Source organism: Malus domestica, chromosome 10, assembly GCF_042453785.1.
Source record: "Malus domestica chromosome 10, GDT2T_hap1".
Taxonomy (NCBI): domain Eukaryota; kingdom Viridiplantae; phylum Streptophyta; class Magnoliopsida; order Rosales; family Rosaceae; genus Malus; species Malus domestica.
Window position 1 is genome coordinate 1951519 of NC_091670.1, and position 66830 is coordinate 2018348.

Sequence of the window (66830 nt, forward strand, 5' to 3'; positions counted from 1 at the left end):
GATACTCTTGCTTTTGACCCTTATGATATGAGATACTCTTACTCTGGTATGGCTGGTTTGCATAGGTATTATTGAGGGGGAGAAAGCTGAGTATTTCGAGAGGCTTCGTTGGGAGTGCCCTCTCAGATATGAGGAAGGGTTGAGCATTTTTGCAGGTCTGCCTGTCCGTGGAGGATGGAGGTCGACATATATAGGAGTCTCCCTAACAACAAGTAGTAATGCTATTCATTTACCCTTCTTGGTCGTAGCAATGTAGTGGGAGTTGCAAGATTCACGTGTTTTAACTTTGTCAGAGCACTTTGAAAAAATGGTATGTGGTATCTGGAAAGCTGATGTTGCGTGTGAAGATTGCAGACAAGCTTTATCCAAGGAAATCTGGCTTTCGAAGTTCGGAGAGCGATGCCTCTTCGGCTTTCGAACAAGCAATCCTGTCGGGGATCTGGCTCTCGAGATTTGGAGAACGGTGTCTCTTTAATTTTTGAGAAAGCAATCCTGTTGGGAGTCTGGCTCTTGAGATTCGGAGAGCGGTGCCTCTTCGATTGTTGAGAAAGTAATCCTGTTGGGAGTCTGACTCTCGAGATTCGGAGGGCGGTGCCTCTTCGATTTTTGAGCAAGTAATAATGCTATTCCTTTACCTTTCTTGGTCATAGCAATGTAGTGGGAGCTGCAAGCTTCACATGTTTTAACTTTGTCATAGCGCTTTGAAAAAGTGGTATGTTGTATCTGGAAAGCTGATGTTGTGTGTGAAGATTACAGACAAGCTTTATCCAAGGAAATTTGACTCTCGAAGTTCGGAGAACGGTGCCTCTTCGATTTTCGAACAAGCAATCCTATCGGGGATCTGGCTCTCGAGATTCAGAGAACGGTGCCTCTTCGATTTTTGAGAAAGCAATCATATTGGGAGTCTGACTCTTGAGATTCGGAGAGCAGTGTTGCTTCGATTTTTTAGAAAGTAATCCTGTTGGGAGTCTGGCTCTCGAGATTCGGAAAGTGGTTCCTCTTCGATTTTTGAGCAAGCAATCTTGTTGGGAGTGTTTTTTCGAATGTGAGTAAAGGTTGGGCATTTTTGCCAGTCTGCCTTGCCACGGAGCACGGAGGTTGACACACATTAGGACTTTTTAGTTATCAAGCAGCGATGCTGTTCCTTTACCCTTGTGGGTAATAGTAAGGTAGCTGGACCTTCAAAATTTATGTGTCTAAACTTTGTCAGAGATCTTTGGCAAAGTTATCTGTGGTACCTGAGGAGCTGACGTTGCGTGTGGAAAATGGTGCCTCTTCGAAATCCGGAGAGTGTTGCCTCTTCGAAATCCGGATAGTGGTGCCTCTTCGATTTTTGAATCAACGGCCCTGTTTCCCTTTCTTTAAGGGCACCAATTGTATGCAAGGAGTACATTTAGAGAGTTATTGATTGTAGAAATTTTCCCCTTACTTCAGAGATTTATTGCACCTCATTTCTCCTTCATCATTTCTGAGAATGTCTGGCCCATTCGACCGTCGTTTTAACTTGAACTTTGGTGAAGAGACAACCATGCCTTCTCAAGACAACATATGGTGCCCATCCTTCTTATCCCCTACTGGTCCTCTTACCGTTGAGGACTCTGTGATGAAGAATGATATGACCGCTGCGGTAGTGGTCAGGAACCTTCTCACTCCCAAAGATAACAGACTACTTTCCAAATGGTCTGATGAGTTGGCTGTTAAGGATTCTCTGGCTCTCAGTGTTCAGTGTGCAGGTTCTGTGTCTAATATGGCCCAACGCCTATTTGCTCAAACCCGCCAAGTTGAATCATTGGCGGCTGAAGTGATAAGTCTCATATAGGAGATCAGAGGGCTTAAGCATAAGAATAAACAGTTGCACAGGCTCGCACATGACTATGCTACAAACATGAAGAGGAAGCTCGACCAGCTGCAGGAATCTGATGGTCAGATTTTACTTGATCATCAGAGGTTTGTGGGTTTGTTCCAAAGACATTTATTGCCTTCATCTTTTGGGGCTGTTCCGCGTAATGAAGCTCCAAATGATCAACCTTCGGTGCCTCCTCCTTCTGGGGTTCTGCCTAGTACTGAGGCTCCGAATAATCACCCTTTGGTGCCTCCTCTTTCTGGGGCTCTGCCGACTGCTGAAACTTCTCCTGAGCAACCTTTGTGAAGGCTCCCTCTTATTTGTTTATTTTGATTCATGTATATGTATATATTTGTAACTTATCGGAGATATCAATAAACAAGCTTTGCTTCATTTCAACGTATTGTGTTAAATACACCAAGGCCTTCTTCACTAAGTTCTTTGAATTTTTCCTTTTGTTGAAGCTTGTATGTTGAAGCTTTGTGAGTGAAGCATGTAGGTTGAGGTAGTGCTCCCTTAATTTTCCGAGTGAGGAAAACTTCTCGTTTAGAGACTTGAAAAATCCAAGTCACTGAGTGGTCGTGAGATTTCCGAGTATCAAGGTGCAGTAGCATATGGTAGGAGTCCCCCAAGTCTCCGGTCGATGGAGTTGACGAGTGAGGCATTTCCTTTCTAAGTGGTAGCCCAAAACTCCTTCTTCATATATATTTGTTATGAAAGTTGTTAGTTCCAAAGAAGATGAGGCTTAGGCAAATTTTTTTTTTTTCGATTTTTTTTTTTTCGATTTTTTTTTTCGAATTTCCGAATTTTTTTAATTTTTGAAATTCCGAAAAAATAAATAAATATATATATAAATATATATTTTAAAGCTTTGTAGATGAAGCTTTGTAGGTGAAGTTTTGAGATTGAAGCTTTGTTGGGCACCATGAATTGATTTTGCTTCACACTATCTTGATCAAGATAGTGTGAAGCTTTTGTAGGTGAAGCTTTTGTGTTGAAGCTTTGTAGGTGAAGCTTTTGTGGGTAAAGCTTTTGTGGGTCAAGCTTTTGTAAGGGAAGCTTTTGTGGGTCAAGCTTTTATAGGTGAAGCTTTTGTGGGTGAAGCTTGTAGGTCAAGTTTTTGTGGGTGAAGCTTTTGTAGGTCAAGCTTTTGTGGGTGAAGCTTTTGTAGGTCAAGTTTTTGTGGGTCAAGCTTTTGTAGGTGAAGCTTTTGTGTTGAAGCTTTTGTGGGTGAAGCTTTTGTGTTGAAGGTTTTGTAGGTGAAGCTTTGGAGTTGAAGCTTTGTAGGTGAAGCTTTGGAGTTGAAGCTTTTTTTGGGTACCATGAATTGATTTTGTTTCACACTATCTTGATCAAGACAGTGTGAAGCTTTTGAGAATTTGTAGTTGTCATCCATTGATGAAGCTTTTGTTGGTGAAGCTTTGGAGTTGAAGTTTTGTAGGTGAAGCTTTGGAGTTGAAGCTTTTGTTGGTGAAGCTTTTGTTGGGTACGATGAATTGATTTTGCTTCATACTATCTTGATCAAGATAGTGTACAACTTTTGAGAATTTGTTGTTGTCCTCCATTGATGAAACTTTTGTTTTTGAAGCTTTGGAGTTGAAGCTTTGTAGGTGAAGCTTTGGAGTTGAAGCTTTTGTTGGGTACCATGAATTGATTTTGCTTCACATTATCTTGATCAAGATAGTGTGAAGCTTTTGAGAATTTGTTGTTGTCCTCCATTGATGAAACTTTTGTTGGTGAAGCTTTGTTGAATTTCCTTTTTTTTTTTTTTTTTTTTTTTGGGAAACTAGAAATTTGAAAATGTGGGAGAGACAACATATACAAATTTTGCTTCCACACTGTTGAGCAAGAGATTGTGATGCAAGCCACAGCTTGTAGTAGTCGAAGGTTTGGATGAACCATATAAATTGAATTTGCTTTGAAGGTCTGAGCATTGTAGTTGCCCTCCATTAATGAAGCTTTTGTTAGCACCATAAATTGGTTTTGCTTCACACTGTCTTGATCAAGAGTGTGTGAAGTTTTTGAGAATTGTGGTTGAACTCCTTTGATGAAGCTTTTGTTGGCACCATAAATTGGTTTTGCTTCACACTGTCTTGATCAAGAGTGTGTGAAGCTTTTGAGAATTGTGGTTGCCCTCCATTGATGAAGCTCTTGTTGGCACCATAAATTGGTTTTGCTTCACACTGTCTTGATCAAGAGTGTGTGAAGCTTTTGAGAATTGTGGTTGCCCTCTATTGACGAAGCTCTTGTTGGCACCATCAATTGGTTTTGCTTCACACTGTCTTGATCAAGAGTGTGTGAAGCTTTTGAGAATTGTGGTTGAACTCCTTTCAAAGCACAGTTGGCTTATGTATGAATGTGTTGGAATGTATGATTGAACGAATATACTATGAAGCTGTTCGTTTATTTCTATAGTCTTGTTGACATATACTTAGACTTTGTTTCATGTTGGAAGCATTCATGTTAAAGCTTTGAACCCGAGTGTTTCATTGCTAGGAATGTAAGAGGATTAGGATCAAGTTGTCTAAATCACCTCTTTATTGAATTCATGCCAAATAGTCTTTGTTACATAGGATATCGAACGGCTGAAGCTTAACACTTGTACAATGTGAGTTTACTTGTAATAGTACTTCAAGTGATCAACGTTCCATGGATGGCCAAGGGTCTTACCATCGGAGCTTTTAAGCTTGTAGGAACCAGGGCAACTGATGCTAACAACTTCAAACGGTCCATCCCAGTTTGGACTAAGTGTTCCTTCACTCGGGACTCTGTCGCAGAGAAATCTTTTCTTCAATACGCAGTCCCTCATTTTGAAAGAACGAGGTTTGACCCTTGAGTCATAGTAGTTGGAGATGCGCTGCTTGTAGGCGACATTCCTCAAGTGAGCCTAGTTTCTATGTTCCTCAACTAGATCTAAGTTAAGGGTAAGTTGTTTGTCATTTTCGCTTTGCACGTAGTTCTGGACTCAAAACATTGCTTGATCAAGCTCAACTGGGACAACTGCCTTTGTACCAAAGGCAAGTAAGAATGGGGTTTCTCCTGTTGATGTCTGATACGAAGTGCGGTATGACCAAAGAACTTGGGGTACAAATTCTGGCCAACAACCTTTAGCCTTGTCCAAGCTTGTTTTCAAAGTTCGCTTGATTATTTTGTTGATGGCTTCAACTTGTCCATTAGACTAGGGATGAGTTGGGGAGGCAAAACATAATTTGATGTTGAACTTAGAGCAGAACATCATGAACTTATTGTTGTCGAACTGTCGCCCGTTGTTAGTGACTATCGCATTGGGAATGCCGAATCTGCAAAGGATGTTCTTCCATACGAAGTCTTCTATTTTTGCCTCAGTAATGGTTGCCAAGGGTTCTACTTCGGCCCACTTTGTGAAGTAGTCAACTGCAACGATTGCATAGCGAACATTGCCCTTCCCTGCAGGCATTGGGCCGATCAAATCAAGTCCCTATTGGGCCAAGGGCCAAGGGCTGATCATAGGAGTGAGCGGCTCGGGATGGGAGTGAGGAATAGTTGCGTAGCGTTGACACTTATAACATGAGCGGGATATTCTGATGGCATCTTGGTGGAGTGTTGGCCAGTAATATCCTTGGCGAAAAGCCTTGTGTGCTAGGGATCGAGATCCAGCATTATCTCCGCAGACTCCTTCATGTATTTCCCGAAGGACAGTTTTCGCCTCTGTGGGCTTAAGGCATCTTAGGTATGGTAGGTTACAACCCCGCTTGTAGAGTTGGTCATTAATGATCAAGTAACGGGTAGCCTTGTATCGAATCTGCTTAGCTTGGACTTTGTCATTTGGAAGGGTGCCATGAGCAAGGAATCTATAAATCGGGGTAATCCAACTATTTCCTTGTTGTAAGTTGCACACTTCCGCAGCCATGGTGCTTGATGCTGCCAACAATTTGACCTAAATTTTTCTCTCAATCTTGTCTTCCACCGCTGAGGTGAGGCGAGCCAAAGCATCTGCATGACTGTTTGCCGCTCGAGGAATTTGGGTGATCTAGTAGTGGAAGTGCTTGAGCAACAATTGTGTTTGTGCCAAATATGCTGCCATGGAGCTATCCTTAGCGTCAAAGTTGTTGGTGACCTGGTTAACCACCAATTGGAAGTCACTGAATATATCAATTCGTTTAACCCCAAGGTGTTTGGCTAAACGTAAGCCTGCTAGGAGGGCTTCATATTCGGTCTCATTGTTCGATGCCTTGAATTTGAAACGAAGAGCATACTCCATCGCCACTTTGTCAAGGGTCGTAAGGACTAGTCCTGCTCCACAACCCTGTTGGTTGGACGAGTGCCTCTAATTCACTTTCGCACATGGCCCTCGAAATCTAAGGACCGTCTTGATCTCATTTATTCTTGATTGTATGTATGTATCATTTGATTATATAAAATAGTACCCTAATAATGTATAAGAGTAGGAAGACCAATTTTTTTAAACCAAATAGTGTGGTTGTAGACGATTGGATTATTAATTAAATGTATTAACGTGCTTGTTTTTTTATTGGTGACACATCATTTTGTTTGCATATTTGGTTTAAAAATTTGACCTCCCTTTTATTATCCTTGTATAAATAAGTGGTCTCTCTAACATTACTTATTTTGTAATCATGTTAATAATATATTTGGAGTTTGCTGAGTTTTGAATATGTTGAGCAATATAGTGAGTTATATGTTTTTTGTCATATTTTTTTTTTTACTACATTTGTATCAACTTTCAGATATAAGTAGGACCCACTAATATAAGTTAGTTCTACCGGTATCAGGGATATGATATAAACTACAGATGTAATATGAAAAATGTGGAAGAGTAACACTGTTATGGTAGTAAGTGACATCTTCATGATATAAATAACTCAACAGTCTTCAATTCAAATAATATCAGCACCGAGTTTCCACTTACGGGAATGCAAATCTGGATTTGACATCTCTCGTGCTCGTGTTTGTCTAGGTGAAAAGAGTAGATGGTCCTAACAGAATAGACCTAAGGAAAAGACCAAGCTTCTAGCTACCAACCTATTTATATCAAGAAAGTCAGCAGACAAACCTTAACAACGATTTCATTCAAAACTATTTTCTTATCTGGATAATATAAACTCTGTCTCTCTTTCCATTATTGAAACTGTCTCAGGAGTGAGCTTTGTTCACATCGAAATATAAAAATTAATTAAACTATATCCGTTCATCACTAAGGCTAACAACCAAACTACCAGCAAACATACAACAGGGGCACTGCATAAAGACGACGCTACAAGTAGCAGAGATCGTCGTCACCCCACAAAACCTTAGCTTCCTTTATTTCAGTGGAGGGCAGGCAGTGCGTTCTTGTTGAGAACGTGAACAAGCGAAGATGGGGTTTTGTCCAGCCAAATTAATAACATTAAACAACGCATTTGACATATGTAAATAATCTTTACCGATCCATCTTATAAAAGAACAGTTACATATAGATACATATATCAGTTTTTATTGATGAATTTTTATTAGTTACATTAGTTAAATCACGACTTCATCAAATGTTCATACAAGATTATTACTGCTGACCAATATTTGAACTCGTTGAAGGCTAATCAATTTTCACTGCCTCTGCATTGCCATGCAAACCTTTACCAACCTTCTCGTTCTTCCTTAATATTTCATCGATATGAACATCGTCTTCGACTGTTAGCACCACAGCTTTCGATCCATGCGGACCTTCTATGTCTTCCTTCACGTTCCGATGTTCGCCGACGTTAACGATTTCGGTATCCGACTGGACATCTGAACTCTTTACTTTTTCATGCAACCCCTTGTTATTAACAATAGTGTATATATCGTAAAGAAGAATAAATGAAGCACTCAGAGAAAAGAAGGAAGTTTAGAGAGAGAAGTAAAAGGGTTTCTTGTATATTCAATCATATGTCACCAATGGTCTGTATACCATGGTTATATACCTATCATCCATATTACAACAATGACTATAATACCCTCTGGTAGTTGTACTTCTAACTAATTCTGTTTCCAACTAACTCCCAATTGTAACTAACTCAACTTCTTACAATATAACAACTCTCACTCTCTTGTTATATCTAATACTCCCCCCTCAAACAGTGCTGGGATCCGCACAGCAGGGTGTGACTGATGTAAACTGTGGAGATGATGAACTTGGAATCCCTATACGAAGACTCCTACAATGCTTGAGATACACAGGACTATGTAAACCTTTAGTAAGCACATCTGCAACCTAATCTTCTGTTGGTATATACTGAACCAGCAAATCTCCTTTCTGGACCCTTTCTCGAACAAAATGATAGTCGGTATCTAAATGCTTAATCCGAGAATGGAAAACCGGATTAGAACATAAGGCTAAGGCATACAGATTATCACAATGTAATAGAGGAGGAGTGGATATAAACTGATGAACATCCTTAAGGAGTGAACGAATCCAGAAAATATCAGCAGCACAGTGAGCAAGGGCTTTGTACTCTGCTTCCGTAGAACTTCGAGAGACTGTGGATTGCTTCTTAGATTGCCATGATATAGGATTGGATCCCAGATATACAACATATCCAGTAATAGATCTTCGTGTATTAATATCAGCTGCCCAATCAGAATCTGAAAAGGCTGAGATATGAAACTCATCAGACTTTGTATACCGCAACCCACACTCCAATGTACCATGCAAATAACGGAGGATTCGTTTCACAAGATGCATATGTAAATCAATCGGACTTGTCATGTATTGACATACAACGTTCACTGCATGTGAGATGTCTGGTCTTGTAAAAGTAAGATACTGTAAAGCACCTACTAAGCTGCGATAGTGAGAGGGGTTTGATAACAATGTTCCTTCAGTTGTAAGTAACTGAGAATGAGGCTTCGAAGGAGTTGATGTGGATTTACAATTTTCCATTCCAGCTTTCTTCAATAATTCCTTGGCATATTTCGACTGATTGACAAATAATGAGCCATCGGAACTATACTGAATTTGTAGCCCGAGAAAATATGTTAACATTCCCATGTCTTTAAGATCAAAAACTTCTGCAAGCTGTGTAACAACTGATTGAATCTTGGTAACAGATGACCCCGTGAGAATAATGTCATCCACATACAGTAAGAGAAGTATCACATCGCCTTTGTCAACCTTCACAAATAGACTGGAATCAGATAAGGACGTTTTGAACCCCAATGCTGGTAAAAAACTTGTAAATTTAGAATTCCACGCTCTAGGCGCTTGTTTTAAGCCATAAAGTGACTTAATTAACTTGCACACATGGTTTGGATGTGTAGAATTCACAAAACCCTGAGGTTGCTTCATATAAACCTCCTCCTCAAGGTCGCCATGCAAGAACGCATTTTTAACATTAAGTTGTCTTAACTGCCAGTTGAATTGAGTTGCCAAAGACAAAATAAGTCTCACAGTTGTATGTCGAACAACCGGGCTGAATGTTTCAGAATAATCTAATCCTTGTTCTTGACTGAATCCTTGTGCAACTAACCGTGCCTTGTACCTCGACACTGTCCCATCAGGATTTCTCTTCACTTTATAGACCCACTTACTTCCAATTATACCCCGATCTAAAGGAGGAGGAACCAGTTTCCAAGTGCCCTGTGATTGTAAAGCATCAAACTCTTCCTGCATTGCATTCTGCCACTGTATAACACTAGAAGCAGCTTTGAAATTCTTAGGTTAATCAATATCCTGTGTATCAGCAAGAAGTGAGAAGCCACATATGTTTGTCCCAAATATATCCTCATCAGTGTAATCATGTAATTGGAGGGAAGATAATTCAGGTATAGTGGTCAAGAAGGCTGAATAATCTTTTCTAGGTATATCACCTGTCTTCAGTCTTGTTTGAATAACATTGCTTGAGGAAGGTACACTAGAGTGCATATCAGAGGTAGAAATAGGAAGAATTACCTGAAGTTGCGCAGGACTGAGGACAGGAAGCAAAGAAGGTGTATCAGTTGATGAGGAAAGAGTAGGACTTGAGCTTGACAATGACTGTGATCCAATCTGTTGAGAATCGACAACTTGCTCATCTGAAGGCAGAGAAGAATTGTCTATATGTTGGTGTATCCCTGAAGACTCTGAATGAACATGGTGACCACTGGAAGATAATGAACTGCTCACTGGAATAGGAATTGGTACTACTGTATATGTAACTGAACTAGAAGATGTACCAGATTGTTTATTTTGGATTGTACTCTGAGATCTTGAAAAAGGAAAATCACTTTCATCAAAAATGATATGGCGAGATATGATACACTTTCTTGTGACTGGATTATAGCAAATGACCCCTTTATAACCTCTACAATATCCGAGAAATACACAGACTTCAGAACGAGGCTGCAATTTATGATCATTATATGGGCGAAGCCAAGGGTAAACTGCAGATCCGAACACTTTTAAAGATTTCAGCTCAGGTGGCTTCTTATACAATCTGATATAGGGAGAATCCAATAATAATGACTTACACGGCATCCTGTTGATGAGAAATACTGCATGAGCACATGCATAATACCAGAAAGAACTTGGTAATCCTGCTGTTGTAAGTAATGTTATTGCTGTTTCTACAATGTGTCTGTGTTTGCATTCTACTAAGCCATTCTGCTGTGGAGTATACGGACATGAAAGTAACTGTTATATTCCTTTAGCTGCAAGAAATGCTTTGAATGAATGACTGGTGTATTCCCCACCCCCATCAGATTGTACAGTCTTAATAGTCACACCAAACTGATTGAGAACATATGCACAGAAGTTCACAAAAATACTAAAGACATCGGATTTATTGCTCATAGGAAATATCCAAACATATCGTGTATATTCATCAACAATGGTTACATAATATCTGTGACCTTCGAGAGATTTTACAGGAGATGGTCCCCATATATTAGTGTGGACCTTTTCAAAAGGAAAAGAACTCCTATCAGTCCTAACAGGAAATGAAAGTCTAGACATCTTGCCTTTGATACATGAAGTACACATACTATGTTGACTGTCTATATCTACTGGTATACTAGAGTTTCTCAACATCACAGACATTATTTCATTAGTTGGATGACCTAATCGATGATGCCATATGCTAGATTTGACCAATTGTCCAAGATAAGCAGCTGAACCTTGAACCACAGATTGCATTCCCTTCGACCTTTTGAGTACTGGAATCTGAAACAGGGATCTGGGCCTACTCTTTCCTTGATACAGAACCTCCTTTGTCTTCTTGTCCTGCACAAAAAATTGTTTATCATCACAAACAAACCAACTATGATTATCTGCACATAACTGTTGAACAGATAATAAATTGCGGGCTATTGTTGGAACATGCAGCACATTTTTAAGCATAAGAGCATGTGAATTGGTGTGAATAGTTGTAGAACTAGTATTGGCAATGTGTAAACATGTGCCATTTCCAATTGTAATTCTGTCAGAACCTTCAAAAGGTGTAACATTGTTCAGAGCATCCACATCAGCTGTGATATGATGTGATGCACCCGTGTCAACAACCCAAGAATCTTGAGGAACATAGTGAGACATTTGCTGTGCAGCCATAGCATTAAGAGATGGTGGTGGAGGTTGACCTTGAAAGGCATAATTTCCCCTGTGATAACATTCCAGTGCAGAATGTCCTCTCTTGCCACAAATTTGACACTCAAGCAAATAACCAGTAGATGGAGTATTAGAATTCCTATGAAAACAATTCACAGCTGTGTGTCCTCTCTTATTGCAAATTTGGCACTCTATGACTACATTAGATCTATTCTCTGCATTACCAGACCATGTTCCAGTACCATTCTGCCTTGAATTTCCAAAAGAAGAACCACCAGGAAACCCTTCATTGAAGTTCTTGCCTTTGAACCCTCCATTAGTTCTGTAATTATTTCCACCATTAGACCTGTAATTATGACCACCATTAGACCTGAAGGTACTGCCTCCATTAGAATTATGACTCCCATTCTGACCAAATTGTTGTCTTGGATCTGTATGAGACATATTCCCTAGAAACCCGAAACCAAGAGATTGTTGTGGATACACAAGAGATGATGGAGTAGGAAACTGTTGTGACATCTGAGAATTATATGGCTCATGTGGAAATTGTAATTGAGATGGATTGAGATATGGAGATGGAGTAAGAACACCTCCTGTAGTAGACGGCAAATGACAGTGTCCTGCAGGATTTGAACTAGAAGCAGAATACGAGCCCTGTGAAATACTAGATCCCTGAACATACAATGCAGACAGATTCTGAGATAAGACATTAGTATCCCCTTCTATTTCTTTTTCCGCCCCCAACAATTGAGCTCGAAATTCTTTTAGAGTCATAGATGATTCTCTAGCCAAAATGACAGTGCGAATGATAGCATATTCCTTTGGTAAGCCTGCAAGCCCTGCAATAATCACATCATTTTCAGACACAGATTCTCCAGCTGCAATCAATTGATCTTTGATACTCTTCAACCTCAACAAGTATTTATCAACCGAATCACTCCCTTTTTGTATGGTATGCAGCTCAGTCTTTAGATGATTAACTCGGGATTTAGACACCAATGCATATCTATCAACAAGATTAGACCAGGCTTCAAACGCAGTTCTGCAACCAAGAACATACTCAATAGCTTCATCAGAAAGTGTAGCAATCAACAAACTCAGTAAGGCCATATCCATAGACTCCCATTCAATATATGCATCAGTAAGCCTATAAGTTACTCCTTTTTCCGTATCAATGACAAATTTGGGTGGACAAACAGTATCCCCATCAAAATGACCAAACATCTTATACCCTCTCAAGACTGATTGAAATTGGAACGCCCATTTAGCAAAATTATCATCCCTCAATTTTATAGTCAACATTCCCAAAAGATTCTCAACTTTGATATTCATATTCGCCATGATCAACAAAAATTAAGAACGACTGAAACGTTCAGATAGCAATGCAATTCAAGTTCACGAAAGACTGACACTTTCGTATTCAAGAAAGACTAAAACTTTCTGTAAATCAAATTGACGAAAGACTGACACTTTCGAAAAACAAGAAAGAATGAAACTTTCTTCCAATCAAACTTTAACCAAGACACGAAAGACTGACACTTTCGAATCCACCAAGAAAGATTGACACTTTCTTATAGCCAAGAGAGATTGACACTCTCAATCTAATACTTTGAAGTAGAAATCATCCAATTATCACACAATAACAAAATCCCCAAATGAACATAGCACAGAAACGAACACCTTGAATCTGTAAATCAATCAGCAACACAGAAAGCGAAACATCGGAACAAAATCACCTGAAAGATTTCTGCACTTAGAACACCAAACTTCTGCCCAGTTTCAACTTCCATTCTTCTCTGAATTTCTGATGAAGTGCTAACGAACCCACGATCACAACTGCAGTACAGCGGAAGAAACCTAGAATCGGAATCGGCAACGAACCTCTCCCGGCGATGATACCATATTAACAATAGTGTATATATCGTAAAGAAGAATAAAGGAAGCACTCAGAGAAAAGAAGGAAGTTTAGAGAGAGAAGTAAAAGGGTTTCTTGTATATTAACAATAGTGTATATATCGTAAAGAAGAATAAAGGAAGCACTCAGAGAAAATAAGGAAGTTTAGAGAGAGAAGTAAAAGGGTTTCTTGTATATTCAATCATATGTCACCAATGGTCTGTATACCATGGTTATATACCTATCATCCATATTACAACAATGACTATAATACCCTCTGATAGTTGTACTTCTAACTAATTCTGTTTCCAACTAACTCCCAATTGTAACTAACTCAACTTCTTACAATGTAACAACTCTCACTCTCTTGTTATATCTAATACTTGTGAGCAATTGTCTCATTCTTCCTAATCTCCTCGTCGACGTGGACATCATCCTCGACCGATAACACCACGGCTTGCGGACCGTTGGGACCTTCTACAATTGCTTCCTTCATCTTCCGGTGTTTGTCAATGTGAATGAAGTTGGTTTCTTGGATTTGACATCTCTCGTGCTCGTGTTTGTCTAGTGAAAAGAGTAGATGGTCCTAACAGAATAGACCTAAGGAAAAGACCAAGCTTCTAGCTACCAACCTATTTATATCAAGAAAGTCAGCAGACAAACCTTAACAACGATTTCATTCAAAACTATTTTCTTATCTGGATAATATAAACTCCGTCTCTCTTCCATTATTGAAAATGTCTCAGGAGTGAGCTTTGTTCACATCGCAATATAAAAATTAATTAAACTATATCTGTTCATCACTAAGGCTAACAACCAATCTACCAGCAAACATACAACAGGGGCACTGCATAAAGACGACGCTACAAGTAGCAGAGATCGTCGTCACCCCACAAAACCTTAGCTTCCTTTATTTCAGTGGAGGGCAGGCAGTGCGTTCTTGTTGAGAACGTGAACAAGCGAAGATGGGGTTTTGTCCAGCCAAATTAATAACATTAAACAACGCATTTGACATATGTAAATAATCTTTACCGATCCATCTTATAAAAGAACAGTTACATATAGATACATATATCAGTTTTTATTGATGAATTTTTATTAGTTACATTAGTTAAATCACGACTTCATCAAATGTTCATACAAGATTATTACTGCTGACCAATATTTGAACTCGTTGAAGGCTAATCGATTTTCACTGCCTCTGCATTGCCATGCAAACCTTTACCAACCTTCTCGTTCTTCCTTAATATTTCATCGATATGAACATCGTCTTCGACTGTTAGCACCACAGCTTTCGATCCATGCGGACCTTCTATGTCTTCCTTCACGTTCCGATGTTCGCCGACGTTAACGATTTCGGTATCCGACTGGACATCTGAACTCTTTACTTTTCCATGCAACCCCTTGTGAGCAATTGTCTCATTCTTCCTAATCTCCTCGTCGACGTGGACATCATCCTCGACCGATAACACCACGGCTTGCGGACCGTTGGGACCTTCTACAATTGCTTCCTTCATCTTCCGGTGTTTGTCAATGTGAATGAAGTTGGTTTCTTGGATTGTCTTCTTCTTTCTCCTCTTGATGCAACAAAGCAGGGAAACTGCAAGGAATGCAAGGAAGAAAACAGAACCGAATGAGATGAACACTATGACTATGACAGTGGGATTATTGTCCGGTGATGGGGACGGTGGTGGCAGCTGCGGTGGCGGAGGGCGTACATGAGGCGGGGGCGGTGGCATAAATGGTTGATATGGTGGTGGTGGCGGTGGGGTTGAGGGGCTTGGAGGCTTTGCCCCCGGGGGTGGTGGTGGTGGGATTGATGGACGTGGCGGCTTTGCTGACGGAGGTGGCGGTGGGATTGACGGAGGTGGTGGCTTCGCAGCCGGAGGTGGTGGTGGTGGGATTGATGGACGTGGCGGCTTTGCTGATGGAGGTGGCGGTGGGATTGACGGAGGTGGTGGCTTCGCAGCCGGAGGTGGTGGTGGTGGGATTGATGGACGTGGCGGCTTTGCTGATGGAGGTGGCGGTGGGATTGACGGACGTGGTGGCTTTGCAGCCAGAGGAGGTGGTGGGGTTGATTGACTTGGTGGTTTTGCTGATGTAGTTGGCGGTGGGGTTGAGTGACTTGGCGGCTTTGCTGCTGAAGTTGGTGGTGGAGTTGTATTTGGAGTGGCCATCTTATATTGTAAATTAAGTCTGTAATGTGGAGTTGGTGGTGACGAGAATTGAATTGTTGTGGAGAAGGTGGTGAATCTGAATGCCTATATGTGGCAAGTTTATACTAAATTAAAAGTATTTTTTAATGAAGTAACTTAACTCTCATTCTAAGATTTGGAGCTAGGAAGGAAAGGGGTTTGTTTGCATTGGAAAACACTTCCCATTCTAAGATTTGAGATTTTGTGTCTGACGAGTGTATATATAATTATATATTACATCTGTTTTTTTTTTTCTTCTCATTTTTCAATCGCATCAAAATTTAGGGAAATTCTACATGTGTCAAAGTTTATTTGTTAACATTGCATAATAATGGTGAAGATATAGAATGATGTTGTTTGTTGATTGTTATAACATGAACGTCACGTTATGGTATAGATGTAAATGATTATTATTGGACGACTAGATGTTTACTTATTATCGTTTTTCAGTTTTAGGTTTCCTACCTTCACTTCACTTTTAATGGTATTATAACATGATGTTAACATTGAACGTATAGAATTACAAGAAATGTAAGGTTATACTATAATCATCAAAAATTTAGAATATAAAATTATAAATAATAGTAAGGTTATAGTATTTAATAATACATATTGACATCGTTACTATTGCAATAACAATGTCAAATTTTACATATATGTGGATGTTATAATTATTATATTGTTAAGTATAATGTTATACATGAACATTATGTCTTATTATACTGTCAAGATAGAATATTATTAGGCGCATACATGATTACATTACAAAAACGTCGTTTGATTAAAGAGTACCAGTACATTGTTTACCATAGATTAACCCTAATATTGATCATTTTTGCTTCTCTCATTCAAATGTTTAGCACATAAAGGGGCATGGGGTTTCGGAACATTGAAAGTTCCAACATTTCAATCAATAATTCCATTTGGTGAATAAAGAGATATTTCACCATGTTCAAAATATTAAAATTAAGCAAAAATACAAATAAAACAAAAGCCGTTTTGCCAAGTGGCGTGAAGTAGTCGTTGCTTGGTGAAACCAGCCTTACACGGTTTCCTCCGGTCTTAAAACTGTGTGCTCTAGAGCTTTTGCTCTGGTTTGGTACGATTTTAGAGTGAAACTAAAACCAAAATTAAAACAAAAAATATTGAGTTTTTTACAGTTCGATTCAATGCAATTTTAAAGCTTGCTCCGAAATAGAACCAAACTATTTGGTTGCCTTTCGGTTCGATTTTAAACTACTTCAAGCATACAGATAGATTTATAGCTGCTCTCCGTATAGTTCTTGGTCTTCAATATTTTTTTTTTCAAGATAAAAGATGGGAAGGAAAGGTCACAAGGACATCCATTCCCATGATTGAATGGACCTGGTGATGAATATTTGTAACTAGAGACGACACGTGACAAATATCTATTGAATGGTTGATACACTTTTGAAACATGTAGCAATCATTCATTAGACCAAAGAAGCCACTGAAACTATGCATTGTTTGCAAACGAAAGTATCTCCTCATTTGAACATCAAGTTATAATACAGCTAATTCGTAAAACTACTTCAATGTGTCACATGGTATTATCATCATATAAAAAATTTTTCATTCCAGTGCTCACTCTTGAATGCATATAATCTAGGAGGCTTGGATAACACCATAAAATTGAGTCAACTATTTCCCGTATATTTATAGGGAGTACTATTTGGCCCTTCTGCACAAGTATAAAAGTATACAACAATCAAATGACATGTGCAAGTTGTGTTCAAAGATGTAAGCAAAACAAGTGATTAAGCAAGGCATTCTTCCTTGGAGTTGCTACAACCGCAAATCCACACTTCTGGCACACGTAGAATTTCCCCAAGTTAAAACACGCCTCCAATGCGATGACTCAAAAGTCCTGAAGAAAACACTTGTCCTATTTGTGTTGACCAAGGTCTCAACCCAAGATGCCCAAGTGTTTAAAGCTGTCCTGAAGCCAGCGGTAATTGGCATTCCGAGCTTCAGTGATTTACCCACTTGAAAATGCAGCCCCCGTCTGAAAAACTGTTAAAACTTGCATACTTTTGGGTCTCTGGTTGAAAATAAAAAATAAACAAAAATATAGAAGTGATCTCAATATGCTTTTCTGGAAGTCACTTTCTCAACTTCATCTCAAGTTTAATCACTGAAAACTCCACGAAAGCTGATTGTGAAGTCGATGATATGTTGAAAAAAAAAGTTGCAGGTGCAAGTACATATCCACTCACACAAACAATCACAAGAACGTGAGAAGGCGAAGTGGAATGAGAGAAAGAGAATCCATCCGCAAAACACTACTGCAGGCTGCACAATTCTTTTGTGAATTGTATATTTTCTTTTGGTCTAAACTGTGTACTAAGGCAATAATATTTTGGTGGTAGCAACTCGTAAGTAGTTTAACTAAGAAGATCTAAAGTCAGATGTTAATATAACCGGCAATTCCACTTTCTACCTGTCATTATTTATGATCTGATATGTGTATGATTACAATTCCAGGCCCCTTTCCCCAACTGGTGAAAGTTTTTTAAGCTAAAACATAAGCATAAATAGCCAAACTACATGCGTTACAATATCGGAAGTTGAAATTTACTAGTCCCGTACAAGCATGTTTCCTCCGCAATACAATAATCACAGCTGCCATGGCGTTTGCATCAACAAACATCAACCAAGACCTCGGCCACATCAGTACTAAGGGATTTTCTCTCTCTATTGGGAAATTAGACCTTCTGAAGAGGTGTTAACATGCAGAAGCCTTTAAACCATTTATTCACAATAAGCAGCATGATTCTTATCCTCCACCCCAGTCATGGTAAACATATCAAAGACTCCCACTGTGTTCTACTTAACGAGTCTCCAACAAAAACAACTCGCTTTCCACGAAGTTTTTCAACAACCGTACGCACATCAAATCTAGGAATATCACAATTCTTTGGCTTCCACCTCCACTTGCATAACCCCCATCTTTACGCCCATTTGCAAAGCAATTAAATCCAATTTCTGCAAATGGACATTGTGAAGCATTGTACAAAGGGTAACTTTCATCTCGAATCCAACTTCCTTAGAAAACATCACATTTATCAACGGAACTACTACTGGAATTCGAAACCGGGTAACTATCAAACAAATACAAAAAGGCACATGACATTCCAACAAAAAAGAACACCAATGAGCCAATTGCAATGACCCTTCGTCATTGCAAGTATAAAAAACCAAGATTTTACAATGACCCTTCGTCATCTCATTGCCGAAATTCAAACCCTTATGTAGAAAGGCCTGAATTGAACAAACCAATTCCAATTAACATTCCTCACCAGCTTCATCATTTGGTATGCAAACCCACATGAAAAAGTTCCCCAATTGCAATCACATGATATGAGACAGCAAACCAGAAGAAAACCAAATTCATGAAATTAAAAAACCATCAACAAAGTATGAAACTTGAGCCAAGAAATAGCAAAAATTTGAGCACTTGGAGAAAACCCACAAGAAAATGAGCAAAGTAAACAGCAATCTTACAGATTCACCAATTGGGGTTTTGCAGAAAAACACTTTCTGGTGTTGGCAGCTCCTGCTAGAAGCAGCTTCGCAGTGAAAGTGAACAAAAACGTATATAAAAAAGGAGGGGCTAACCTGTCAGACAACCGTGCGACCACCCCAGACAGTGAAACTGGCTGAGAACGATCATCTGCCGCTTGATGGAAGCGAGGAACCACAAGCTATTAATCACGCTCTGATCGCACGGTCATGATTCATCCACCAGGTTGAGGTTCCTGTCTCCTTAGAAATCAAGGATACAGAGGTACGATCCTATAGAACAGATCCTGTTCAAGTAAGGTCGTGATCAAACCTCCGTTGTCTAGGTATACGAACTGCTTCATCATTCTGGAAACTGTCGATGTGGGACGAAAGCGCAGTGTTTGGCCTACCAGCAAAAGAAATCGCTTTCTCCCTCTTTTTTGTTCATTGGCTTTTCAGTACTTTGGGGCCCCGAAACTGCCACGTGTAAATTCAATTTATACAGCAGAGCCGTGTCTTTAAAATATAAATAAATTAAAATAGGAAAAATTAGTATCCGGTTCCTAGTTCTTACTGTTCATTGACTAAGACCTTATTAGTTCTTAAATTTTGATTCAAGTCCCTAGCATTAATGTGATAATGAATTTACATGTTTATTATATAATTTTTTAATATAAAAATTAGTAATTAATTTAGGGTTTAATACTCACACCTCTATTAAACTTCTAATTAATTTTCAATTCAAACATTTCCAAAATAATAAAAAATTAAATTAAATTAAGTTTGTTCCTATTAGTTTTTTTTTATCTTAAATGTACCCATTCGTATAATTTTTAAATTTTTTAAATCTTAAATGTACCTGACACACCCCGACCGAGATCAAGGATGTTGATCGTCACGTGAGAGTGACGTAGCCATGTGTACAGTGCGGAAGCAATAATGATAAGAAATATACGAATAATTAAAAACCAAATTACTAGGCACTATTAAACAAGAAGTGATAAGAGTTAGTTACAAAAGTAAACACTCCTAATCAGAGCATAATAAGTCTAGGTGTAGTCCAGTATGATAAGTACTAGTTACACAGTACCAGGAACGTCCTACTATTATTTAGATAGGTCAGAACTGCCGACGTCCTCAAGCCACCCACAGCAAGCTTACTTAAAACGTGAGTGGGCAAAAACAAATGTTTTACAAAACCATTTCGTTTATCAACATATCTAACCCCTCGCTGTAAAACAGGTATAATTTTTCCCAGAATAAAGATATAAGCATATACATAAATATATAAGTAAATATATCACTTCAATTCATGCTTCACATAATCATAAACATATGTATGTCATGCCAAGATATAACAAAGTAAGCAATTTAGGTAAGAATAAATTCATAGAAATATAACATGTTAGCCGGAACCCCTGTGGTAGTCTGTACGGCTGAATTCATAGCTCAAAAGTTAATCTAGTCGGAGTCACTACAATGACCTATACGGCAATATACTGCACAAGAGTCGAAACCAAATGAAAAGGTCTGTACGAAAATAATGGGTGTAATATAATCATGCTCAATACTACTCTCACATAATAGCTGGGCAATAAATCGCTAGTCACCTACGAGTCGGAACCATAGATAAGGTCTATACGACAAGACTGTGCACCTAAATGAGATCCAATATGAGCATATGGTGCGGGAGGTGACATTATAAACAAGCATGTGCCATATCTCTGGCTAAATCACAATCATCCTAGGTGCAGTTTTATGAGCTCAACATTATTCAATCACATATCACATCATCGATAATTCACATAACCAAACATAACTCACCTGAGCTTACCTGAGCGTCCACTGCACCACAATTATATATAATGCATCACATACCAATTCATATACTAAATATAAACTCATACGCATGGCATTCAAGGCATAATCACATTTAAACATATTTTCTAGGAAATTATCAAGTATATAAATATATACTGAAAACCAAAAGCCCACTCACAGGTATGTCGAAGGGTCTTAGCCCCCGAGTCGCCCTTGGATACGCTCGTACTCGGGATAAGTCTCACCTATATGCGAATTAACTATAAAAACGTTATTTTAGAGCATATAGACAAAACTAGCTAATAACTTCTCATACAATGCTCAAAATGGGTATATGAATATACCACAGTGACCTACACAACCTCAGGATCATCCCCAAATTTTTAGAATAATTTTTGGAAGCTCCACGCGCCCCCACGCGCTGGCAATGGCACGGCCAGACGTGCCCCCCACGCACGGCCATATGCCAGGCACACTAACGGCGTCAATTAACGCCGTCAGGAATATTCCGAGAATATTCCGTCAATTCCTTAACCCTCCTTAACTCCGTCACCTAACTCCATCAGCATATTCCGTCAGTTTTGACGGGATATGCCACTGTCTTCTCCGACGAGTCGCCGGTTTTCTGGAAAAACTTCCAAACCTTATAACTTTCTCATTTATTCACCATTTTTCATAAAATTGGTACCAAAATGAAGCTAATAACATGTATAATCACGTTATACTATTTTTAAGCCTTGAAATCCACTAGAATTTACCTGAGGAAGCTCGATAATCCGATCAACTTAGAAAAACTTCGATCTCGGCCTTCCGACATCCAAACTCTTCCAACGAACTACCCCGAGCTTCCTTAGGACCTCCTAAAGCTCCCTGTGAGCTTGAAATCCTTTGAAACATAAGGTTTTATGTCCACATGAATAGTGCATGAAAAATGAGTTTTGGGTTCTCGAGATTTCGAAGGAATCCTTACGTGAAATGGGTACCAACCAACTCGAAATGGCAAGTGGAATACAATGGTGCCTTTAGAATCTTCGATCTGTGACTGGGAAGCTCACCTCGAGCTTGGTCCGTATGAGGAAGAAGAAAGAGAGAGTAAGTCCAAGAGAGATGAGAAGGTACGGGAGAGAAGAGAGAGAAGGTAGGTGGGTGGGTGTGTGGTCTAGGATTGGTCAACAACCAAAATACACAATAACTTAATCCTAATTGGTTCCAAACAATTAGGATTTGAGAATAGTGACCCAAAAACAACACTTAAACTACATCACACAATTTAACGTCCATGGGCATTTTCGTCAATTCACGTCAACAAGAATTATTTTCCGGGACGGGCTGTGACATACCCATTCTCAAATATATCAATTTGTTATATGTAAAATGTACCCTTTTTTTAATATAAAATCCATTCAAATTTTTTAATCCATGTTTAAACTTATATGGGTACATTCTTTTTCGTTGATTTGAAAATGTATCCATGTTTTGGTACAATAACTTTTTTTGTTAATTTTGGTTAATGTACCCATACATATATGTATATACACACACACACAAAATATAATAGAGAGTATAATTTATATTTTATTATTTTTTAATCGCATAAATTATGGGTTTTATTTAAAATCTCATTAATATAAACATTTTCAATTTTCAATTTTTAATTTTTAATTTAAAAAAAATATAGTAACTTACATTATTACATTAATGTCAGGGACCTCAATAAAAAACAACAAACTAACAAGGTTTCAATCAAAGAATATTGATAGCTAGGGAGCACATCTAAAGTGTCCCATTAAAATAAGTAGGGTTTAGATGACCATACGTTGATTCGTTGTGAAAAAAAAAAGAAAAAAAAATTAATTTAACAATATAAGATATAAAATTAAATAAAAAATAAGTAAATACGATTTAAACGACAAAATATTTATATTTGTCACGCAGAGTTTTTGAAAAATAATAAAAACTTATGAAAATAATTATTTTTAAAATTTATAATATAAAATTAAAATTTAGTGATTCATACATTTTTTAATCATGTTGTTGCATTATTGAAATTTTTACAGCTTAAGTAATATATAGAAGAAAATCATGTGTTTTAGATTTGTATATTATATAATGTCTTCATAAGCACTGGTATGAGTGAAGAGTGAAGATTTCGAAGATGGTTAATCAGATTTATCTACTATGATGAAAGATGTATCATCAGCAGTTTCTCGTGTTTAGAGATTCATACATTTTTTTTAATCATGTTGTTGCCCTACTGAAATTTTTATAGCTTCAGTGATATATAGAACAAAATCATGAGTTGTAGACTTGTATATCATACAATGTCTCCATAATATGGAGAGTGAAGATTTTGGAGAATGATGGTTAATCGGATTACAATATACCTACTTGTACTTCAATGGTTCTAATTTATCGTTTTTACACCTCGTTTGGTACGCCATATATAGCATCGGATATAATTATTAATACGGAACGGGTGTTTGGCTCGCTCTCGTATTAAAATGGACTGAACTAATTTATCCAAACCTTTTATTTCATACGGTACACGCCCCCTTAATAAACCTGTCCAAAAGGAGGGTACAATATAGTCGGGTCCCTTCTCTCTCTCGTGAACTGGGTTCTCTCGTTTCCCTCGCTGTCTCCTTCTTTCGCCGGTTAGGCCTTCTCCAACCGATGGTTGACCAGAGGGCTCGTTTTAGCCATCTGGCCCTCCAAGATCCTCCAAGATATTAATATTTTAATGAACAATACAGGGCCATATTTGCCTCCGTCTCCAATCGAGGGCCAGAGGGCTCGTTTTAGCCCTGTCACAAAAAACCGTCTCCAACCGATGGCCAAAGAGCCATAAGGCCAAACATAATTTATTATTTAAAAAGTACAACTTAAATTCAAATCCAACGGCTAAGAATCTAAAATAAAATGAAACAAATTTTGTGAAATAGAAGTTATAGGAAAAAATGGAATTTAAAAAAAATATGAAACAAATTTTGTAAAATAAAAGTTATAGGAAAAAATAGAAGTTATATGAAAAATTTTGTAAATAAAAAATAATAATAAAACTGTAAAAAAAAAATTAAAAAAATTCAAATGCAACGGCTAGTTAGCTAGCCATTGCATTTGAATTTTTTCTTAAGAATTCTTGTTGGTTATAACCGACAGGAAATCCGACACATTTATAAAATTATGGCCAGCCCTCTAGCCCTTTGGCCCTTTCCGATTCCGTGGGGCCCTCTCAGACTCCACAGCCCTCTGGCCTAGTCCTCGGTTAGAGACGGTTTTCGGGCTATTTTCGGTCCTCTGGCCCTCTAGACTTAGGCCATCTCCAACCGATGGCTGGTCAGATGGCTCGTTTTAGCCCTCTGGCCCTCCAAGATCCTCCAAGATATTAATATTTTAATGAACAGTACAGGGCCATATTTGCCTCTATCTCCAACCGAGGGCCAGAGGGCTCGTTTTAGTCCTGTCACAAAAAACGGTCTCCAACCGAGGGCCAAAGGGTCATAGGACCAAACATAATTTATTATTTAAGAAGCATGGAGTAGGCATTTAAGTTTTATGTTTGTTTTTTAAAATGTTGTTTAAGTTTCATGTTGTTAAATGTTTTTTTTTATGTTGTATAATTTTTATTATGATTAATGTTATTTAATGTTGTATCATATTGTTTAATGTTGCTTCATGTTACTTAATTTAATTTAATGTTGTATAATGGCTTAGGAAGTTATAGAAAAAAATAGAATTGAAAAACAATATGAAACAAATTTTGTGAAATAGAAGTTATAGGAAAAAAATGGAATTTAAAAAAAAATATGAAAGAAATTTTGAAAAATAGAAGCTATATGAAAAAAATATGAACCAAATTTTGTAAAATAGAAGTTATAGAAAAAAAAATTTTAATTTGAAACAAATTTTGTAAAATAGAAATTATAGGAAGTTATAGGAAAAAAATAGAAAAAAAAAGGGTTTAAATTCATAAAAAAAAAATTGAATACAACGACTAGTTGCTGGCTAGCTGTTGTATTCAAAATTTTCATACCATTAGTGTCGGTTATAACCAACACAAATAGTAATCTGAAAACTAGCTGTTATATATAAATCACTATTGAAATAATGTACATTATTCCTGTCGGTTATAACCGACAGGAAATCCGACATTTTAAAAAAAATTCTAGCCAGCCCGGGGCTAGCTGGCTGGCTGGAAGGGGCCAGCCCTTTGGTCTTTGGCCCTTTCCGATTCCGTGGGGCCCTCTCAAATTCCAGAGCCCTCTGGCCTAGCCCTCGGTTGAAGACGATTTTCGGCTTTTTGGCCATCTGGACCCTTCGGTTGGAGATGGCCATCTCCAACCGATGGTTGGCCAGAGGGCTCGTTTTAGCGCTCTGGCCCTCCAAGATCCTCCAAGATATTAATATTTTAATTAACAGTCATATTTGCCTCCGTCTCCAACCGAGGGCCAGATAGCTCGTTTTAGCCCTGTCACAAAAAATCGTCTCCAATCGAGGGCCATAGGGCCAAACATAATTTATTATTTAAAAACTACAACTTAAATTCAAATTGTTTAATGTTATTTAATGTTGTTTCATATTGTTTAATGTTGTTTCATGTTACTTAATTTAATTTAATGTTGTATAATGGCTTAGGAAGTTAAAGGAAAAAAAAAATAGAATTTAAAAAAATATGAAACAAATTTTGTGAAATAGAAGTTATAGGAAAAAAATGGAATTTTAAAAAAAGATGAAACAAATTTTGTGAAATAGAAGTTTTAGGAAAAAATGGAATTTAAAAAAATATGAAACAAATTTTGTAAAATAGAAGTTATACGAAAAAAAATATGAACCAAATTTTGTAAAATATAAGTTATAGAAAAAAAAAAGTTATAGGAAGTTATAGAAAAAAAAAGGGTTTAAATTCATAAAAACAAAAAACAAAAAAATTGAATACAACGGTTAGTAACTGGCTAGCCGTTGGAATTCAAATTAGTGTCGGTTTTAACCGACACTGTTCAAACTGTTATTATATTAACATTGCTATTAGTATCAGTTATAATCGACAAAAATAACAAAACATTAAAAAAAAATGGCCAGCCACAGCCCTCCAGTCTTCCGACCCTCTCCGATTCCGTGGGGCCCTCTCAAATTCCAGAGCCCTCTGGCCTAGCCCTCGGTTAGAGATGGTTTTCAGGCTATTTTCGGCCCTCTGGCCCTCTGATCGCCTTACATTCTCCCCGTCTCCTCTGGCTGGCTATGTTCTCACGTTTCTCCCATGTTCGGCTCTGTTCTCCCGATCGCCTCTATCGTCCCTGGCCGGCGTTGATCTCCCTGGCTCTGTTCTTCTACTCTTCTACTCTCTCTCTCTCTCTCTCTCTCTCTCTCTCTCTCTGTGTGTGTGAACCAGTGAATGTGGTGAAATGCCTCCCGTCTTTATGTTTCCCCCGAGCCTGAGAGCCTTGGAAGAAGAACAGGAAGACAACCGTATCCGCGCCCAGAACCCGATTGGCATCGCCGCTCTTCGTCCCTCTGAACTCTAAGAGTTCGTCAAAGGTACCTCCATTGCTCCCTTTCCCTTCCTCCCTCCGAACTTAAAGATTTCATCTGGGTTTTAGAACCTTGACTTGGAATCGATGATAGGATTTGAAAATTCGGAAAGATTTCATCTGGGTTTTACGATTTTGCCTATCTTCCTTTTTTCTTTTTCTGATTGTGATTTAATTTCCATAGTTTCTGGGTATTTTTTAGATTAGTTTCAGATGTATAGAAGGGGAAGATCTGCTTGACTCTGCATTTCAAGCAATGCCTCTTTTAGCCAAGAACTTTAAGAAGATGGGGAGTGAGGTTGTTGGTGAGCCAAGAACTTTAAGGTGAAATGCCTCCCGTCTTTATGTTTCCCCCGAGCCTGAGAGCCTTAGAAGAAGAACAGGAAGACAACCGTATCCGCGCCCAGAACCCGATTGGCATCGCCGCTCTTCGTCCCTCTGAACTCTAAGAGTTCGTCAAAGGTACCTCCATTGCTCCCTTTCCCTTCCTCCCTCCGAACTTAAAGATTTCATCTGGGTTTTAGAACCTTGACTTGGAATCGATGATAGGATTTGAAAATTCGGAAAGATTTCATCTGGGTTTTACGATTTTGCCTATCTTCCTTTTTTCGTTTTCTGATTGTGATTTAATTTCCATAGTTTCTGGGTATTTTTTGGATTAGTTTCAGATGTATAGAAGGGGAAGATCTGCTTGACTCTGCATTTCAAGCAATGCCTCTTTGAGCCAAGAACTTTAAGGAGATGGGGAGTGAGGTTGTTGGTGGGCGGTGCAGCGGAGAAACCTGGGGAAGACGAAGAGAAGTAACTTGATTTAAATAAAGAAAGATTTCGTTCTTTTTTAATCTGATCTATTTGGTGGTTGTGAATTTTATTAAGTGTTAAAAAAATTCCCTTTTATTCCATTAATCATTCATTTTTATCTTAAAAGTAATAATACAATGAATTCCTCTTATCCGGTACCAAGCACATCATAATTTATCCGGTACCAAGCACAGTATAATTAATACGGTCGTTAGTCCGATACTACTCCAAATGCCAGATTAATTTAGTCAGTATTATCTAGTGGTTATTTATCATATCCGACTGAAATAATCAATACAGTCCGAGCTGTCAAACGAGACCTTAGTAGTTGTACATTCCCCAGTTAAATTGCATAACATGCATTATATTTACAAGTGTTTGAGAATCATAGTTTTATAGCTTCAGTAATATATAGAAGAAAATCATATAATGTCTCCATAAGCATTGGGAAGAGTAAAGATTTCAGAGATTGATGGTTTGTCGGATTTATCTAATATAGTGAAAGATGTATCATCAGGGTTTCTCGTGTTGAGTGCTTCATACATTTTTTTAATCATGTTGTAACACTACTGAATTTTTTATAGCTTCAGTGATATATAGAAGAAAATCATGAGTTTTAGACTTGTATATCATATAATGTCTCTATAAGCACTGGTATGCATGAAGAGCAAAGATTCCGGAGAATGATGGTTAATCGGATTACAATATACCTATCTATACTTTAGTGGTCCTAATGTATCACTTTTTTTTATTCTTAATAGTTGTACATTCTCCAGTTAAACTACGTAACATGCATTATATTTATAGGTGTTTGAGAATCATCGTTTTTTATCATTAGTGTCCATATTTCGCCGTGCTTAATTTGGTGATGTCCTCTTTTATCTTTTGAACTTTGTTGATTGGTCTCCTCCTTTTAAGTTTTGTGGTCATAAAGATGTCAGTTTTACCGGGAAAGCGGTAGATTTGACATATGTTATACTCCGTTTTAGTGAAGAGCGCATTCATAAATGGTTCATTATGTTAATATTGTTGATTTTGACTGTGTAAAGTAGACACTGGTGTATAAGTCTATGTCATATCTACAGTGTGCATGTGATGTACCATATTTTCATTTTCATTTTGAAAGTAATTCGTTCTTTTTTTGAAACTTATTATCTTGGAAGATGATGGTACTTAATCTTTATAAAAAAACACTTCAAACCCAATAGTTAAAAAAAAAAAAAAATTACCCAACTGACTTGACGATGAATAAAGTATTTCACAACTAAAAATCAATTAGAGCATGACAAGTGGATGGACGAGGGGGGTTTTTTCTCTATCTTTTCAATTGAGCTCTTGAAGTGTTTTTGTATTAAACATAGAGTTATCAGGGTGTCTATGTTTGAATGAGGGACAAACTTTGGACTTAATTGTCAAAAATGCATTACGAAAATACTATTGATGAACTAGTAAAGCACTACAAAGTTACTACTCAAACACTACAAATGCAATAGAAAGACACGCAAAAGAGGACTTCCAAAGAGTCATTTGGAAGTTCTCTCAAATGTTTTGCATCGAATCATTTTGAAGCCCCTCTATCTATTCTTTTGTACTGCGATTCAAAAATGTTGTTTATACTATGTTTGGATGAGGGACCTTAAGAGTCCACGGAACTTAGCCTAGGTTTCATGATTCTTATGAATGCTCATTTTCTTTATATATGGATCATTTCAACTCTACTCTTACATTGCAGCTTGCATTGAAGACTTCTTATTTGGTTGACTAATTTTATCAGATTTGATATTGCTAACTGCTAGTTGCTGGGGGTGATATGTTTAGTGCAGGGTATAACTAATGAGATGATTTATCTAAATGACAGGGGAAGTCTCAGCATATTCAACAAAGAATCTTAACATTGTTAATGGACTTGTATCCCATCTTTCTAGCTTAGCCTGTCCTAAAGTACGGGAGGAGGCAGAATTGCTTCCATCGCTGCTTTTTCCAGAAGAGATGTGTGGCCCAAGCTTTCGAGAAGTGTGGACCTAACAAACAAATGTGTGAAAAAACCCATATAGAAGTTTCGTAGTGGGTGACGTAAATATTTTCCTCTTAAAGGAAAGGGAACTTTCTCAGTCAGTCTTTCACTTTTTTTTTGTGGAAAATACTTTGTAACGAGTATTGGAAAATGGGTTAAGAAATAAGATAATAGCGCGTTTACTAATCCGTAATCAAATTGAGAGGAATTGAATTGAGGAGGAATTGGATTGAGGAGGAATTGAAATGAGGTGGAATCAGAATCAGATTCCTGTTGAAGTTGTTCACTAAAACTGTCTGGAATCGGAATACAATTCCATAAAGCTGTTTACTAATTTGAAGAATCGGAATATAAACCAGTATGATTACTAAAATGCCCTTGTCTCAAATCAAATATTATATATATATTTTTTAATAAAATTTGATATAGTATATAATAGTAAGAAAAAATTAAATTGTAATTGTATTTCATAGACATACTAAAATGATTTTGTTTATTTTTTTTTATAAATTTAAGTATTGACTTTAATATCTAAATTTTCTCGCTCAAATTGTAGTTTTTTCTCTTCGGCATATGTATAGTTGTGCACAGTGAGATATTTAATTTAATTGAAACCAATTCATACTTATTTTGATTGTGTTGATGGTTTGTTTATATTGTGAGTATTTATTTTGAATATTTTGTATATGTAGAATATATTTAATTTAATTGAAATTCAATTCATATTTATTTTGATTATATTCATGGTTTGTTTATATTGTGAGTATTTATTTTCATTATTTTGTATATGTAGAATTATTATGGAACGGTTTTTTAAGAGAAAGTCATCATCGGGTCCGAGTAATTCGAATAATGTTGATAGTTCAAATACTGTTGGTAGTTCAAGAACTCCAAGTTCAAGGCAAAGTCAGTTAGATGATGTTTTGGGTAATCTTGAAGCGGATCCTGGATTGAGAACTCGAATAATAGATTATGATGCTAATATGAGAGATGAGGTCCGAAGATCATATCTACAAAAAGGACCTTGTCAACCTAGAGGTCATAATTTCCCAATAACTAATATGTCGGGAATTAATCGACGCTTCATTCCCCAATGGTTTGATGGTTTGATGAGTTTGATTGGTTGAAGTAATTGGGTCGACTGATAAATAAAATGGGTCGACTGATAAATAGAATGGGTCGACTGATAAAGGTAACAGTCAACCCTTTTACACAGAATTAGTTCAATACATAAGCCGACTGAAGTAATTGAGTCGACTGATAAATAAAATGGGTCGACTGATAAATAGAATGGGTCGACTGATAAATAGAATGGGTCGACTGATAAAGGCAACAGTCAACCCTTTTACACAAAATCAGTTTAAGTAAAGCATTAACTTTAACATTTCCATCCTAAATTTTTTTTCTGGATTTTTACACTACAACCCCTTGTGGTAAGATTCCTGGCTCGGCCACTGGTTGTGCATAATGTAAATGAGCATAGAATTATGCTTAATGAGCAAGAAGGACATGGAAAGAAATTGTTAGGAGCATTTTCAGTCTTAACTCTTCAAGAATATATTTTGCTACATAATGTCAAGGAGTAGAAGAAATTTTGTTTTACCATTTCAAATCAAAAAACTTGATTCCCTTTGAACTAAAGTGATCTTCAAGAGGTGGATTTTGTATAATAGTAAATAAATGAAGAAAAAAATATTAGTAACAAACAAAGAGTAGGAAATAACTTCATTAAAGTTAATATTTTACATTAAAGTACATCTATCTAACCACCATAACCAACCTAAGCAAACTTGTCATACCCTGCGTATGCATCATATTATCAAATATTCATAACCTGCCTACACATCAGATTGTCAACAAAATATTCTTAACCTGCCTAAACATCATAATATCAACAAAAAGTAGTTCTTCACCATTATGGTGTCATCTAATAAGTCATTAGATTTACAAAACATTCACAATTTTCCCTGATATGTCATCATGGCAGTAAGCACGTCATAGCAAAAAACTAGCATTCACATTATTTGGACCATCACTTAGATGTCGTTATGCATCCAAGTCTGCAACAAAGTAGTCACATATGCACTCTTCCTTTCATCAGACATGTTGAAAAACACCCTCAAAAGGTCATGTTCTTTGGCCAAGAAGTTAGTGACTTTAAATAAATCCATGGGAGACAAAAACTCCATTTTGGTCAACTCACTGTCAAGTTTTTGTTGCATTTCGGTCAGATTTATATTGGTTGACAGTGCATGAACTAGACCATCAATCTTAGGTCCCACATCGGCTATAGCTTTAGCCATAATAGAGAATTGCTTGGCCATTTCATCCGCTACTCTTGCCCTTTTGCGACTAATGTTTGATGTGTTACTTTCTGCATTCCTTTGTTGTTGGGTATTTGGTACTGAGAAAGAAGTATCAAAGTCATTTCCACTTTCATCCTCACCTTCATGTTGATTGACATTGGCATCTTCAAGTCTAACTTCTTCTTCATCGTCATCAGCGTTACCAGCATTTGCACCCACAGCACGATCTTTTGCATAAATCTCTCCCAAACTGTGGTAGTGCGGAAAAGGCTTATCGTACAATCCACTTGCATCCTTTTTACCCTACAAAAAAAAAACACAAAACACAAGGCGTGTAATACAATATATTAATTCTTGGTCTATTACAGGATGAAGAGGGCAGCGTAAAGAGGAAGAAGTGAAAAATCAATCTTTGAAGAAAGGACAAGAGGCAGAACAATTAATAATGGACAGGGCAGAATGTTTTGACGTGTGCTAGCTATGGAAAACAAAAAAACAATGTTAAGTTTTTCCTTTTTTCAGAGGGATGATGGGTGAACCTTTCCGAAAAGATATACATACATATATATATATATATATACTCTTTTATGTTGCCACACAAGCTGGCAGATCAACAGATCATCTATAAGTTTGTCATAACTCTTTTTTCTTTACAGTATGAAAGAGCTGGTATTTAAAAAGCTATGTTTTTCATACAAGTCTCAGTTTTTGTTTATGTGCACTATACTCCTTCTAATATCTAGCTTCAAGTGGTTTCTGAGTGTATGGTGATGGTGTCAGTAAAGAACTTGGAATTACCTCCCATGAAGGTTTTTCTTTTTCTATGTATGTTGTTAGTGCATTATCCTGATTTGTAATTAAGAAGATGATGATATTAACTCTGAGATTTTGAACTCAGTGTAATTAATCAAGGAACTGAGATTCTAAAAACAAAACACAATCAGATAAAACACAAAATACAATCAGATATATGCAAACCTTCGTAGCCTCGTCATACGCACTTTTCTCACAAGCCAACATCATTTTCTCTTCATTCCACTCAAACCCACTGAGAGCTAGCAATTCAGTTAAGGCAAAATATTTTGCCTTCAAAGTCTTGATGCGTGATTCAATGTGGGGAGACGCCTTTAATCCGCATCTTGGGAGTTTGGCTTCCATCATAACTTATATCTTCCCTAAATAACCATTCTTAAAACCAGTGTCAGCTCGCCAAGTCGGGTCACCATGCAACTCAAGCAATGATTCAACCAATATTGTATCCTCAGTAGTTGTCCAATAGTGTTTCTGTTGTCCCCTTCCTCGTTTCACAGATGAAACAGAAGCCATTCTACATAACAATATTAGAAATCATAAGCATTTCAAATGATTTCAATTACAAATAGGATGTCTTTCTTAACTTAGAAACAAATACAACATTCCAAATGTTATTACACAAACAGTATTAGACATAAGCATTCCAAATGATTATGATTACAAACACATCAAACACCAACTCAATGAACCGCCCTATTGTTCCACATTTCTTGGGCAAGGTTATCCCTCCATGCAGTCCACTCATCTGAGGACTCAACAGTGGTAATATAGTTATTTGCATCTGAATTCCCATCTTGAAATTGCCCATCCGCATCGGCTTCTATAGGATCTACAACCATCTCCCTCCTTATAAAATTATGGAGCATACAACACACTGAAATTATGCGACGATGTGTCTTAATGTCGTAATAGGATGGGCTCCTAAGGATTCCCCAACGCATTTTCAATAGCCCAAAACACCTTTCAATGACATTCCGAGCACTTGAGTGTTTCATATTAAAAAACTCAGCCGGTGTTGTAGGACGATAACCATCTCTCCACTCATTCAAATGATAACGAGTTCGCCTATAAGGTGCAAGAAAACCTTTTCCGTTTGTGTAGCCACCATCAACCAAATAGTAACAACCTATTGTACAAAGAATTAAATTGTCAAACTTACAACTTTATATCACTTGCAATTCAAAAGCTAAGAATTTTAATTACTAAAAAAAGTTGTGAGTGTTACCATTAGGGACTTTCAATCCATTTCTCCTAGTCACAGCATCTCTAAGAACTCGACCATCATGTGCGGACCCTTCCCATCCAGGTAAAACATATATAAACTGCATGTCCGGAGTGCAGACTCCTAAAACATTCGTTGCTATTTCATTTTTCCTTGTTCTGTACTTTGGTTTATCACATTCTGGTACATGCACCTTAACAGGTGTTCCATCTAGTGCACCTAAACAATTCTACAATATATAGGACACTAAATTAACAAACTAAACTATGAAATAAAAAGCTAGTAATTACTGAGTAGTGTAGGCATGTAGATACTACATACCTTAAACCATTTCCACTTTGTGTCAGTTGAGTTCTCAGGGATAGGCTCAGGTGTTTGCCAGAAATCCTTTTGGCATCGAATCATTGCTTTAATACACTCATGGAAATACTTACTAATTGTTCGACCAGACCTTCTAAAGTGGTGGTTGATTGTGCGATTCTTAAGATGGTGTGCAAGAATGTATAGAAAAAATGCAACCATCTCCTCTATAGACACATTTCGAGTAGCTCGTAGATGTCCTCTAGTCACAAGAACTTGACATAATCTATGAAAGGATCGTCTATCCATTCGTAGTTCAGCAATACATGTCACATCACTCTCATAAATTAAACCATGTAAGTATTCTAATTGCTTGTAAACTCTTATAACTGTTTGACAAGGTGAGGGACTTCTAAGGCGCTTTTGGAAACGATACCAAGAATAGAAACAAGAAGTAGCACATGCAACAAATATAGTTCGAAGATAGACAATCAACACATTCAACGCAGCATGTACTTTCTTCTTTGTGGACAAACTTAGACGAGCCATTAGTCTACACAAAATAATGAAGAAAAAAAATGTCATGAAGGACTTCAATTAATAAGTTAATAAACATATCTGCAAACTGAAATAAACTAACATTACATAACACAATTAGTCACAAAAATTTACATACAGAGAGCATGAAAAAAAAAAGAGAGAAGAAAATCGATAGCATGAACAATGCCCTGAATTCAAAACAGATTTGTTCAAATATTTTCATACAGGTAGCATGTTGCCTATGAGGAGTAAGTACAAACTTTTTTTTCCCTTTACTCCTGCATTAACAAATATATGTTGTGACATTTATAAACCACTCCATGTTTACTTACTGGTTATCTTATTTCCCTTGGATTAATAGGTTATTTGCTAATACTAAGATTGAGGACTTTCTTCACACTTTTGAGCACACCCAAATCGAAATCTAAAAGAACCCAATTTAAGGAATCCATCATTTTCTCCCAATCTTTGCAAATATCATCGCATTCACCTAACCAAATCCCTAAAAGCAGACCAGTAGTTTCCCATAAACGCCAGAAACTCAAAACTATTTAAAAAAATATTTCTGCAAGAACATTACTTTGGCAAACTTTGTCTTCTACAATTGAGCAAACCAGCTAATTATTCCTCCCATTTCAAATTTAATGGGAAAACAAAATACAACCCACTACAGAACAAGCAATGCAAATATGTGATTCAAGCACAAAACACTGAAAAACCATTCCAAAAGTACAGAATGAGATAATGGAGCAGCTAGAAGAAGCATACCTAATGCACAAGCAAGAAATCTGAGCAAAACCCAACTCACAGTCTGAGCTGTGCTTCCTCTAGTCCTCCTCCTCCACTCCCCTTTTCTGGAAAAAAAAAATAAAAAATGATTCTTTGATTCATCAGACGATAAGCTCAAAAGAAAACAAACAAAAACTCCTCTTTCACCCTCAATCTTTCACTCTCTCAGTCTTTCACTCTTTCATCCTCTCTCTCTCTCTCTCTCTCTCTCTCTCTCTCAAGTTTTTCGCACACCAAAAAATAAAATAAAAAGAAGAAAATCAGGAAAAAAAATTGAACGAATCCTGGAAAGAAAATCCATCGCGGAGAAGAAAGAAACGCACAAGAAACGAGCAGCCAAATGCTGATATTCATCGAGCACAGAGATAAAAAAGCAGAAGAAGGAATTTACCTAGCCGTATGTGTGACGAGAGCTCCGGTTGAGAGAAGACAGGCGGCTGAGAGAAGATAGAAATGAGCTGGGTGAAAGAAAAATAAGTCTAGGTTAAAAAAGGATAATCTTGAAAATAATGAAAGTAAGTGAGGGCATAAAGGGAAAAAAATTATCAAGTGGATTGCCCAAGCCACCCGGAATCCCAATACCTTCTATATCTTAGGAATCCAAATCAGCCACATTTTGGAATTGGATTCCAAAATTTGTGTGGGACCCACTAAATTTTGATTCCCCCAGATTTGGTAAACACCGGAGTATGCCGTAATCGGAATTCAATTCCGTTTCTTGATTCCGATTACCCTTACGTAAACGCGCTATAAGTGATAAATCGAGTTTGATTCCAAATGCTGCAGAACAGTCTCATTCCGATATGGAGTCTAAAATTTAGTCCAAGTCCGAGTACTCTAAAACCCAGTCCTAGTCCTAGTCTAGTTCTGATTGTATCCAATGTTTTATGTATGTTTTCTATATTCCTCTTCTACACGGATCCATCTTGTACCACCATAAATATTAATGATCAATTGGCTCGCTCAATTGTCGAGTTGAGATTATAAACTATATTCTACTATCTTTCATGGTATCCAGAGCCAGCATCTAACGAAAAATGTTCAAATTTTAAATTTTTTCTTCTTCTCTACAATTATGGTGTCTTCTTCATTTGTTGTCACTTATTCTGTCACAAACTTTCCCACGATCAAGCTTTGATCGCACAAACTACCCCCTATGGCGTGCCCAGTTTCTTCCCTTGCTGCGCGGCCACAATTTGTTGTCTTATGTTATTGGCGAATCTCCTTGCCCTGGTGTGTTTCTTCTTGATGACAACGGTAAAATCACTGACAACGGTTATGTCTCTTCTACATATCAAATGGCTGATCTCCTTACCAAGCGTTTATCTGTTGTCCGGTTTTCCTTCTTGCTGTCCAAAGTTCCCATACGTGGTCACACGGTCAGTTTGCGGGGGAGTGATAAACCAAGTATAATTCCAATTGCTGCAGAACAATCTCATTCCGATAGAAAGTCCAAAACTCAATCCAAGTCCGAGTACTCTAAAGCCCAGTCCTAGTCCTAGTCTAGTTTTGATTGTATCTTATGTTTTCTGTATGTTTTTTGTATTCCTCTTCTACACGGATTCATCTTGTACTACTATAAATATTAATGATCATTTGGCTCGCTCAATTATTGAATTGAGATTACAAACTATATTCTACTATCTTTCAATAAGTAGGTGGCCTTAGCACCACTGAAAAAACATAGAAACATGAATATCTTTTATCAGAATAAAGTTGGGAACTTACTAAGACATGAATTATCTTTTCTCATAAAGAAGTTGGGAACTTACTCAGAAATATTGCTTCCTGGAAATTTCCCATAGTCGGTTTTCCACTGTTTATGTGGAAAATACTTGTCCTTTCAGCTTTTCGTCTTGAACGAGTATTGGAAAGTGGACAGCTGTTGCATGTGGATTTTCTTGTTGCTTCTTTGAAGGAGATTTACATTGCATGGCAACATTATAGCGGTGTGGCTCAAATTTGTCACCACTTCGCGTTGTATTTTAATTTTATGGTATGACAATACGTAATAAATTGATTACGCGGCTATTTTGGCTTTCTCGTTTCATGTAATTCATTATTCTTTTCAACATATAACATTTTTAGTTGACTTTTTACTAGTTTTGTTACTTGATGGCTTGTGTCATGATGTTGATTAGAAACTAAAATTAAAAACTGAAAAAATAAATTTTGAAAGCTCAAGAAACTAATTTTTAGTTTTTATTTCTCTAAAAATTAAAAACTAAAAGTAGTTGTCAAACAAGTATTCTTTGAAAATGAAAAACCGAAAATAGATTCTTTTACTTCAGAATACCTTTTAAGTATTTTATTTGCTTCGGGAAAATTGTAAGCCTAAAGAAAATTGTCATTATGCATTATGTTAGTGAATCGTGCTGAGAACATATCAATCATATTTAATAGCTGGAGGCATTGGGCAGATTGATCACATACATATATCAAAAGGAGAACCTGACCTTGGAATGCTGGTGTGAAAAAACCTAGATTAGTGGGTGACATAAATATTTTCCTTTTTAGAAAGAAAAAAAAAACAAAGAATATGAATATCTATTCTGGTAAGAAAGTTGGAAACTTACTCAGTAGCTCTTTATTACAGTGGTAGAAAAATGTTAGAGCCTTGCATGTAGGCGTGAATTTAAATTTTGTCAGTGACTAATCCAACATTTAATATGTCATTTAGTTTAGTTTGATCAATTATTCATGATGAGGTTTTTATGTCCTTACTGAACTGTGATTTCACTTATCCCTTTATATATCTTGCAGTTATTGAATCGCAAACCCAAGGTGTTGGTACAACAATTGGAAACTAGAATTTTTTTTAGGAAAACTAATGAAAATGACATGAAAATTTTGAGTTTTAACGATAAAGACAAAACAAAGGGTAAAATGAATAGTATCATAATTGATTTTTTAGTGTAAACATATGATTTTTCGTTAAATTAAATAGTACCGGGAGCTTTTCGTTAAAATCTTTTTTATTTTTAGACTGTGCATATGTAATAGCAAGGTTCTAGATAAAAGAATAAGGGAACTTTGTTGGATAACATGTGAGCGGTAAATCCTTATGTTAATTTTGGGGCTAAAATTGTGCAATTGCCAAAATGGCCTTACGTGTTGAAAAATGGGAAAGCTGGGAAGTTGCAGTGAAGTCACAAGTCTTGCATCCAATCACTTTGGTGAGCAGGGAAAAGGTGAAGAAAGATACCACGTCCCAACGGGGAATCTTCTTGGAAATTTCTCAAAGTGATCAGTGTTCCACTTTTTTTTTTCGTTTGAAGACCAATGTCCCTTCACTTTGGAACGGGTATTGGAAATCAGAGTCAAGTCTTCCACTTTTTTGCGTGGAAAATACTTGTCTTTTCACTTTAGAAGTCCATGTGTTAGCTTGTTTTCTTCAGCTTTTCCTCTTCAACGAGTATTGAAAAGTAAACAGCTCTTGCATGGGATTTCTTTGTTGATTCTTTCAAGAAAATTTTAATTTTGTGAAGTGATAATATATTATAGGTTGATTACACCGTTATTTTGACATTCTCGTTTCATGTAATTCATTCATTCTTTCTCACATATAACTTTTTATGTTGAGAGATTAATTTGTGTGATGGTGTTGGGTAGAAATGTTGGCTGATGGAGCTGCTTGTTAGGTCCTTCCAACTTCTCTTTGGCTCGATACTAGATGCCAACGTTTAATTGCTGATGTTCTCACTTAATTAGTATTTGATTAAATGGTTTAGCTCATTCTTTTAGTAGTAAGTATTGTTTGAGAGGTGAAACTAATAAATTAATTCAGAAAAATTGGACAAAACAAACAATTCAAAGTGACACAAAGATTTATACTGATTTGGTATAAGTCTACATCCAGTACAGAGATGGTAAAGAAATTTTACGAATAACTAATGGAGATCACAAATAGAGTTTTAACTCTCAAACCCCAAATCCTAGACACACCCAATAATTCTCACTCAAAAAAAAAAAAAAAATGGGAGAGATGAAAATACATAATTTCGTCTCTTCCCAAAAGCCAAAAAATTAGCACCAATATCTTGAATGTGTAATTGCCCAAAACCTTTCTTTTTCTTTTTGCTAATAGGAACCAAAAGAAAAGCATCCAATGCCTTCTAATGCTGCTCCTTTTTTCTGCCCTTCTTTTTTAGGAACCGAAGGGCATAGGTTGCCTTTCTTTTTGGGGTGTGCTATCCACACACCCCAAATTACTTCTCACACACCCCTTGTTAATTTCTGTTCGTTGATCTTCTTCAATTCATCTGATCCGACGGTCGAAAATTAAAAAGGTGTGTGAGAAGTAAAATGGGGTGTGTGGATATCACATCCCTTCTTTTTCTCCATGGTGACGGGAAGTGGGAACCGAAAGAAAAAGCATCCAGTGCCTTATAAAACTGGCTCCTTGCCTTTAACATAGTCATCACGTGACTGAGACCATTTTTTTTTAAAGAAAATTAATGAAAAAGATTTGAAAGTTTTACATTTTAACGATAAGGACAAAATAAAAGGTAAAATGAATAGTACCAAAATTGCTTTTTTAGTGTAAAAATATAGTTTTTCGTTAAAGTGAACAATACCGTAGGCTTTTCGTTAAAACTCTTCTTTTTTTTTTATCCAAAAAAACATTGGCTTCAGTCAAAGTAAACGATCCAATCAGAAAGAGCCACAAAACCCAACAGTAAGCATTGGCTAGGAAGATTAATTGTTTGGAATTTTAACGGAGAGTATGAGATATTTAACATATTTTAACCGTTAAATAGTTCACCATAGATCATCATAAAATTTTAGTTCTTTTACTCCTATTTAGATAAGTAATCATAATACTAACGTTTCTTCGTCAAGGAAATAATTCACCCGACACTATCACCGACTGAACCGTGTGGTCCCTACCACCTTCACTACCAGTATAAGTACCCATCTCCCTCCATTTATTTCCTATCCTACCTCTCTAAATTTCTTATATTCCTACAACTTTGTTGCAAGAATTTTCAGTGTGATTTATTTGCTTCTTTTCTTGCCATTTGTCACTTCTCTCTACTTGTGTAAGTCTCTGTTGATCTTGTGTTTTGTTTGATAATTCTCTAAGTCCTTAATCTCTTTTGCTTAATATACATTTTCAATTACCAAACAAGATTTAAAGTTTTCATTTTCTTTTTCCTGCTCATTTTTGTTTACTCGTTCATTGAATACTTTTTTTTGTTTGCACAACTCATTTTTCAGTAATTGCATATGATTCAACAACTTAAACTAAGTTATCGAAGATTGTAAAATCAAATCGAATTGTTAAATATGTGTTGATACTGAGCCAAATATCTGACAGCAATGAATCTATGTAGTTACGAATAAAAATTGCATCTTGTAATTACCAAGCGAAGATTTAAAGTTTCAAATTATTTTCTTAAATTTTAAAACATTACTCTGTTCTAAAATTGGGGAGCGGCGGCACTGTAGCTTTCGCTAGAGTGCAATTTCATTTGATAATTTGAATTTATTTCCGCAATTGCCATTTTTCCTTGAAAAAAAAAATCGAGATTTCATTAAGACACTGGCTCTCATCTCCGCATCCAGGCTCCTCCTCCTTCCTCCTCCTCCGTTCGACAGCATCTCCTCCGCTCCTTCTCCTGGGTGTTTTTTTTTTCATCTCTATTTTTTCTCAGAACTCTAAGAAACTACCAACGAGAACGTCCTCTCACTGAAAAACCGCGAATCTGGTGTACATTCGAGAACGTCCTCTCCGTTTGACTTTTTATTTTTCTAATTTTTTAGGATTTTCCACTATCAGCCTTTTTCTCTCCTAATCTTAGGGGGAAAAAAAGTATTTCATTTTTTTCATTGTGTGGTTTGGAGGGTTTGATGGTTGAAATATGTTCCAGGAATCAGCTTCGGAACAAGCAATGAGCCTTCCAAGGTTAATTTTCTTTACTTTTTTTTATTATTTTTATTTTTTATCTTTTACCTAATCTTGCATAATTTGTTTTAAGGAGAATTTATGGAGCTTTCTGAGAGGTATTAACTATTTACTATTTACTATTCAGTAAAATTTCATAATGTAACTTGTGGAAATGCAGAGAGCAATGCAAGGGTTCACAGAAAAGATTGTGGGACTGATTAGTGATATATGTTAAATTTCTGATCCCCTAACTGTTTGTTTGTTTTTCATTTTTCTATTGATAGAGAAATATAATCAAGAAGGAAACATAGTCAAGAAATTCAAAAAACTAAGAAAAAGTCGGATCGGTATGTGTGCGTATTATATATTGTTTTCATAATGATTTGTGTTGAACTAATAATCAAATGGTTGTTGGATTTTGATTTCGCAAGAATGCTTTGAAAAGTTTTCTTTTGGGATTTGATGATTTCATTCCACGTGATTTTGCATTTCATCTGTAACATTCAATTGTTCATGTGTACACTGACTCTTAACTGCTTTGAATTTGGACATCCTATTGTGTCACTCAGTGGCATGATTTGTGACAAATTTATGTAAACTTTGGTGATTGGTTGCACATGTTTTTCCCCTTATATAAGTGCACTGGTGGTGATATTTTGAATGCAGGGAAAGTGGAGATGACAATTGTTATTTAGAGCAAGTGGAGATGATCTTCGGATAAGAAGAAAAACTTGCCCAGGTACTTCAACTTTCCATTCTAATAACTGGCATTTGATTTTTCTAAATGTTTTACGCATAGAGAGAGATGAATTATGTACTATGAGTATCAGATTTCGTTCCCTAGACTTTGGTTGTTTGAGGTTATGATTGTTTAAGTTTGAACGTTGATGAATTTCGATTGTGTTTTCAGTTATATAATACTAATACACTAAATGTATAAGGTCTGATCAGTTACAAACGAAACAAGTTTTTATTCCCAATTGCTTTCTTTATCATTTTTCCTTAATGGGTTATCGATTCCTGGCTTTTGAACTGTTTTTTGGCTATGGGTGCTCTGTATTTCTGAGCTTCAAGGCATAAAAATTTCTGAAATGCAGGAAAAAGGAAACAAATTGCCTCATCAGTGCTGCCAATTGTGGCTATTTAGAGGATAGTCTTTTACGGATAATGGGTTGCTTGAACATTTTTCTATACTCAATGTTTAATATAGCTACTTAATTAGGTGACATGTATAATATATCATTTTATCAGACTCACTATGCACACAATTTATTAATCGAAATAGTGATGCTATAAATTTAGACTCACAAGACTAACACACATTGACAAACTCTTAAGATACAGATTAGTCCAATATGCAATTGTAAAGCTCGCATCTATTACATAACTATGTCATCAAATGTCTGAGTATTGTTTGTCTAAATAGTTTTATTGAAAAAGAATCTGGACGTTATTTGAACTGTCCATTGTTATAAAAAGATTTGTATACATAAGTTTATAATTATCAAAAGATTGGCACTGTTCAACTACTCATTGGTCAAAAGATAGAGGTTCTATGAAAGTTTGATTTATATACTACTTACATCCATAATTATCACAAAGAAAGCACGTAAGCCTGATTTTTTTGTTCATTCAGTTACTGTTTGCAGTACCCGATTTACAGCAACTGTTTTTTTCCAATGGCATTGACTTGGAGCACCCAAAGAGCCTCTTCATCTTTTCTTTCAAATGATTTAGCTCCTGGATGGAAGTATGATGTGTTTTTGAGTTTCACGGGTGTAGACACCCGCAGGGGTTTTGTATCCCATTTATACCATGAATTGTGCAAGTGCCAAGGAATTACGACTTTCTATGACGATCGAGAGCTTGAAAGAGGAACAAGTATTTCTCCAGAGCTTCTAAGTGCAATCAAAGCATCGCATACAGCAATCGTTGTTCTCTCTCCAAAATATGCTCATTCCAAATGGTGCTTGGACGAACTCACAAACATTGTTCAATGCATGGAAGCGAGGAAATCAATTCTGCCGGTCTTTTATGAGACAAATCCATCTGACGTAGGCAATCAGAGGGCGTCTTTTGCCGAAGCCTTCACTGAGCATGAAGAAAAGTTCATTAGTACCGAAGACAAAAAGAAGGTGACCCAGTGGAGATCTGATTTGAAAAAAGTATCCAAAATTTCTGGGTGGCATTCGAAGAATTTTAAGTAAGCATGCGTATTTGAATGTTTCGTTGTTGTTCTTGCTTTGGTGCCCCTGTTTGGTTAACTTATTATACTATTCTTCCTTCCAGGTCTGAAAGACAGCTAATTGATGACATTGTCAATTGCGTGCGGAGGAAAGTGCAAGCTACATGCACGCTATTAGATTCCTCACAGAAGTTAGTCGGAACTGATTCTGCACTCGAGCAACTAAGTTTGCTGTTAGCTCATGACGCAAATGATGTTCGATTTATTGGGATAACTGGGATGGGTGGCGTAGGCAAGACTACTCTTGCTAAGCTAGTTTATGATAAAGTCTTCCATCATTTTGAAGTTCACTGCTTTCTTGAAAACGTTAGAGAGGTTTCTGTAACAGAGCGTACTCTAGTTCGTCTTCAAAAACAACTTCTTCTCCCAATCTTGAAAGAAAATATTGAAAACGTTAGTGACCAACAATGGGGAATCATTTACACGAAGAAATGCTTGTGCAACAAAAAGGTTCTTCTTGTACTTGATGATGTGGATCAAGTAAACCAGCTACAAGTACTAGCTGGAAAGAAAGATTGGTTTGGCATGGGAAGTAGAACTATCATTACAACTAGAAATGAACGTCTGCTGGTTGAGCATGACATAACATTGTGTCATAATGTCGAGGTGTTAAAAGGTGCCGAAGCACTTGAGCTGTTTAGCCTGCACGCCTTTAGAAAAGACCAACCTGAGGAAGAATTTTTGGAACTGTCTAAGTATTTCATTAATCATGCTGGAGGCCTTCCATTAGTTCTAAAAACTTTGGGGTCTTCTTTGTATGCGAGAGGTCAAGGTGCATGGAATAGTGTACGAGATAATCTAAGGAAAATTCCTATTCCAACAGTTTTTGATTCACTCAAAGTTAGTTATGATGGACTAGAAAGGACAGAGAAGAGAATTTTTCTCGATGTTGCGTGTCTGCACAAAGGGAAGCCCACGACGGAAGTATTGCGGATGCTAGACAATTCATTTGGAATTTCTAGTAGTAGTATGATAGATGTACTAATTGAGAGATTTCTCGTATACAATTACGAAAACATGATAGGGATGCATGATTTGATACAAGAAATGGCATGGACAATTGTTCGTGAAGAGTCTGAAGAGCCTGGTCTACGCAGTAGGTTGTGGCTTTCTGATGATATTTTTCATATACTCACGACCAATACGGTAAGAAGTTAAATTCCAAGTTTGAAAGAAGATATGATTTCTTTTGACACTATAGTAGACTTGATTGTCAAATTAATTTATCCTTTTTTCTTAATTGTTAGGGTTCGAGAGCAATTGAAGCTATATCATTACGGCCGCCCAAAGTAGAAGAGGTGCCCCAATGGAATTGTGAAGCCTTCTCTAAGATGCATGGACTGAGGTTTTTGGAATTCGATAATTTGATATTTTCTTCAGGCCCCAAATTTCTTCCATGTTCCTCGAGAATTATAAATTGGAGTTTCTATCCTTCCAAGTTTCTTCCTACCAGCTTTCGCCCGTACTTGCTTACTGAACTTAACATGCCTAATAGCAATCTTGTTCGGCTTTCGGAGGGAAAAATGGTAAGAGTAATATTAAATAAATCCCCAGTCATTACTCATTTTCTAATTTTGTCCAATGATATTTTAATACATTTTATTGTTTAAAAAAAATAATGTACATGTTAAAAACAAGAACATGTGACATTTTTTTATTGAACCAAAACAAAAAAATAGTCTTATGTACTCGCTAATGAGCAAGGTATAAAATATCGATGATATCGGAAATATCGGTAATCCAAAAACACGGAAATTTCAATGGAAATATCAGGATATTATCGATATCGATAAAAATTAAATAAAAATCACGAAAATTGTAAGAAAAACTTGGAAATTTTTATTGAAACTTTGAAGGATGTTTATTTAATCAATTATCTATTAGTTTATCACAAAAAATTGGAAGGAAATGCATTGCATGATAGATATAACTGATTTAAGTTGATTATATAGCGAGCTGGCAAACATTGTGAGTGTAGAAAATATGTAATAATTAATAAATGAAGTTTAAACACACCATAATCATTTATATATAATGAATTAGTACAATATTTTACACTTTATACATTGCATGGTAAGATAGATGAGTGACTTAGCAAGGTCTAAAATATCGATGATATCGGAAATATCGGTAGTCCAAAAAAATATCGGTAGTCCAAAAACATGGAAATTTCGATGGAAATATCGGGATATTATGGATATTTTAGACCATGCTAATGAGTACCTAATTATTCATTTACTTTTTATTTATTTATTGTTTTGAATAAATTTTAAGATTGTAGAAGCCAAATATATGACATGAACCTTACGGTGTTGAATAGGACTTGCCCAATTTGAAATATCTCAATCTTGCCTCCTCCAAGAAATTGATTAATACCCCAGATTTCAGTGGCTTTCCAAATCTTGAGACGTTGGATATTTGGAAATGTAAGAATTTAGTTGAGATTCACCCGTCCGTTGCATTCCTCAAAAGACTTAAAAGTTTGAATCTTAGGGGTTGTGAAAGCATTAAGAGCCTCCCAAGTGAGTTTGAAATGGATTCTCTTGAATATTTGTATCTTAGTGGCAGCTCAAATGTGAAAAAGATTCCAGAATTTGGGGAGCAAATGAAGAATGTGTCCGTGATTTACTTAGATGGGACTGCGATCGAGAAAATACCTTCATCAATTGCACATTTGGTTGGCCTTAATAGTTTGAGTATAAGTGATTGCAAAAATCTCTTGAACCTTCCAAGGGCTATTTGTAATTTGAAGTCTCTTACATATCTCAATGTGATGGGATGCTCAAAACTTGACAAACTCCCAGGAGACATGGATCACTTAAAGGATCTTAAATGTGGAAACACAATGGCAGAGCCGCTTGTGGGTATGAAAAATCTTAAAGATCTATTTTTTAAATGTGAACCAGATACTAAAGCAAGGGAGGGGTGGGGCCTTCTCCGCTTATTAGGACTTGGAAAGAGTCGTCCTCATCCTCCTTGTTGGGGTTTGGTGCTGTCTTCTCTAAATCGTTTATGCTCTTTGAGAATGTTATATCTAGAAGATTGTGAACTCTGTGAAGGAGATATCCCCGATGATATTGGCTGCTTGTCCTTTTTGGAAGAATTGTATCTCGACGGAAATAATTTCGTCAGTCTACCTGAAAGCATTAGACGCCTTTCTAAGCTCAAGTATCTTGGTTTGGGGCGGTGCAAAAGCCTTCAAGAATTGCCACCTCTTCCATCAAATAGCGAATTATACGTAACTCTACATGATTGTACATCCTTAAAAAGGTTGACAAATGCATCCAAGTTGAGCAGCAGATTCACCAATTTGTATGACTTTGACTTCCATTGCAAGAATTGCATTGCATTGGTTCAAGATGAAGGCTGGATTAATACAATACTCTCAAGGATTCCAAGATTTGTCGCTTATTATGAGGTACTCTCTCTCTCTCTCTCTCTCTCTCTCTCTCTCTCTCTCTCTCTCAAATAGTTCTTTTCTTACAGGTACGGTGTCCAGATCCCATCAAAGATGCCCCAAACCTTGTATTGTCTGGAAGTGAAATTCCAAAGTGGTTCAGTAACCAGAGTGTGGGAAATTCAGTAAATGTGAAGCTTCCACCACCATCATGTACCGACTGGCTGGGGATTGCCTTTTGTCTTGTTTTTCAAGATCCTAACCAAAACTTGGCCAATCCACCTACTGGTCATGTCATTAAGCTTTTAAATTGCAATTTGGGTATTCCAACAGGATCACTTCTGTCGGAACATCTTTGGGTATTTGATTTGCCTCGTAAATATTGTCATGAGGAACAATTTTTATTCAAAACTTACATTACAGATGTGAAAGTGCGAGAAATACAATGTGCAGACTTCAATAGTGTGAAGAAGTGTGGGGCTCGTTTGGTGTACAAGCAAGATTTGGAAGAGCTAAACCAAACATTGAAAATCCTGAAACGAACACATGAATATAGCGACGAGCAAGCTTCAAGTGGACCTGTAAGTGCTAGCTTCGACAACACAGAACAAATCCACAAAAGACATTGTTACTAGTCACCATCTTATAATAAATGCAGGCAAGTCCCCATCGATTTATCCCATCAGCTTTACTGTTTTTAAAGATATTTTTTGCTTTGCCATCTTAGTCAATGGATTCAATCTCACGAGTTATGAAGAACGAAGAAAAATCTGCATAATTTCTCATTGCAATAGTTTTTCATTTGTTGATTTCATTTCAGTCCCCTGTAAAGTCAGTTGCATCATAAACTTGGGAAGAATTGGCAAAAGCTGGAGTTGAAGCAGGACAAATACTATCCGAGCGCCGTGGGGTCGGCCTCCATGTTTCTTCCTGGTACAAGAATGAACCACGAGGTTCATTTTCTGAAACCGACACGCATGAATTCCTTGAACTGGTTGGAGAGGTCAATCTGAGCAACAAGAAGAGGCGTTGGAGGCCTAGTTGACAAGTATCCGACCAAAACCCAAACCATCTTGACGGCATATCTGCACTCAATCAAGCAGCAATCTCCCTCCCACTTTTCAAATCAATTCCTCTTAAAACAACATCAACACAGGCAACATACACAACCGTGTTCACATCAATACCAATGTGGTAACCATTGATGTCAGCAACCATAGGATCAAACCTGGTATTAAATTTCACAACAATGAACGATTCTTTTGACACCGAGGATGGCTCCGGTAGGCTCACATACCACCCTCTGGATGATCCCAGGGAATCGACATCATAATAAGAGATTACTGATTCGGATTTCTTCAATAAACTGTTTTCCCTGATCAAATTTCTAACTGAAATACAAAGAAAGACAATTCTGTTTGATTAATTTCCAACTGTCTTGTTCTTTGTATAAGTTTCCCATAAATGTAAAAGTTGAAGCATTCACAAAATAAAGATTCACACTTGTTGAGAAACCGAGTAAAGAAAAAAAAAACCCCAAATGGTAGGGTTTCGGGCTACATTATGCAACAAGAACTGAGAGAGTGAATCATACTATTCAGTGACGTCTTCGAGAACCATGTTGACGTAAACATTGAAACCCCTCAGAGTCCCCACGAGCTCCTAGTCACCCTTCATTATCACCCACATCTTCGACCCTATGCACCGGTTGATCAACTCTGCGTATTTTCCAGGAAAAAACCTCTAATTATCCGATTAATTTTCTCGAGAATATACGGGAAAGTAGAAAAAGGGGAAAAGAGTATGCGAACCTGATGGCAGTAGCTGCGACGGATTGTTGGCGGCCATTGGGACAGCTTTGGCGGCAACAACTTGACGCCAGGAGAGAAACACAGAGCAAAATCTAGTTTGCTCCCAAGACGCCAAAGAGAGGCAAGTTAGGGTAAGGTTGTAATTTGAAAATGATATGGAGGGTAATTTAGGCCTTTCAAAAGTTTAATTAAGCGCTAGATTGGTATTTCTGTGTATTTTTTAAAATTGCTTATGGTGTGCTGATGGAATAAATCTCTACTAATTAATGAAATCTTATTTGTCAACCAAAAGATGATGAAAAAATTATTTAGTCTTCTATCACACAAAAAAATGATGGGCAATAATGTAATTTTATAGGTCCAAATTTTACTGTTTTTTATTTAAACCTCCCCTAAGGGTAATGTTAAAATATCTCCAATATTTAAAATTTAAAAAAAAAAAAAAACCAAAAACAAAAACCTCCTACTTCCCCCCCTCCCAACGTTCTCTATGTCTCCCTCTCTCCTTCTCATTTTTGTATAAAAATATGTTCATACACACAAAGTGTGTAGGTAAATACTAATAATTGTAAAGTAAAGTTGTTCAATGTTTGGTAAACCTTTTTTTTTTTTGTGTAAAAGTACTTTTAACAAACAAAAATAGTGTATGAGTGTTTGATAAACATTTATATAAATTGCTGTCAATATATTAAATGACTCAAAATAATATGGTATTAATGTGATATAATAATTGTCAAAGAAAATAATATAGGGGCAATGATTATAATTTTGTAAAATATTTGGACGTATACTTGCTATTTGAAAATTTTATCAAATGAGCATCGATTAGTATGCTTTGAAAAAAAAAGACACATTTTTTTAAAAAGCATGGTAGATTTTGCTTCTTCTTTTCTACTGTCATTGATAGTTTTTTAAACCAAACACATTTAATGTTTCAGATTTTTTTAATAAACTGTTTGTTTACAAAAAAACATCATAATTCCAAATCAGCCCTAAGAGCTCCCCATTGCTTCTTACGGAAGCAGTCTTGAGAAGACCAAATGACACAAGCTACCCTCTCTTCTAAACTAGTAATTAGGAACTCAATGGGCTCACTTTTAGTGTAAGCAGGTGTCTTCAGTTGTTCGGAGTGACAATTTGTTGAAAAAAAAGGATTCCTGACTAATGTGGATTCATTGTTTGACTGAGAGAAAGATGGTCCCTTCCGAACCTTAGTTCCTTCACATTCTTGCTCTAAATTTTCCTTAAAACTCTCGCATTGCAGTCAATTTCTCTGAAAACTGAGACACTTCGACTTGCATGTTGGAACCCCAGTTCATTTTTCTTGCAATTTTTGAATTGAATTTTGCAAGTTATGGAATTTTAGGGTCCAAAGAAGTTTTTTGGAGTGAAGTTTTTGAGAGTGATGTGGGGGTGATATTGGTTTGTGCCATTAGGAAGGTGAAAACCTTTTACCTTTTAGCAGTAGAAAAAAACAAACTTTTGAACTATCCGTAATAACGAACTTGCAAAATGAATCTCTTCATCATAAAGAGATTCGTTGTTCTTGACCCTGATTCACCTTAATTATTATTTGAACAAGTAAAAGTTATGTCTTGCTCTGAGTGGGAATAGCATTTCTCTTCTGCATGTCCATTTAAATTGACATACTCAAAATAAAATTATATATGAAAAATAGTGATCAAATTAATATATATTATATTTAAAATGTACACATAAATTAACAAAATACAATAATAAAATCTTAATCGAAGTCTATTGTGGTGGTAGTGGTGAGGGATATGGTCTAATAGCATCCTAATCCTCAACTTTAGCCGTCAAAGTCTCGACGATTCCCTACGGAAAAAACAAACATGGTCAAATAACCAAAAAACAACACAAAATAATACCAAAAAATGGGCATAATCTCCCCTAAAATTGGCACACCCCAAATTCAACCCCAAACTTCACCCCTCACCCGAAACTCGACCCCAAACCCCACACCAAACCCAAAATTAACTCCAAAAACATATGTTAATGAAAAAAATATATTAAAATTTGCGGAGAAAATACCTTTTGGCAAGATTGAGAGTGAGTGAGAATGAGAGAGATGAGTGAGTGCGAGAGAGTTAGAGGAGATAATGAGAGAGAGATGAAAGAGTGAGTGAGAGTGAGAGATATAGAAGAGAGAGAGAGAAGAGAGATTAAGTGAGAGGTGAGTGTGAGAGAGAGGTTGGATTTGGGGAGAGGGAAAGAGAGATGAGAGGTAAGAGAATAGAGAAAGACATTGAGAAAATTGTGGAGGAGATATTTTGGTTTTAAAAACCGTATCACTTTGCGCAACGAAGGATACAAGTTTGCACGACAAAATATAGGTCGCGCAAAGTCTTAAAAAAAAATTTCCGCGTCCCATTTTTAGGGTTTTGCGCGAGGAAGTGTTGGTCGCACAAAGTTTTGCGCGACGAAGAATTGGTCGTGCAAAGTCTTAAAAAAAAATTCCCGTCCCATTTTTAGCTTCGCCCAAATTTAAGGATTTTGCGCGACGAAATATAGATTCATCACACAAAATTTACAAAATAATTTTTATAAATAATAAAAAAGAAAATTTATTTAGGAAGAGTTTTTACGCATTAATTTGTGTTGGTAGTTTGCTTGTATGTTTGCATCAAGGAAAACTGAGGCCCTATTTGGTACTTTACTTGAATCCAGCTTTTTAAAGTCAAACACAATTTTCAAGTTTTAGGCCTTAAAAACTTGTGAGGCAAGACTATTTTCAAAAAGAACTCAACACTAACTAAAAAATATAGTCTATTATCTAAAAACATAAAAAGTGTTGTAAACATTCCTAGTTTAAGTATGATTGTGTAAATCCTAGATAAGATTTGATTCTAGTTATCCTTTCCTATTACAACTTGTATTACTTGGAGGAGAAGAAATATCTTCTCTCCCTTTACTACTATAAATAAAGGCACAATGTAGGAGGGATAACAACACACACATTCCCCTACAATTCTACAAACACACATCTCTCTCCTCTCTCTCTGCCGCCGGCCCTAGTCCCTCTGTCAGATAAAATAGACCACAACACGTTATCAGCACGCTCCTACCGCTGCGCTTAGGAATCTGACGTTGGAAATTTTTTCTGCATCAAACCAGTTCATCCATATCATCACGCAATCAGGTTCTTTCCAAACAACGGTTTTTAACTCGATATTTTGCAAGCCCTGATAGCATGAACATTCACCATGATGCATGACCCAACTTTACGTTTTACGTATTTTAGATTCTACGTAAATTGTGTATGCTTCATAATCAAAATTGCTACAATTATGTGAATTTGATATTTGTCATGAATTGAATCCTACATATGTACATGCATTGAAACTATTATTTGCATATGCATCAACGTAAATATGTGATTCATTGAAATCCACATGCATATAATTATATTTGAATTGAAAAAAAAAAAATTTGCGATTTGGGAATTAGGGTTCTTCGAACCCATGCACTTGCACCATGCAAGCCGCAAGCCACCAGGCCCGCAGCCTGCGATGGCCCAGCTCGGTTTCCTCACCAGGCCTGCAACCTGCATCGATCCTCCGAGCCCAAGACCACGGCTGGAGCTTCTACTCCTCGTCCAAACCCCAAACCCGACACCCAGCAGGTGTCGCCACCCATCCATCACCGTACTGCACGGCCTGTCGCCGTGCCTAGCCTACTCAGACGACTTACAGATCGTCCACGGTGTCCTATGGTCTGAGATTTGCTGAGATCTCATTGGAATTTTTCATAAATCCGATTGAAATTTCCTAGGGTTTGGTTGATATAACGTCGAGATTTCTCCAATCTCCGTTCATATTTGGTTCCCCAGTTGGACCCCCGTGTTTCCCACGATCGATAGCCTCCTAGAACACGGCCACCTACAGTGGCGGCGTTCCGGCAACCGTTCCCAGCAAAAGCTGGGGTGTTCCTGGTTCCAACCCGAACCCTATTGGGCTCCAGCCTCTCGGCCCGTGTGAAAAAAAAAAAAAAAAACAATTTTTTTTGCTGGGCTCGCTTGCAGCGGCCCAGCCCACAAAGAAAACAATTTGTTTTTTATTTTCCTGGGCTCGCCTGCAGCGGCCCATACCGAAAAAAAAGAGAAATTTTTTTTAGCACCCCGTGGGCCTGCAGCCTACACCCGGGGGGTACTCGGCCTATATTTTTAGGCCCCGAGATTTTATTATTTAATTTTTTTTAAATAATATGGGTTTTTATATTTTCACCCACACTTTAATTTGGCCCCGAAGACCAAAAATAAATTAATTCACTTATCATTATACAATATTTCTGCATATATTCTTTGCATATTTGTTTGCATATATATTTGTGTTTGCCTGCAGGAATATATGAACTTGAAGTTCATAATTACTTTGAAACCCGAAGTTTCTTCTAAACATGCCTTGTTTGAAAACCCGAAGTTTTCACTTAAATATATCACCCATGAAAACCCGAAGTTTTTCATGCAAAATTAAACCAATACATGTCTATTAGAACCTGTATGTTCTACTCCTATGTGAATGGATTGATTTTTCTCCATTACACTAACTACATCTTGTCCATCTATTTTGTGATAGGAACATGTCGAACTTGAACAAACTCGACTTCACCGCTTTGGAGGTTTCTGGAAGGAACTACCTCAAGTGGGTTCAAGATGTGAAGCTCCACCTCACTGCAAAGAACTTGCGTCCTGCTATTGAAGAAGCAACAGATAAACCTGTTGGCGAAGCTGAAAAAGCCACTGCTATGATCTTCATCCGAAGACATATCCATGACGCTCTACAAACTGAGTACCTTGCTGAGGAGGATCCACGTGCATTATGGGTCGCTTTGGCTGATCGTTTCGATCACCAAAAGGACATATTCTTGCCTGAAGCAAGACACGACTGGCAGCACTTGCGCTTCCAAGACTTTAAGTCTGTGAATGAATATAATTCTGAAGTTTGTCGAATCCGATCACTTCTCAAGTTTTGCAATGAAACTTTGACTGAAGAGGATCTCCTGGAGAAGACCTACTCGACCTTCTCTGCTTCTAATATTGTCCTGCAGCAACAATATAGAGCTCAGACGTTCACTAAGTTCTCGGATTTGATCTCTGTTTTACTTCTTGCTGAAAAGCAGAACCAGCTGTTGATGAAGAATCATCAAGCTCGACCTACTGGGGCTACTGCTGTGCCTGAAGCACATTATAGCACTAATCAGCACCCAAAACGCCAAAAGAGGCGTGGTAAGGGCGGCCAGAAGCCATCCCACCAAGGTCAACAGAGCCAAGGCCCATCCAAGGGAGGAAACAAAGCCCAGAAGCGCCCAAACCTCGCTCCCAATGGCCCGAACTTCAAGAATAAGGGCAAAGCACCTGCCACAATGAATGACGATATGTGCTATCGTTGTGGTTCCAAGGACCATTGGTCCCGTATTTGCCGTGCTCCCAAGAAGGTTGTGGATGCATATCATTCTCGTCGTACGAAGTTTGAATCAAACTTCCAGCAAGTGGACGAACTGGAGACTACAAAGATGGAGGTTTCTGATTTTCAGGAGGATACCACTCCTATGGAAGATTAGAATCTTAGACATAGACTTATTTTTCAGATAAAATAAGACAATTGGGGCCGAATTCCACCTTGTGGCCGAACCCCACCTTGTTTTTTGGTTGATTTTGAACAATTTTCCTTTATGTTTTGGATTATTAGTTGGCGATTTATTTTGGATATTAAGTTTTTAATCCTTGAATAAATGAAATTATTTTGAATTGATACTTGTTTTTATAAACTTTTATGCATGTGACCGATTCAAATTAATTTTTCATTCTAGGTATGACTAGTGGGAAAGTTAGTTGTCTGGCAGATAGTGCAACCACGCATACTGTTTTGCGTGAATGCATCTATTTCACTAACTTCGTACCTAAGAATGCACCTCTGACAACCCTCTCAGGCCCATCCAACCTGATCGAAGGATACGGTAAGGCACGTATAATGTTGTCCAATGGTACAATCTTGACCATTGCTGAGACACTCTATTCTCCACGTTCCGGAAGAACGTTACTCAGTTTCAAGGACATTAGAGATAACAATTACCACGCTGAAACCCACGTAGAAAACGGAGTTGAAATTTCTGTGCGTAACTTCCTACGAATATGGCCAGAAGCGTATTCTAGAGAAGATGGAGCGTAACCCGAGTGGTCTGTATACTACGACCATACGCCCCATAGAATGCCACTATGTGGCCGGCTCTACCACAGGGACCGCGCACGAAATTACACTTTGGCATGATCGTTTGGGACATCCTGGACGAATAGCGATGCGCCGTATCCTCAAAACTTCACACGGGCATCCACTAACCCGAAGCTTAGGTTCGATCCATGAAATTGCATGTCAAACATGTTCTATGGGAAAGCTTATTACTAAGCCTTCTTATGACAAGATTCGTTCGAATCCTCCCATTTTTCTACAACGGATTCAGGGGGACATTTGTGGACCGATTCAACCTCCCTGCGGACCATTTAGATATTTTATGGTTTTGGTTGACGCTTCTACACGTTGGTCACACGTGTGCTTGTTGTCCACAAGGAACGCTGCATTCTCCAAACTATTGGCTCAGGTTATCAAGCTCAGGGCTCACCACCCTGATTATCCGATCAAATCTATTCGATTGGATAATGCTGGAGAATTCACATCTAAAACTTTTGATGACTATTGCATGTCGGTTGGGGTTGAAGTTGAACATCCTGTACCCCATGTTCACACCCAGAACGGCATGGCAGAGGCTTTCATTAAGCGTTTTCAAATGATTGCTCGATCGTTGGTCATACGTACCAAGCTCCCGATCGCTGCTTGGGGCCATGCAATATTGCACGCAGCAAAGTTGGTCCGCCTGAGGCCTGTTGCGACACAACCATTTAGTGCCCTTCAGTTGGTCACCGGATGCGAACCCGACATATCGCATCTGCGCGTTTTTGGTTGTGCGGTCTATGTGCCGATCTCGCCGCCCTTACGTACAAAAATGGGGCCTCAGCGAAGGATGGGAATCTATGTCGGATATGATTCTCCTTCGATTATTCGTTACTTAGAACCTTTGACAGGCGATCTGTTTACCGCTCGTTTCGCGGATTGTCACTTCTATGAGACAGTTTTCCCGTCGTTAGGGGGAGATAAGAACGTCAACGTTCCTAATGAACGACGCGAATTATCGTGGACGACTCCCACTTTGTCTCATTTAGATCCCCGCACCGCTCAGTCTGAAGCTGAAGTGCAGCGCATATTAGATCTCCAGAGCATAGCTCAGAGCATGCCAGATGCTTTCACCGATCTAGCGCGCGTGACAAGATCACATATTCCAGCTGCGAATACGCCTGCAAAGATGGATGTACCAAATGTATGACGGACTACGCTCCTGGAAGCCCGGGACGCCAATTCTGGTGATCCACGTACATTAGCGGCTAGCCAATCATCTGCCCCTACACAAAAGCGTGGCAGACCCCTTGGTTCAAAGGATTCACACCCCCGGAAGAGGAAAACCACGGCACAAGGTCCTGAAGAGCCTACCGTGAATCCGACTATCGCTTACTCATTTTACCCAACTCATGAGGAAATTCTAGATTATGGAAGCGTCCTTGAAGAGACGAATCCTCCTCCCGAGAATCGTGAGATTTCGGTCTATTATGCTAGCTTAGATGATGTGTGGCGTAGAAATGAGATGATTGTCGACGATGCATTAGCATTTGCAGTAGCTACTGAGATCATGTTGAGCGATGACATTGAACCGCGTTCCGTTGATGAATGTCGACGTAGAGCTGATTGGTCAAACTGGAAACAAGCAATCCAAGTCGAACTTGATTCACTTGCGAAACGTAAGGTGTTTGGACCTGTAGTTCCTACTCCTCCACATGTGAAGCCCGTTGGCTACAAGTGGGTTTTCGTTCGGAAGCGTAATGAGAAGAACGAAATTGTACGTTACAAAGCTCGTCTTGTAGCACAAGGTTTCTCACAACGCCCCGGGATTGACTATGACGAAACTTACTCACCCGTTATGGATGTGATTACTTTTCGATACCTTATCAGTTTGGTAGTTTCCGAAAAACTGGATATGCAACTGATGGACGTAGTAACCGCGTATCTCTATGGGGATCTTGATACGAAAATTTATATGAAAGTTCCCGAAGGACTTACATTGACTGGTTCAAATATTTCCAAACCCCGGAACACGCTCTCAATTCGGCTGAGGCGTTCACTATACGGTTTGAAACAATCCGGAAGAATGTGGTATAACCGTTTAAGTGAGTATTTGACTAGTCAGGGATATGTGAATAACGAACTATGCCCTTGTGTGTTCATTAAGAAGTCAAATTCCGGATTTGCGATTGTTGCAGTATATGTTGATGACATGAATCTCATCGGAACTCCTGAATAGCTCGCGAGAACTGCTTCGCACCTGAAGTCAGAATTTGAGATGAAAGATCTAGGTAAGACTCGATACTGTCTCGGTCTCGAGATAGAGCATTGTTCGGATGGAATCCTAGTACATCAATCGAACTACACCCAGAAGGTGTTGCGCCGTTTTAATGAGGATAAAGCGAAGCCTTCGAGTACTCCTATGGTCGTTCGTACGCTAGATGCAGAGCGAGATCCCTTCCGTCCGAAGGAGGATGATGAAGAGATTTTGGAGCCTGAAGTTCCTTATCTAAGTGCGATAGGCGCTTTATTGTACTTAGCTCAATGCACTAGACCCGACATCTCCTTCGCTGTTAATCTTTTGGCAAGATACAGCAATGCACCAACACGCAGACATTGGACTGGCGTGAAAGACATCTTCCGTTACCTTAAGGGTACTACGGATTTGGGCTTATTCTATCCCTACGAATCCTCGAGTGATGCCGCACCCTATGCTCATCGGGTTGATTCTCGCCATGTTGGTTATGCCGACGCTGGATACTTATCTGATCCGCACAAGGCGCGTTCTCAAACGGGTTATGTCTTTACCGTTGGAGGCACCGCAATATCTTGGAGGTCAACTAAACAGACCTTAGTTGCCACTTCGTCTAACCATGCTGAAATTCTCGCCTTACATGAAGCAACTCGGGAATGCTTTTGGTTGAGAGCAGTAGTGGGCCATATTCGAAGCTCCTGTGATCTTCATCCCGCCGTTAATGCCCCGACGACGATTTTTGAAGACAACGCAGCTTGCATCGAACAGCTCAAGAAGGGTTACATCAAAGGAGACAACACCAAGCATATTGCGCCGAAGTTCTTCTTTACACATCAACAACAAGAGCATCAGAAGATTGAAGTCACGCAAATCCGATCACAAGACAATCTGGCCGACCTCTTCACCAAATCACTACCGAAGGCGACGTTTCAGAAGCTTGTTCATGGAATTGGTATGCGTAAACTTTCTGAGTTGTAACTTTGCTATTTCTCTTTGGAATTATGTCAAACTCAGGGGGAGTATCTTCTAGATACTTGCTTGATCTTAATGTACTCTTTTTCCCTACGATTAGGAGCATTTTTCCCACTGGGTTTTTGCTACCTAACTAGGTTTTAACGAGGCACCCACCTTGGGCTGGTCATATCCCTGATGACGTCATGTAGACGTTTCTTTTGACTTTGCATTTCTCACGCATTTTTCCTTAGACTATGGATTTTGTCCCTACTTGGGTTTTTGCCATAGCCTTAGGGTTTTTTAGTGAGACTTACTACTTATGCAAGTTCCTACCTTATTGAGAATAAGCGTTGTTCCTTGGAATCAGTTCTGACGAGTCGACTTCCTCAACTTCTGCATGATGCTGAATCTACCTTGAGTATTTACCCACTCAAGGGGGAGTGTTGTAAACATTCCTAGTTTAAGTATGATTGTGTAAATCCTAGATAAGATTTGATTCTAGTTATCCTTTCCTATTACAACTTGTATTACTTGGAGGAGAAGAAATATCTTCTCTCCCTTTACTACTATAAATAAAGGCACAATGTAGGAGGGATAACAACACACACATTCCCCTACAATTCTACAAACACACATCTCTCTCCTCTCTCTCTCTGCCGCCGACCCTAGTCCCTCTGTCAGATAAAATAGACCACAACAAAAAGTGAGTTTTTAAACTTAAACTCACTCCTTTCTTTTCTCTCCCTCCTCCCCCTCACTCCAAATCTCTCTCTCTCTCTTTTCTTCTTTCTCTCTCCTTTTTTTTACCTTTTTCGTCTCTCCTCCAATCCGTTCTCTTCATTTTATCGGTTCTTTCTCTCACTACTCATCCTCTCTATCTCATCCGATACTTTCTCTTCTCTTTCCTTCAATTATCTTTTACTTTCTTTCCTCCTCTTTCATCTTTCTCCCCCTCCAGTGACCTCCTCTTTTTAGATCTATTTGTTTAGTTTAAATCGCAAACCAATCAAATTTTTGAATCTTAAAGAAAATTGTTTTCAAGAATATTCTTAAGAAATGTTTTGAGAAATAATAAAAAATTTCAAATAAGATACCAAACAGGCTCTGAGCTTTCTTGGTGGTTGTTGACGAATCCACTCCAACCACCGACTTATTAGTTATTACTTCACAAATTCTTTCTTCCACATTTACTTTCAATTGTTCAACCACGCCGTACTAAATTTCAACGATCCAAACTGTCTAAGTTTTAGATTTCTAAACATCATCTTTGCAAAAAAGTATAAAACTCCGAAGTCGTTTGACCATCTGGTTATCTCTGTGAACATATAGTTCATTTAGAACATATATTTTATATGATCCAAAAACAAAAGTCATCTTCCCATAAATAATGTATCAAAAACAAGAGCTATCAATGAAATGTTATCGAACAAGAAACAAAGAATGCAGAGTTCTTCAGTTCATATTATTTTCTAAACTTATCACCCCTCCCTATTTTTTTTTTTCGTACTTTTGCCGAAAACAAATCAACTTCTGAAACTAGCTACTACCACCACTACATTGTACCAGTTTCTATAACTTGTTTACTCGTCAATGGAAGGACGCGCTGTGTTGGGCAGTCTCCGACCACGAACAAATGCACTGAAGAGGTGCAGTGCTCTTGAAGGTTGAGCATAGGGCACCATATGAGCAGCCCCCCTTACCGTGGCAAACGTCAACAGATTTCCGTACTCTGTAGCCCAACCGCCCACCTATTCGTAAAACATGTACAGACATTCATAAGCAATGTTGAAGAGAGACAAACTGTCAAACTTGAACAGCATTACTGAAGGAAGCGCATAAGCACCTGGCCTTTGTGAAACCAAGCTCCGTATGGGACTGTTATCGGGAACTTTAGGTCGTGTGCTAGTTCACGCACCAGTGTCCGAGAGCCCAATAATGGTACAACGGAATCTTGATCCCCACTGCATTCGGTTGAAAATCATGTTATGTAGCAACACTAAAAAGTTAAGAGTAGTTTATATTCAACTTAGCCCCTTGTACATAATAAGCATAACGAATTACCTGAAAACCCAAACGGGTATACGGTTTTGAACTATCCTTGTGAGCAAGGGAAGGATGTTAATGCTACCATCTGTATCGCTGTAATTAAGAATGCTGTACAATACAAAATAAAAAATAAAAAAAGAACATCAGTCATATGTAATAAACGAGTATAGACTACAGATAAGTCACCAGATTCTACTGATGTATAAGAAAGGTTATATTCACTTACCGACTGCACATACTCCATGGATAAGGCAAGTTTGTACGATTTGCATGAAGGGCTTTCTGAACTTCGGGAAGGTTCAAATAAAAACGTCTTTCAAACGTCATACATACATCAACTCCAACACTTATCTTAGTAGCCTGCAGAAAAGCGGAGTAAAGGAAAAACTCGTTGAAATAATGAAATAACAAGTTGCTGTAATGAGAATGAAAGATGAACAAGAAAAACCCATACTAAACAAAAAAGAAGTATAGAGGATACCATTTTCCGCAGTCTCAACTCTTGCTCCACTATAGATGGATAACAAACATCAAGAATCACGTCGTAATTGTTTATGTACTCACCAACTATCTGATTGGCTTGAGATATTGCTTTGTTGCATTGATGGCTTACATTGTGAGGATTTCCCAAGACATAATCGTCAAAATCGCATTCGTTCATGATAGTAAGGCCAGTTTCATCAGAAATCATTCCATGAGACCAAAAATATTCATATGTTGCCGGAGCATCACGATCAAGTCTCAGCAGTGGATTCCCAAGCTGACAGATAACAAATAGAAAAGTTAAAAGAGGAAGTGACAACTATAGAGATAGATGAAAGCAAGGAATTCAAAAATATGTGCGGTCTTCTTACAGCAACCCCTTTGAGATTGAACTTGAAACCAGTTGATTGTTTATTATGGTCCAAAATGGCAATAGCTAATTGCGGTATGTAGTGCCCTGTACAGTAAAAGTACAGATGGTAAGAACCGATTCTAAATGATAAGTCATGTAGATAGATGTGCGAAAAAAAGAGTAGAAAATAAAAGAACAACTGCAACGATTATATTTAGAAAAAGGTTTGAATATATTGTAAGAGTTCCATTTCCTAGTACTCCATAATAGAATTGACATTATATCGGACTTTGCAGACCTGCATAGCTTTCTCCGGTAAGAAACAACTCTCGGGATCTGAAAGTTGGAAACTTTTCATACCATTTCATCAAGAATGTGTGCATATCCCTTGCTGCCAAAATCAAATGAAAGTGAAAAAAAAAAAGTTGCCGTTAAGCTTGGCTGCCAAGTTTTATCAGAAATAACCAAAAGCAAACATATAGAACAAGCACACCCTTAAATGAGTGTAAAGAAAAGGAAGCGGAATTAGCTATTCACTATACCAGTTGAGGCATCCCCAGAGTCATAATCCGAACTTGTATTCGAGTATGACCATCCTACTCCAGCAGGAGACTCAACAAAAAGGAGATTTGATGCTACAAGAGAAAAGCAAATGGTACACCATTTAGATAGGATTCCGATTAATAGCTGAACAGTGACACTCCGAAAAGAAGAAAAGTTGACATGTTCGTAAATGTTCCATACGGATATACCTCTGTTCCATGACATTGGATTTCTCCGGAGGCCTCTGCCGTCACCTGTTGGATAAAATGGACCCAGCTCGGTAAAGGCACCTCCGCCAACGGAGGAACAACCTGGACCTGAACAAAAAGTTGATCAGCGAATGTTATCAACTATTTGGTGTTTAAGACCTCACTTTCAAGAGAATAGTAAAAGCTACAAACATTGAGATAAAATTTCAATATGCAGAAAAGGGCAGTGTATACATAACAAGTTCTTTAAACAAGCAACCATATTCAACTAGTTTACAACAAATGCAAAAAAAATACTAATAGAAAAAAATGCAGAAGATTTGAATAAAAGTCCAGCTGAACACAAAGGATTATCAAAACCTTTGATTCATTATTACAAATAACATGAAAGTAGCTGTTAAATACACCCATGAATAACACAACAGTATTTAACTAATATTTACAATTTGCTCTCAAGAAACCCAGAAAAAGGGTGAGAGGTTACCTCCATTGAGCCAAAGAGTGAGGGGCTTCTTGTCAGGCTGCTCATCTGCTTCAACAAAGTAGTAAAACAAGCTCCTCCCAGCTTTCACATCCACATCAACATACCCAGCATACTGCTTGAACCCAACACTTGGCTGACCAGGCAGGCTCACCACCAGATCCTCAGCTGGGTATCCCTCCACTGCACCCAGCAGCACCAACCACACACACTCCAACACAATCAAAACCCCACTAAACCAACACCTACACATCTCCTGAAATCCCAAAATACTTCAGAAATTCCAGTCCTTTTTCAATTCCTAGTCAATTCTCTCTTACCAATGTGTGGGTGCTTGTGTATATATGTTATAATCTGTATGACATTTGCACTCACATACAGATTATACAGCCTCACTCACTCAAAAGCATGTTTCTTTTTTTGCGAAGGAGAAGAAAATGGTTACCCAAAAAGAGATAAGGAGTATATACAGTGTGCATGTATTATCCTTATCATAATAAAAGTACCAACTTTATATTTATGACAGGAAACGTGAAATCTGGGCTGCTTTAACAGAGAGATGCGTGTGTGTGTGCATATATAATTAATGGTAAATGCCAGATCTGATTTATGAGGATTTGGTATAATACATAAATATAAATGCAGCCTCTCAGGAATCGAATGGAGAGAAAGAGACGTTAAGGAAGGTGCAGGGAAAGCGAAGTCGGGTTGTTTAGTGTGCTTTGCAGGAGTTGCAGTCATACTTATGAGAGTTTTTTAGAGAGAGAGAGAGAGAGAGAGAGACGTTGGGAAGAGTGGCATATTGGCATACATAGTAATAATCGCATTGGCATTTTCGAATTTTGATAAGATAAAACTAAGCAACACAGATCACACCTACACTGTCAAACACCTCCACATCTTATCTGGCCTTCATTGATCTCCTTTGGCCAAATTTCCATTATTTGCAAATCACACAACCCAACACATGTACAAATTAACTCATTTCTTACAAGGGAATATTTATGTTTGTCTACTAATTAGTGTAACTGTTATAATCGTTAAGCATCGATTTTTCAAATGAATAGGTCAGTTATTCTTCAATTGATGGCAGTTGATTCTTCCTATTGAATTAAGTGTATTATTAGGCTAGTGTTATTTACACACTTACTTCTCACAATACCCCTCTCCATTTTCGGTCATTGGAATGAATTTAAAAAGATCAAAGGACAAAAAATGATAAGGGTGTGTGAGAAATAAAAATAAGCGTGTGAGTAGCACTATCTTTTGTGTAATTTGCCATGATAGTTACACTATTATATAAAGGTGGATATGTCTCACATTGTAACACACTAAGAAATTCTCTAATAAGAATTTTCTCACTCTCTCAAATTATTTTCCTCTACAAAATTATTTAAATTATAAAAAAAAAAAACTTTTACGCACATATTTAGTTATAATTTACTTGTTCTTTTTTTTTTCCAGCGATACTCTATACTAATATACACTAAGCCTACTTCGGTAAGTGGGTAAGAAAGCTTGGTGTTGTCTTCTCCATGTTTGGTAAGTGTAGGCTTGGGAAATGATTTTTTGATTCAGGGAAAAATGGAAAATAGGGGGAATGTAAAACCCTCCATCCCCTTGGCATTCCCTTCCCTCCTTCATGGGAAACCAAAAAAACGCAGATTGTCATTTTTTATGACATTGACATTATAAAATGCCCATTATATCCTTAAGAGTAGTATTTTCTACCCAATTTCTCATTGTTAGCAAACATAGCTGGAAATGGAAATTATTTCCAATAAATTTCTTTTCATATACCAAACGCAACGAAAGTAGAGGGAGAGAGTTTAAATTTGAGATGCAGTCAGGTGAAGAGAAAGATCCTAATTATCAAGCAATTCACTTGTAATTATAATCTTAGTGGAGAACGATTCCTATTATTTATAAGGAGTCAAGTTTTCAAATTGTAGTTATGGCAAACCCTTGTGTACTTGCCATTCTTTTTCATTTTATCATTGAAGTAGCTTTAAAATTGGACATAACATCGAAATAGTTTAGCAATATAATCAACATAATTTCACTCACAAATCAATCAATCTGACTGAAATAGTTAAAAAAGTACGTTATACCAAACCAGACCAATAATACTACTTAATCGCATGAAAAATAGGGTAAAAGTAAAACTAACATGGTTCATCGTGAGGGAGTTTAGGACAATGACCCATGAGTGATTTCATTGGACAAAAAATTCATGGTTTGAAGAGATTTTTCAGTGTGATCGGTGCACGGGGTAGTACACCACGTGTCACTATACAATTGATGAGATATGTGTGCTAAAAAATTAATAACTTAAAAAATAAAATTTATCACCATTCCTATTAAAACACGTGGTGTACCATTTGTTTTCCCGTCAGAATGAAAAATTGAGTCTCTTTTGTGGTTAAAATAAGCATGGAAAGAAGACAACGTTGCCGCCATCACTGTCCAGCCGTTTGCTCTCCCTCACGGTCATATTCTACTTTACTACTTTGCTTTACAGCCGACATGAATATATATTTTATTCATAAAGAAATACAAAAAATTATTATCATTTTATTTTATATAATATAACCCATACTCGTGGGGCTCAATTTGAAAGAGCCAAACTTGGTCATTCTCAATTCTAAATTAATACTTTAATTGGGGTCTGAAAATAAAAACATAAACAAACAAAATTAATCATATTAAGATAATGCAGTTTAAAGTGAAGTTTGACTACTTAATATATTGTTTAGCAGTAACATGCAGTTACGTGCATGTACGTTCCCTAATTGGAGGAACTCATTAGGACTTTTCATTTTTATATTCTTTTTTATTCCACCTTATAAAAACGTTATCGAGGTCGAATCAAAACCTCGAAAATAAAATGAAAGCTTTTTAATAGTGTGAATTTTATTCCGTTTTGAGAGTTGCTATGATACTTGAAAATGATCATTTTACACTTTTCTAAGTACATTTTATTTTTATATTTGTTGATGCACAAAATCGGAGATCTTGGAAAACGTAAATCTGACCGTGAATCTGAAAGAAATGTAAATAACACAAGATGTATCGTGGTTCATCCCAAGGTTTGAGTTACGTCCATACTAATATGTATTTCTCTGAGAGTATTGTGAGAGAGAGAGAGCTCTAAATATGAGAGTGAGAGCTTTAAGAGGATGAGGGAGGTTAAGGCCTAAGAGTTGGCCTACCCTAATTGTGAGGGTGAGGAGTCCTTTTATAGAATAAGGGCTCCTCACTTATTACATATTTATTCATTCCTTTATTACATAATTACATTTAAATCTCCCTGAGTATTTGTACGAGATCTAAATACGGAGGCCCTAAGTATGGTATAAACAATATTTTTACGCGTTTGAATTTTCAAGTACAAGATGACATTTTTTAGTACTAAGCTCGTCTCTCCTCACTTTAAGATTTTGTGCTCAACGTCTCTCTCTCAAATACTTTGAGATTTTGTGTGTAATTTCTTCCCCCCCCCCTTGTAATATAAGTTTTTTTAACTATTTTTCGTTTGATTATCAATACTATTACTGAGCTGAAACCTGCTCTGTACAAATGTTAACCATAAGAAAAACGAAGAGGAAAAACAAAAAATACAAGAAAGAAAGACATAAAATCTGACCCTCGTGACAGAAGAATTTGACCACTATAGAAACAAGTGAGAATATATGACATCAAACAAACCTACCCCAGGTGAGAAAATTGGAAACAATAAGTTAAACAAGGAGAGTGGCGCTAGTAGAGTAGACAGGTAGACTAGCATCTTCCAAAAGATGCGAGTACAAGATAATAATGTGTACAAGGAAGAGTTAGAGAACTGAATTGGCCATTGGATTTGGAAACTCACCTCTACTTGTATTTTCATGTTTCTACTCTACAAAATGGCAATTCCACTACCTAAGTTTTAGGGTGCTCCGTAGTACGGGATATTTAAGTGTTTTAATTATTAGATCTTAATTTTGCATTTTTAAACAAAAATCTAACTGTTAAAACATTTAGAATATTGAATACTCCGACATAATTGTACAAATACTTCAATACCATCACCTGTTGTACTTGTAGAGCATCAAAGGAAGAAGAAAGTCAAACAAAAGAAAAAGGACGTAAGTAGGCTCTGACGAATAGCTCGCTGACCCCTATTTTTGCGCGGGTGGCTCGCTTAACCCCATTTTCCGCTCATCTAGTTTGTTCGTGGATCCTTCCTCCTGTTGATGGTGGAATATCGGCATATCGGCGATGGTGGCGTAGCTGGTGTGGTGGAGTCTTCATTCTTCCAGATGTAATATTTTTGTTGTTCTGAGCTTGCTCTTTTTAGGCTTTTCTGTTTTATTTATTTTTGGATTATACTTGTATTTGGATTGCCTTTGGACTTTCTATTTCTTGTATTAGTTTTTGTTTTTTAATTAATGAAGGTAATCTAATTTGACAAAAAAAAAAAAGGCAATGGATGTTTCTTTTATACCAAAATAAGGAAAGCATTTTAGGATCAAATAACTGCCTTTGTTTCATTAGGGTTTAGGATCAAATAATTGAGATTCATAGCAGTGCCCTGTCCACAGTAATATCTCCTTCCTCTATTTGCTATTTCAAACACAAATTGGCATACGACTGGAAAGCAGGACAAATTGGAGATCATAACAAAGAATTCAAAGAAAAATAACATAAAGATTTGACGATATGTAAGCAATGTAAATCACTTTCGCCTAAGAATGGCCATGCATTAATCATGAAAACTTTGGAAAATAAGAGCTTAATTAGGTAAAGATCAATATCAATGAGAACTTTGTGGAACTTCTAGGGTATCCATCGGGGAACATGAAATACACAAGA

The 66830-nt window shown here is 37.4% G+C and overlaps 5 protein-coding genes, 1 non-coding gene and 1 pseudogene across 26 annotated transcripts; 2 read left to right on the forward strand and 5 right to left on the reverse strand.

Moving 5' to 3' along the window:
• Nucleotides 1–14453: 14453 nt before the first annotated feature.
• LOC103401361 (protein TRACHEARY ELEMENT DIFFERENTIATION-RELATED 7A) lies at nucleotides 14454–15449 on the reverse strand. Its single transcript, XM_008340077.3, has one exon. It carries the CDS (start codon nucleotides 15447–15449, stop codon nucleotides 14454–14456), a length of 996 nt encoding a protein of 331 aa, XP_008338299.2.
• A 1671-nt stretch (nucleotides 15450–17120) lies between these two features.
• Nucleotides 17121–19392, reverse strand: LOC139188402 (protein trichome berefringence-like 7; annotated as a pseudogene).
• LOC103430442 (small nucleolar RNA U3) lies at nucleotides 19104–19315 on the reverse strand. Its single transcript, XR_003766435.1, has one exon. It is a non-coding gene; the product is annotated as a small nucleolar RNA U3 (small nucleolar RNA).
• An 11475-nt stretch (nucleotides 19393–30867) lies between the features above and the next one.
• On the reverse strand, nucleotides 30868–35588 carry LOC114827353 (protein ALP1-like). 2 transcript variants are annotated; one of them, XM_029109097.2, is made up of 5 exons: nucleotides 35518–35588; nucleotides 35106–35191; nucleotides 33819–34350; nucleotides 33501–33726; nucleotides 32829–33401 (listed from the first exon to the last, which is right to left on the reverse strand). In XM_029109097.2, the coding sequence occupies exons 3-5, from the start codon at nucleotides 34344–34346 to the stop codon at nucleotides 32956–32958; spliced, it is 1200 nt and encodes a 399-aa protein (XP_028964930.2). In that variant the 5' UTR covers nucleotides 34347–34350; nucleotides 35106–35191; nucleotides 35518–35588; the 3' UTR covers nucleotides 32829–32955. The 2 variants fall into 2 exon arrangements, with proteins under 2 accessions (XP_070662961.1, XP_028964930.2); XM_070806860.1 differs by lacking the exons at nucleotides 32829–33401; nucleotides 33501–33726; nucleotides 33819–34350 and adding exons at nucleotides 30868–31765; nucleotides 32441–32789.
• A 4471-nt stretch (nucleotides 35589–40059) lies between these two features.
• LOC103406408 (TMV resistance protein N-like) lies at nucleotides 40060–48760 on the forward strand. 20 transcript variants are annotated; one of them, XM_070805728.1, is made up of 11 exons: nucleotides 40064–40168; nucleotides 41000–41034; nucleotides 41301–41363; nucleotides 41683–41755; nucleotides 42653–43219; nucleotides 43306–44407; nucleotides 44509–44787; nucleotides 45582–46679; nucleotides 46748–47017; nucleotides 47112–47316; nucleotides 47479–48760. In XM_070805728.1, exons 5-10 carry the CDS (start codon nucleotides 42696–42698, stop codon nucleotides 47124–47126), a joined length of 3288 nt encoding a protein of 1095 aa, XP_070661829.1. In that variant the 5' UTR covers nucleotides 40064–40168; nucleotides 41000–41034; nucleotides 41301–41363; nucleotides 41683–41755; nucleotides 42653–42695; the 3' UTR covers nucleotides 47127–47316; nucleotides 47479–48760. The 20 variants fall into 20 exon arrangements, with proteins under 20 accessions (XP_070661831.1, XP_028964944.1, XP_070661835.1 ...); XM_070805729.1 differs by having other exon boundaries at nucleotides 40073–40168; nucleotides 42666–43219; XM_070805727.1 differs by lacking the exon at nucleotides 41301–41363 and having other exon boundaries at nucleotides 40062–40168.
• Nucleotides 48761–51543: 2783 nt separating this feature from the next.
• On the forward strand, nucleotides 51544–54049 carry LOC139188403 (uncharacterized). The gene is made up of 2 exons (XM_070805721.1): nucleotides 51544–51629; nucleotides 53065–54049. The coding sequence occupies exon 2, from the start codon at nucleotides 53069–53071 to the stop codon at nucleotides 54047–54049; it is 981 nt and encodes a 326-aa protein (XP_070661822.1). The 5' UTR covers nucleotides 51544–51629; nucleotides 53065–53068.
• Nucleotides 54050–59221: 5172 nt separating this feature from the next.
• Nucleotides 59222–62850, reverse strand: LOC103437221 (serine carboxypeptidase-like 42). Its single transcript, XM_029109122.2, has 10 exons — nucleotides 61980–62850; nucleotides 61496–61603; nucleotides 61286–61378; nucleotides 61042–61134; nucleotides 60763–60848; nucleotides 60390–60668; nucleotides 60135–60268; nucleotides 59924–60016; nucleotides 59706–59823; nucleotides 59222–59610 (listed from the first exon to the last, which is right to left on the reverse strand). The coding sequence occupies exons 1-10, from the start codon at nucleotides 62227–62229 to the stop codon at nucleotides 59443–59445; spliced, it is 1422 nt and encodes a 473-aa protein (XP_028964955.1). The 5' UTR covers nucleotides 62230–62850; the 3' UTR covers nucleotides 59222–59442.
• Between the last annotated feature and the right edge of the window lie 3980 nt (nucleotides 62851–66830).

Bases quoted from the DNA above. Each gene is read 5' to 3' on its own strand.
- LOC103437221 (XM_029109122.2), bottom strand. From the start codon at position 62,229: ATGTGTAGGTGTTGGTTTAGTGGGGTTTTGATTGTGTTGGAGTGTGTG. The intron at 60,269-60,389 runs GTATCCTCTATA...GCTTTTCTGCAG, and splicing joins AGTTGAGACTGCGGAAAATG to GCTACTAAGATAAGTGTTGG. The intron at 60,017-60,134 runs GTAAGTGAATAT...TGTATTGTACAG, and splicing joins CCATGGAGTATGTGCAGTCG to CATTCTTAATTACAGCGATA.
- LOC103406408 (XM_029109111.2), top strand. From the start codon at position 42,696: ATGGCATTGACTTGGAGCACCCAAAGAGCCTCTTCATCTTTTCTTTCA. The intron at 43,220-43,305 runs GTAAGCATGCGT...TCTTCCTTCCAG, and splicing joins TGGCATTCGAAGAATTTTAA to GTCTGAAAGACAGCTAATTG. The intron at 46,680-46,747 runs GTACTCTCTCTC...CTTTTCTTACAG, and splicing joins GATTTGTCGCTTATTATGAG to GTACGGTGTCCAGATCCCAT.
- LOC139188403 (XM_070805721.1), top strand. From the start codon at position 53,069: ATGTCGAACTTGAACAAACTCGACTTCACCGCTTTGGAGGTTTCTGGA.
- LOC114827353 (XM_029109097.2), bottom strand. From the start codon at position 34,346: ATGGCTCGTCTAAGTTTGTCCACAAAGAAGAAAGTACATGCTGCGTTG. The intron at 33,727-33,818 runs GTATGTAGTATC...TATATATTGTAG, and splicing joins CAAAGTGGAAATGGTTTAAG to AATTGTTTAGGTGCACTAGA. The intron at 33,402-33,500 runs GTAACACTCACA...TTTGTACAATAG, and splicing joins TGGATTGAAAGTCCCTAATG to GTTGTTACTATTTGGTTGAT.
- LOC103401361 (XM_008340077.3), bottom strand. From the start codon at position 15,449: ATGGCCACTCCAAATACAACTCCACCACCAACTTCAGCAGCAAAGCCG.